This window comes from Erigeron canadensis, chromosome 3, assembly GCF_010389155.1.
Source record: "Erigeron canadensis isolate Cc75 chromosome 3, C_canadensis_v1, whole genome shotgun sequence".
In the NCBI taxonomy this organism is placed as follows: Eukaryota; Viridiplantae; Streptophyta; class Magnoliopsida; order Asterales; family Asteraceae; genus Erigeron; species Erigeron canadensis.
In genome coordinates this window covers 33841834-33899962 of record NC_057763.1, presented here as the reverse complement: position 1 = coordinate 33899962, position 58129 = coordinate 33841834, and the positions used below count along the sequence as shown (strand labels likewise).

General features: G+C 36.2%; 5 protein-coding genes and 1 pseudogene across 13 annotated transcripts; 3 read left to right on the top strand and 3 right to left on the bottom strand.

The window, feature by feature from the left end:
* Positions 1 to 6225: 6225 nt before the first annotated feature.
* LOC122592306 (G-type lectin S-receptor-like serine/threonine-protein kinase At4g27290) lies at positions 6226 to 9884 on the top strand. The gene is made up of 7 exons (XM_043764509.1): positions 6226 to 7540; positions 7859 to 8008; positions 8154 to 8293; positions 8541 to 8751; positions 8842 to 9079; positions 9169 to 9319; positions 9407 to 9884. Exons 1-7 carry the CDS (start codon positions 6271 to 6273, stop codon positions 9710 to 9712), a joined length of 2466 nt encoding a protein of 821 aa, XP_043620444.1. The 5' UTR covers positions 6226 to 6270; the 3' UTR covers positions 9713 to 9884.
* A 2664-nt stretch (positions 9885 to 12548) lies between these two features.
* On the top strand, positions 12549 to 24834 carry LOC122592302 (G-type lectin S-receptor-like serine/threonine-protein kinase At4g27290). 9 transcript variants are annotated; one of them, XR_006322701.1, is made up of 7 exons: positions 12549 to 13885; positions 14043 to 14198; positions 14354 to 14493; positions 14683 to 14890; positions 14974 to 15204; positions 15289 to 15439; positions 15527 to 15619. XR_006322701.1 is itself a non-coding variant. In XM_043764499.1 (7 exons), exons 1-7 carry the CDS (start codon positions 12598 to 12600, stop codon positions 24699 to 24701), a joined length of 2487 nt encoding a protein of 828 aa, XP_043620434.1. In that variant the 5' UTR covers positions 12549 to 12597; the 3' UTR covers positions 24702 to 24834. The 9 variants fall into 9 exon arrangements, 8 of the variants coding, with proteins under 8 accessions (XP_043620434.1, XP_043620438.1, XP_043620433.1 ...); XM_043764499.1 differs by lacking the exons at positions 15289 to 15439; positions 15527 to 15619 and adding exons at positions 24158 to 24308; positions 24396 to 24834 and having other exon boundaries at positions 14974 to 15211; XM_043764503.1 differs by lacking the exons at positions 14974 to 15204; positions 15289 to 15439; positions 15527 to 15619 and adding exons at positions 23626 to 23755; positions 23842 to 24079; positions 24158 to 24308 and having other exon boundaries at positions 14683 to 14760.
* LOC122592314 (pre-rRNA-processing protein TSR2 homolog) lies at positions 16558 to 17057 on the bottom strand. The gene has a single exon (XM_043764517.1). The coding sequence runs from the start codon at positions 17027 to 17029 to the stop codon at positions 16571 to 16573; it is 459 nt and encodes a 152-aa protein (XP_043620452.1). The 5' UTR covers positions 17030 to 17057; the 3' UTR covers positions 16558 to 16570.
* A 305-nt stretch (positions 24835 to 25139) lies between the features above and the next one.
* LOC122591967 (pre-rRNA-processing protein TSR2 homolog) lies at positions 25140 to 30619 on the bottom strand. Its single transcript, XM_043764185.1, has 2 exons — positions 30504 to 30619; positions 25140 to 25482 (listed from the first exon to the last, which is right to left on the bottom strand). Exons 1-2 carry the CDS (start codon positions 30617 to 30619, stop codon positions 25140 to 25142), a joined length of 459 nt encoding a protein of 152 aa, XP_043620120.1.
* Positions 30620 to 34679: 4060 nt separating this feature from the next.
* Positions 34680 to 39180, top strand: LOC122591966 (annotated as a pseudogene).
* Positions 39181 to 53087: 13907 nt separating this feature from the next.
* LOC122591964 lies at positions 53088 to 54417 on the bottom strand. The gene is made up of 2 exons (XM_043764184.1): positions 54212 to 54417; positions 53088 to 54147 (listed from the first exon to the last, which is right to left on the bottom strand). The coding sequence occupies exons 1-2, from the start codon at positions 54415 to 54417 to the stop codon at positions 53088 to 53090; spliced, it is 1266 nt and encodes a 421-aa protein (XP_043620119.1).
* Between the last annotated feature and the right edge of the window lie 3712 nt (positions 54418 to 58129).

Here is a 58129-nt window from a genome sequence, read left to right as displayed (position 1 = left end):
GAAGAAAGTGTCGATCTCTAATTTGTTGGGGAGAAGTAGGTCAAAGAGAAATAGGGGGCACAGAAGTAGTGTTGAAAACCATCGAAAAGATTGATGTGATCAAGGAAAGACTTAAGACGGCTCAGGATCGGCAAAAGTCTTATGCGGATAAAAGGAGAAGACAGATTGAATTTCAAGTAGGTGATCGTGTTTTATTGAAAGTTTCACCTTGGAAAGGCGTTCTACGATTTAGGAAGCGTGGGAAATTGAGTCCTCGTTTTATTGGCCCGTTCAAAATCTTGGCTAGAGTTGGCAAGGTGGCATACCGTTTGGAGTTACCGGATGAGCTCTCGGGAATACATCCTACGTTTCATGTGTCTCATCTTAGGAAGTGCCTAGCCGACGAATCTACTTATGTACCTTTAAATGAAATTGAGGTCGATAATAAATTGAATTACATTGAGGAGCCGATTGCCATTGTGGAAGAGGAGCTTAGAAGGATACAAAATAAAACGGTGAGAACCTATAAGATTTTGTGGAAGCATGGTAAGATGTCCGATTGTACATGGGAGTCCGAGCATGACGTCCTAGTTTACTATCCGTCTTTGCACATGGCTTGGATCACGAGGCTGTGATCCGTTTCAAGTAGGGGAGAGTTGTAACACCCCAAAGATTTTAAGGTAAAAGAAATTAACCCCTTTTCATAGTTTTGACATTAAATTATTTTCCTAGTATTGTATTTTTGGATATGGGGTTAATTTAGTTAGAACTTTAGTGGATAGCGGGTAAAATACCCACAAAATTAGAAGTGGGTCGTGGCACCCCCAAAATGTGCCAGCCATCCAATTTTGTTTGGAGTCATCTTCCACTCACTCTTTTCTTTTCACCTCCATTTTCTTCATACAAGATCATCTTATTCCTTCAAAAATCAAAGCAATTCTATTTATTTCAAGAATAGAAATCATCTTAACCATCACCATCAAATAATCTTTATTCAAGAATTAAAAGTTAGGGTTGTAGGTGTGGTGGTGGTGGCCGAAAATTTAAGAGGAAAAAGGGGAAGAATTTGGGAATTGAAAACCCTAATCTATTGTCTTCCATTGTTGAGGTATTGATTTCCCCTAATTTAGTTTTATCTTTCCTTTGAAACTAGGGTTCATGGACGAACTAAATTGGGGGTTTTGCTAGAATGTGATTTATGGATGAATTTTCTCAATTCCTTAGTTAACCTAGTTGTCATTGAGTTATATGATGTGTTTGATTATGAAATTGATAAGTTCATGTGATAATTTGAGTTTATGAGAAAAGATGAGTTTTTCTAGTTATTGAAATAATGATGAAAATGGTAGAATGAGCTACCTAGTGTTATTGTAAGAATGAAAGTACAAATGGGTTGGGTTTTGAAAAGGCTAGCGATTGAGAATGGCTAGGTTGAACTAGTCGAGTGTGAATGTAAGCTTATGCATTTTTACGATATGATTATAGGTTGAAGCTTGCTTGTGCTTGTCTATATAGCGTTATTGTTTTTGTTGTGGAGGAGGTGAGTATATTTGCATACCTTTATATATACGTTGGGTCAATTACCATGAGATGTGAATGTTCCAAGCATGGTAATTGATTTGGCGTTAAGCCCATGTGGGGCATAGTTTATGAGGCCTAAGAACTTCCGGGGCCTAAGAACCCCGATAGTTGATCGATTGAGGCCTAAGAACCTCCGGTGGCCTAAGAACCCCGATAGATGATCATGATTATGTTGTTTAGCTTATATGGATCCATATATGTATTGTTAGTGTGCAAAGTGAGCATGTAAATGTGACACGACGGTGTCATAGGTTACATGTGAAAGTCTTTGCACGTGTCTTCTTTCGTATTCGTAAATGTATGCAAGTGTATTCACTAAGCCTTTGCTTATATTTTAGTTGTTTACCCTTTTATAGGTAGTTCCGGAAGAAGGAACTAGTATTGTTGATTGAAAAGAGTTGATTTGAGCCCGAAGTTGGATTTAGCAAGTTCTTGAAGGTAATTAGGTCATTTGCGGATGAATGACGATCTTTTGGTAGATGCTTAGAAGTCCCATACCTTTTGGCTCTTGGTACATTGTTTGTTGATGGTCATACTTTTATTAAACTTGTGTCTATGATCAGGTGTAAAGTTTTCAATCAGTTGTGAAGTTGCAATTTTTGGTCGAAACGGTGTCAAAATGGGTAAATGACCTGTTTGATGGTATCCATGATTTGTGAACATGTTGATGATGTAAATTTGTTTAAAATGTGTCTTTATGTGTCTTGAAAATCTTAGGAATGTGTTTTATGAAGTTCATGATGATATGGGAAGGTTGCAATTTGGTTTAAGTGTTAAAATGGTTTTGGTTTGCTGATCAGGTAGCCCACTGCGGCGCAGTGGGAGAGTGTCAAACCCACTGCGGCGGAGTGAGACTTTTTCTCATTTTATTCCGAGGATTCCCACTGCGGCGCAGTGGGGAGTTCTCGACCCACTGCGGCGCAGTGGGTTATAAAAAAAAATAATAATAATAAAATCTTGTATTTTCGGTTTATCAAGTCGGGTCCTTTCATATATTTTTATACTTAACCTATAAGTATTTTTTACAATATTATAAAACCTGTGTATTTGACACGAGTCTAAAATCTAGTAATTAATTATAAGATAATAGCAAAGTACATATAAATAAAACTTTAAAAAAATGTATAAACATATATTCTTAACAACCTCTACAATTTCAAACAATAATCATAGTAATAAAACTATAAAGGTACAAATTATCAAAACATGAGAAGAAATATGTCAATAAATATTGTTAACAACCTTTAAGAATAATTATAGTGAACAAATGATAAGAAACCCGTTGAGTTTTAATACATACATATAAAAAAATTTGGATTAAGATTTCACTCTGTCGTTGCCAAAAGTCATATTTATTGTAGTGCGATTTAAAATGGAAAACAAAAGAAAGAGAAAAATAAAACTCAAAAGGAGAACAAATTAAATACTTTAGGGAAATGCTTAAATACAACCATACTTGTACCTTCCATATTAAAATCTTACCCCCTGATTTTCATGATAAATATACAAATAATTTATGCACCTTAAATACAGCCCTCTGTATTAGCAAACCCCAACACTTTATATTTGATAATGAAGCGTGAAAGGAAAAATAAAGCCAAGATAGAAAATTAATAATCAAAAAATAAAAGGAGAAAAGAAAGCATGTTGCATAGTCAACAGTCAATACCTACTAGCCAACCAATGTAAAATGATAATCAGTGATAAATGTCTCACTCACGACAACACAACTCTTTTACTGATAGTATAGAAAGTGAATGTATGGAATAACACCATCTAATTTGGATGAAAAATTCTTTCCATTTTGATTTTTTATTCTATAAAAATCAAGGGACGCATCATTTATTTATTAATATTAAAATATTAAGATGTGAGAGATTTTTTATCCAATTTAGGTGTATGATAACCTCACACTCACTTTTCCCGTATACAATATATATATATATATTTATATACTCCCTTATAAAGAGTATTGAATTTCTTAAATTCAACATTTTTTCCCCCCAAAATACCCCTACTTAAACATAATACATTTATATACCATCCGCTCCCTCATTCTCTAATCATTACACAATCTCATCGACTTTCTATCACCCTCTTCCGCCGCTGCTCTCTTTCTCCACCGCCTACCTCGCTCTCCACCACCACCTCCCTTTATATTGTCATCAATTTCTAGCCGCTGCAACGTGCGGGCACTATGTTAGAGAATATATAATATTTAAAATATTATTAGATTAAAACTAATTAAAAATAAAAATCACCCATATAATAGGCCACTAGAGTTGTATTCGTGGATCAGTGGATGTGTATTGCTGAATAATTTATCTAAGTTTTATAAATATTAGAAAAATTAATATGTTGAGTGACGAAACACGATGAAAGATGATGGTTCATGGCTTGATTAACCGTCAGACTCGGATTGTTTTTTATGGTGTTGTATACTTGTATAGAGGTTTTAAATTGGGTAAGTTACATTTTTAGTTCTTGAAATTGACAAATTTTGGACTTTTAGTCACTAAACGCAAAAAATTACAAAAAAAGAAAATATTAAACTTGTCACTATTTTTCACTTTTTGTCACCACATCAACTTCATTAGATTTCTCCGTTAACTTGCCCACATTCGTTAGTTTTTTTCCACTTGTCCTTCCCATTCGTTAGTTTAATTAGATACAATAATTTTTTCTTTTAACGGTGATGACATAATTGCTAGGTGAAAGCTTTAATGATTGTGATTGAATTTTTGAGTGTTCTTATGTTTATTTTAAAAAAATTTTTGTTTGTGTTACATAAATTTGTTATAAAATATATGAATGTAATGAGTTTTAAATATATTTTTGATTGATATAATTTACACCAACTACTATACAATATAAACAAAAAATTTTACGGTCAAAGTTAGAAATATAATATTAGAAAAATCAAAATAAGACATTTAAACTGAGACGAATAATGGAGTATTTATATAGATTAATTTAGGTAAATTATACTTTTCGTTTTTGAAGTTTGACATTTATCAATTTTAATTTATGAACTAAAACGAAAAGTGGAAAAAACTAATGAACGTGAGCAAGTTAATAAAAAAAAAAAACTAAAAAAGTGACAAGTTTATTATATTTTTTTGTAATTTCCTGAGTTAGTGACAAAAAGTTCAAATTGAACTAACTTCAAAAACTAAAAATGTAAATTATCTTTTCAAAATTTTGTTTTATGACACAGACAAATAAATAATGTGTTTACCATATCAAATGGTGTTAACTTTGTTATATTTTTATGATTAAATATGTTACATGTAATATATTTGGGGGAAGTGAAGGTGGTGTTGTTAGGCACCTAAGTTGGGTGAAATCTCTATCACATTTTGATTTTTTAATCCATAAAAAACATGGGGGTCAATTATTTATTCATTATATATTTATGGATTAAAAAATTAGCATATGAGATGGATTTCACTCAACTTAGGTGCATATATAACAACACCACCTCTATTTTTCCCTATATATTTATAGCCTTTCAAATATAAATAATCTTATCTTATATATAAATAAAGCAAGATTGTGATGACATCTATTTTTTTTTAAAAATATTACTTGGCATCACTAGACATTTTCTCATTAAATATTTATATTTTATCTAATTAATTTATGACATCATATCTAATTGAAATTTGATTTTATATATTCCTCCATCAAATATTTTAACTTTTAAATATTTAGTTTGCTATATGCAAATGTGTTACGTGCTTTCTTTTAAGTTTTATATATTTTTTATTATCGGATTACATGACATTTATAGACATTTTTTGGTAGATTAAAGTAAATTTTTCCTTTATCAGCCCACGTAATACGCGGATTACTAAACTAGTTCTATATATACGAGGATCGAGAATATATAGATGTCATATAAGTTGCAACAAACTGAAGATTGTACCTATTCCATCAAAATTCTCGAAAAGAAATATAAACGATGAAAATAAAACAAGATATGAATCCTGGTAAACTTTAGATATAAAACATTTCAAAATTAAATCCACATGATGCTTCATATGTAACTATAGAAATTGGTGTGGAGGGATAATATAATAATCTCCATGATCTTACAAATTAAAATTGAAAAATTTAAATATACAATGTGTAATTACTAAAAATATTTATTTATTTATGGCATGCTAATATACACCAAGAAACCAGTTTGTATCCACCAAGTAATTCCTTGCCTTGTTAAAGGACGATATAGGACCACATGCTCACATGCCAATCAACATTAAAAGGTAGTAGTTGGATGATGGCAACGATTATAAAGCGACAAATACAATAAATACTTTTCTAAAAAAACTTTTTGGATGTAAGCCTTTAACTTTATAGTGGATGCACACTATTTTCTTCTTCAGATAGAGTCATGGTCTTTACAACATAAAAATAAGATCCATGATAATACTTTAACTTTATTTTGTTGAAAAGTTGTCAAACGAAATACATATTTAACTTCATTATCTTGAAATAATGACACGCTAAATACATATATTGTAGATTAATTTGACTGCAACCGGACCCCTGCCAATTAATTGCAAACTTAATAATGCACAAGCACCTTGTATTATGGTAGGTGAAAATAACACTACTTTAATTTTAAGTCTTTTAATTAAATTGATCTAGATATAACACTATACAAAATAAATTATCCAGAAGGTTAGAGGCTAGGAAAGGATTTCAATGGTAGAAGCAACAATTTTTTTTCTTTTACTTGCTTCATTACACTTTCAAAAAATCTATACAGCCGAAAACGATATCATTTCTGGTTCACAATTCTTGACAGAAAACGACACGTTGGTCTCCCCGGACGGATCTTTTGAGCTAGGATTTTTCACCCCGGATGGCTCTGAAAATAGATATGTTGGTATTTGGTATAAGAAGATATCTGTTAAAACCGTGGTTTGGGTCGCGAATAGAGATCGCCCGCTCACAGGAGCATCATCAGGTGTGGTAAAGATAGTCAATCCAGGAAATCTTGTCATCATGAATAATACTGATCATGTAATGTGGTCATCCAACACGACGTCGTCTGGCAAAACAATAGCAAAGCTAGAGGAATCCGGAAATCTAGTGTTGATGGACCTAGATGACAAAATTATCTGGCAGAGTTTTGACTATCCAACTGATACTCTTTTAGCTGGGATGAAATTTGGCAAGGATTTCTTGACTGGCAAAGAATGGCATTTATCGGCATGGAAAAGTAGTCAAGATCCAGCTCCAGCTGAATTGACATACAGCGTTGATACGCACGGGTATCCTCAGGATATATTAAGACAGGGCTCGGTGATCAAATTTCGGGCTGGACCATGGAATGGTGAACGGTTTAGCGGGGCTTCAGATTTGAGCAAGAATCTGATCTTTACGTACGATATGGTTATTAATGAAACGGAGATTGCTTTCAGTTATGACCTTTTGAACAGTTCGGTTGTATCTAGGTTCACCTTGAATTCTACAGGGCAGGTAGAACGTACGGTTTGGGTAGAAGAAAGTAAGACGTGGCAGCTAATTGTCACATTACCTAGAGATATATGTGATAGATATAACATCTGCGGTGCTTATGGAAGTTGCACTGTTTTGAGTGCACAGACGTGTTCGTGTTTAAACGAGACAAAATTTGTGCCTAGAAACCAAAAGGCTTGGGAGACAGCAAATTGGTCTGGTGGCTGTGTGAGGCGAACACCATTGGGTTGTGAATCGGATGGGTTTATTAGATATTCTAATATGAAATCGCCCAATACACATACTTCCTGGTTTGACAAGAGCATGACTTTAAAGGAATGTGAAGCAATGTGCCATAAAAATTGTTCTTGTATGGCTTATGCAAATACCGACATCAGAAATGGAGGAAGTGGCTGCTTGCTCTGGTTCGGTGACCTCATAGACACCAGAATATACTCATATGGCAAGGGTGGTCAGGATATCTACGTAAGAATGGCTTCCTCCGAATTAGGTACCTCTGTTACTATGTTTCTCTGTAATTAAAGATAAATTAACCTTGAATGACTAGTAACTGAGATTTACCTATAATAACCCGGCCCACATTGTAGTGAGAACAAAAGTTTGATGCCCTCAGAAGCTCTAAGTTTTGGGCTACAAATACCTTTTACTATGGTTTTAAGTTGTCATTGAAGGTATTGGGTCAAGCCATTGCTTTGGACTTTGGGTTGTTAGCTACACATTGCACAAAGAAAACTTTGTCTAATTATATAGACTTACTATATTCCTGGTTATTATGCATCTCTAAGTTGCCAATGTTAATATCATGCAGATGTTCAACCAATTTCCCATAACCGTCGAACAAACATAACATTGATCATCTTACCAGTAGTTTTCCTTGGGGTTCTTTTAATAGTGTTGAGCTCCGTATTGGTCTGGTATACATGGAGAAAAAGGTATCGGGCCCAACCAAAGGGAGAAGGTAAGAAATATCAACTAGTGGTGATCCAATGGTGGAAACTAGTGAAAGGAAAAGATAAACTATAGTCATATAGGTGTTATAAATAGTTTGGACTAATATCAATTCTAATTATAGCAAAAATTCTGTTTTTTTTAATAATGTACAGGGAAAGGGTTGCATGATCATGAAGGTCAAAATGATGCCATGGAGCTACCATTGTTTGGTTTCTCTGCCATAGCAAAAGCTACGAATAACTTTTCACCAGAAAATAAACTTGGAGAGGGTGGGTTTGGATCGGTGTATAAGGTAAGCTTAGAAAGTAATTCTTATGTAATTTGGTTAGTATAACATACATAGCATTCCATGCTGAGTACTCCCTAAGATAGAAATGTTGGTTCAACGATCCATTAAAAACGACTTATACTGTAATTCATTAAACAAAATAGGAATATGAATCTATGCAGTATAAGAATGCCACTCATAGAAATGGATATGATAGGAAGTCAACTTTGAAGTTTGTTAAGTTTTTCATACCGCAAATGGCTATCCTCAGGGTCTGCTAGAAGCAGGGCACGAAATTGCAGTTAAACGTCTCTCCAAGACATCCAGTCAAGGAGTTGTTGAGTTTAAGAACGAAGTCATCTGCATATCGAAACTTCAACACCGGAATCTTGTTAAGCTCCTTGGATGTAGCATAGAGGGAGACGAGAAGTTGTTGGTCTATGAGTACATGCCAAACAGAAGCTTAGACTCGTTCATATTTGGTCAGACAAAAAAATTGCCATTCATTTAACATTAGGAACTGCAAGTCCACTGAAACTATGAAAAGTTAAACCTGCATTTTAATTTGGCAGATAAAACAAAGAGCACACTCCTTGATTGGGATAAGCGATTCCACATCATTAACGGAATTGCCCGAGGACTTCTTTATCTGCATCAAGATTCACGATTAAGAATCATCCACAGGGATCTTAAAGCTAGCAATATTCTACTAGATTTGGATATGAAGCCTAAGATATCAGACTTTGGCATTGCTAGAAGCTTTGGAGGCAATGAAACTCAAGCAAACACAGAGAGAGTTGTTGGGACATAGTAAGCTACATAATCCAACAGTATATTCATTCAATCTTTTTTAATAAATTTGTTATGTCAATTTTAGAAAAATTTTTTGCTGCACGCAGTGGTTACATGTCCCCAGAGTACGCACTAGATGGTATTTTCTCAACAAAATCAGACGTCTTTAGCTTTGGTGTTTTGGTGCTAGAGATTGTAAGTGGGAAGAGAAATAGGGGATTCGTTCATCCGGAGCATGACAATAACCTTATTGGACATGTAATTTTAGCCAACTGCAAACTACTTTTCTGACTTAATTATATATTGTCTCTCTACTTCACTGAGTAATAACTATTTTTGGATTAGGCGTGGAGATTGCATAGTGAAGGCAGGTCAATGGAACTCATGGACACAACTTTAGATGAGCCAACCAATCCATCCGAAGTTGTAAGATCAATCGATGTCGGGTTGTTATGTGTTCAACAAAATCCAGAAGACAGACCAAACATGTCGTCCGTGGTTTTAATGTTGTGCAATGAGGGTTCATTGCAGAAGCCTAAGCAGCCAGCATTTTTCTTACAAAGGAACTCACTTGGTACAGATTTTTCTTCAAGCACTTTTCCAACAAGTTCAACCAATGATTTAACCGTTACAGAGATAACTGCTCGATAGAATATACATAGATGACACAAATTGTAGGATTACCGGTTTTATTTTTCATATTATCTTTAACTACAAGGCTGTATGTCCATTTTTAACTGGCTGTACTACATCAAACTCACTATTTTAATGGCATTACCATATATACAGGCTGTTTGTTTTTGCAGACATCTGTTTCAATTTAGATGTCTGTTTTGTCATAATATTTAACTGTGGCATTTATATGAAAATTAAGCTTGTCTAAATATGAACTATACATTTGCCCATAACCATTCACCATTTATTCCAAATTAAATTGAACCACCTAACAAATTTTATCAGACAAATAAACAGATTTTATAACAACTCTAAAAAATATAGGATTACTCAATTAAAATAGGAAATGAGGAACACAGTTGGGTATGGTTCAAATAGAAAATGAAATGTAGGACCCATTTTCATCTATTATAATGCATTGGTTGTTTGTTTGGTCTACCTGGTTCCCACTTCAATAATTGATTATTACGGAACTTTATTAGGGGGTGTGATATAAATGTGGAAATAAATAAAAACAACGTTAGTTCCTAAATCAGAAAATATTTATCAAATTGCGACATACTATATAAGTATACATTATATTACACATTACACAGTTACATCAAAGTTGAACTTTGATACCAACCAGGCAACCACTTTGAAAACTGAATATTCAGATTTTCAACGTTTAGCGATTGTATAAGTGGGTTTTTGTGTTTAAAAACTGTGGTTTGAAAAAGCATGTTCTTACGTGCTTTATTAAAAATGCGTTTTTTCTATAATAAAATGTAAATAATCACTTATTTTGCCAAACATATTTTTTCATTATTTGCGTAATGCAAACGCAATAATCAGATAATAAACTCAAAACGTAATCACGAACACCCTCTAAATTTTGGATGTTTTCTTCCCCCGCTCGGTAATTACCAGTTGGTAAAAATAAAAAAATTGACTGACGTTTACCTTTGGAGCTTTTATTGGGCCTTAAATTTTGTTGTACAGCCCATTAGGAAAAAAATATAGGTGGGCCTCCATTGCACATGAGCCTCCTTTTGCTTTCGTGTCACTCCGTGTGGATTGCATAACTCCAATTATTAGGCATTTGAGTATTTCACATTTGGTATTTATCTAAATACAAATAAAAATAGTAATAAATCATATGCTATGTATATTTTAAATCTCATTGATCATTTTATGTTTTTTTTTTCTTTCTATTTTTGCCAATTTCTCTTCTTTTTTTTTTAAACCTCTCGACAGATGTTAATATAATTATTGCTATGTTTTTTTTTGTTAAGTTATCGTTCAAAAAGAAAAAAAGAACTCGTTAACATATATATATATATATTTATGTACTCGTAATATATTTAGCAAGAGAAATCTCGTTTTGTTATTTCATTATGTTTATTATACATGTTGATAAGAAACAAACCATCTATAACACCTCAATTATCATTCAATTATTAAAGAAAACTATGGGTGTAAATAAGTCGAGTTGAGCTTAATTTTACTTGAGTTCATTTGAATATTAGGGGCTATACATTAGCTCCTACACTCTTCTTTTATTTAATGAGTTTTTGGATTCGACAAAAAGTTATATATATATATATATGGGAAAAGTATTTGTGTGTGTATGTAACTTGTGACCAGCTACTATTGTATGAAAGAAACTTTAGTCGGGTTTATTGTATGTAAATAACCTGCTAAAACTGAACGAATCGTGTAAAAAATCAACGTGACACCACCAGACATCTAATACATGACCCAATGAGATAGCTCCACATCAGCTTGTTTACACGATTCATTCAGTTTTAACAGGTTACTTACATACAATGAACCGCACTAAAGTTTCTTTCATACAATAGTAACTGGTCATAAGTTACATACACACACAGATACTTTTCCCAAACTAAAATAAATCTTTTTTGAAAAAGGATAAACTTACAAACTAATTAAGACGCTATTAAGTACTCTAGTGAAGTTGATATGCTATGTGAGCAGAAGTAAAAGTGAGAGTGATTAATTAAAAGACCTCTTATTCACAAAGTTTGACAATATTTACGATTGGATGTATGTGGTCATGGATAGTCACGATCTATATTATTAGCATCTTTTACCGGAAGGGATTCACAACATATGACTTTTCAAATCCAGCAACTTTAATTAAGGTTGGCGATATTCTTCAAAATCGACCCGAAAACTTTAATTATGTGTTTTTTTGGGTTGGCTATTTGGGTTAACAAGTTAGACTAGTCAACCAAAAAATTATAAAAATCATCTAACAAGTTGACCTGAAACCAACCCGTTAAATATAGTAACGTTGATTGAACCCGTCAACTTGACATCAATATGTGTTTCTATAATCTGAAATCAACTTGACATCAACCCGTCAATATTGATATCACGTCAGGTTCGGGTTGAGTATTTGAACCCGCCAACCCAAACCCGACATAATTACCGGTCCTGACTCAATGATTGTACTATGATATCAAAGGTAAATGGCAAAAAGCTTTACGGGTTTTGCACAATGAATTCGTTTGACTGGTGTTACTAATTAGCATATCCTGTCATAATCATAACAACATTGGTCACATGGCATAACAATCTTTCGTGTGGCCAGTACATGAGCTTGCTTTCATTCTAGTAGTATTAACATTATTTAGTCAAAGAAATCAAATTTTTGTTCACATACACACAGGCTGAGCCAAGCCACAAAAGTCATTTAACAATTTATGATTAAATGATTATACAGTTCAGCATATGTACTTGTCATTTATTGATTGATATAATAATTTGAGACCCAACTTTGATATATCACTCATATATAGTACACTAATATAAAATACACTCTAACATATTTGAGAGGCTTAAAAGCTAAGATTCTAATGAAGGAAGTAACAACTATATATGTGCTATTGCTTATTTTACTCCCCATTCAGCAGATATACCCAACCGAAATCAATGTCATTTCGGATTCACAGTTTTTGACTGAAGAAGACACATTGGTCTCCCCAGCTAAAACTTTTGAACTTGGTTTTTTCAGGCCAAGTGATACTGAGACGACAATTTACGTAGGCATTTGGTACAAGAAAATCTTTGTTAAAACAGTGGTTTGGGTTGCCAACAGAGATCGGCCACTAATAAGTGCAGAAGCAGGTGTGTTAAGGATAGTTAATCCAGGGAATCTTGTCATCATGAACAATGTTACTAATGATTTAATGTGGTCATCCAATACGACGTCATCGGGAAATGTAGCTGCAAAGCTTCTTGACACCGGAAATCTAGTCTTGATGGACCAACAAAAGGAGATGATGATCTGGCAGAGTTTTGATTATCCAACTGATACTCTTTTACCTGGCATGAGCTTCGGGAGAAACTTCTTGACAAAAAAGGAATGGCATCTGTCATCATGGAAGAATAGTCAAGATCCCGCTGTCGGTGAATTTACATATAGCATCGACACACTCAGTTATCCTCAAAACGAACTAAGGCAAGGTGATGTGGTGAAATACCGGGCTGGACCATGGAATGGAATACGGTTTAGTGGGGCTTCTGAGTTCAAACAGAACCCGATCTTTACATACAGTATGGTAATTAATGAAACAGAAGTGGTGTATTCATATAATCTTGTAAACAGTTCTGTTCTATCGAGGTTGACCCTGAATTATTCTGGGCAGATAGAACGCACCGTGTGGGTAGATAATGGTAAAAAATGGCAGTCTATTCTGTCATTGCCTAAAGAGACTTGTGATACGTACAACATATGTGGTGCTTATGGAAGCTGCACCCTGGTTAGCTTTCAGACATGTATGTGCTTAGACGATTCTAAATTCATGCCAAAAAATCCAAAAGGTTGGGAGACGGCAGATTGGTCTGGTGGTTGTGTCAGGAAAACACCATTGGATTGTGAAAATGGGTCAGATGGGTTTGTACGGTATTCTGATGTAAAACTGCCAGACACACAGAATTCTTGGTTCAACTTGAGCATGACCCTGAAGGAATGCGAAGCAAAATGTCGAAAAAATTGTACCTGTATGGCTTATGCAAATACAGATATCAGAGGGGAAGGAAGCGGCTGCTTGCTTTGGTTTAATGAACTCAATGACATCAGAGTGTACTTCGACGGAAAGGGTGGTCAAGATATCTTCATAAGAATGGCTTCCTCTGACTTAGGTAAGTATTTATTGCAGAAGTTCACAAATACACTATACACATATACAAATATAATAACAAATAATTTGTAGGTTTCATGAGTTTACCAGTCAACTTTGATGCTTGTTACATAGTATATTTTAGTAAAATTTATGATTGCTATGTTCATATTCTTCAGGTAACTTTACTCAAACAGTTTCCACAAATAAAGGAGGAACAAACATCAAGACCATATTATTGGCTGTAATTCTGCCAGTCCTTTTGATAGGCTTCAGCTCCACGTGGTTTTTCTGTGTGTGGAGAAAAAAGCGTCACGCAAAAGCAACAGGGGAAGGTAAGAAATTCAGTAAATTTAGAAGTAAATTTGAAGGAGTCTATCTATTAATTAAGCAGAAGCTTTATCTGTATTATGTTGGGTTAACTCACCTCAGATTAGTATTCTTCAAGCAGATTCTATCATTTTAATCTATTGTCTTTTTTAATGCACAGGGGAATCCTTACAAGTCCAAGAAAGCAATTCAGAAGCCATGGAACTACCATTATTTAGCTTCTCTGCAGTGGCAAAAGCTACTGCTAGTTTCTCTTCGGATAATAAACTTGGAGAGGGTGGATTTGGACCCGTTTATAAGGTAAAAATATACTTTCATAAAGTAGAGCAATAGATTAGACTTTTATCTCAATGATTATAAAGCCACATTGTAACTCATTACCCGTAAAAATACGGATCTGTATAATATATAAGCCACACATACAATATGATACATACCGAATTATGTTAATGTTTTGTATAGTTTCACATTCCAAATAGTAATCTTCAGGGTATCCTAGAAGGGGGAGAAATTGCAGTTAAGCGTCTCTCAATTACATCCAGTCAGGGACTTCATGAGTTCAAGAATGAAGTCATCTGTATTTCAAAACTTCAACACCGAAATCTTGTTAAGCTCCTTGGATGTAGCATAGAGGGAGACGAGAAATTGTTAATCTACGAGTACATGCCTAACAAAAGCTTAGACTCATTTATATTTGGTGAGAACCATACAATTTCCACTGATTTAACATGGACTACTTGTCTACTGAAACTATGTAAAACTAACCTACACGTTTGCCAGATAAGGTACGAAGCACACTGCTTGATTGGACCAAACGATTCAACATCATAGCTGGAATTGCCCGCGGACTTCTTTATCTGCATCAAGATTCACGATTAAGAATCATCCATAGAGATCTTAAAGCTAGCAATATTCTACTAGATCATGACATGAACCCCAAGATTTCAGACTTCGGCTTAGCTAGAAGTTTTGGAGGAAATGAGACTGGAGCAAACACAGAAAGAGTTGTTGGTACATAGTAAGATACAGAATTCACCTTCATATATAGTATACATTTTCCAAGCTTATGTTCTAAAAACATCATGCTTCATTCAGTGGTTACATGTCCCCAGAGTATGCTCTGGATGGTATTTTCTCAACAAAGTCAGATGTGTTTAGCTTTGGTGTTTTGGTGCTAGAGATTGTCAGTGGGAAGAGAAATAGGGGATTCGTTCATCCAGAACATGACAATAACCTTATTGGACATGTAAGTTCACCATCCACAAACTGCATGCTCTTTCGATTTGTAATTATAGTATCTACTCAACTACCTACTAACTATTTCCATATTCAGGCATGGAGAATGCATAATGAGGGCAGGTCAATGGAACTAGTGGATACAAATATGGAGAAACCAAGCAATCCATATGAAGTCTTAAGATCAATCGAAGTGGGTTTGTTATGTGTTCAACAAAATCCAGAAGACAGACCAAACATGTCATCTGCGGTTCAACTGTTGGGCAATGAGGTTGCATTGCCGAAACCTAAGCAGCCGGCATTTTTCACGCAAAGGAACATACCTGGTGCTGATTTCTCTTCAATTGCTTACACCACAAGGTCAACGAATGAATTTACAGTTACAGAGATAGTTGCTCGATAGAATGTACACCAGTTGTAGGATTGGATTTCTGTTCTGATTCTTTAAGTACATGCCGATTTTTAACTGGCTGTACTACCATTGGCAGAATCAGAAATTCTAGAGGACGGGGGCTAAACTTTTTTTTTTTTTATCTTAATAACATGACTAAAAGAAACAACCTAACAAATTTTGTTAAACAACATAAAAATTTTTATAACAGTAACAACTCAAAATATATATAGGTAAAGGGTACTACATGCATAAATTAAACAGGTAAACAGGTGATGTTCTTCCTGATCATGTTACCTGACTAGGGAGAGTCTTTTCACTCAGATATATTCATGAATATAGCCTTATGATATCGTTGTGACTCTTTCCCTGGCTACCTTCAATATATGTACCTAAGAGGGTCAAACCCAAGACATTATATGTAAGGATACCGGGAGATGTGACCTCTGTGCCACCTTAATGGTGGTTAAATACCAAACTTTTTGAATGTCTGAGGCAAAAAGGTGTTGCTAAATCTATTTTTTAAGTATCAAAAACAATAAAAGCATTGTAGCAAGATATACCTTCATTTCAAATGGTTACATGTGACATAATATTTGTATTTCAGTTGAGATATGTCTCAGAAAGTTTCTCTTTTTAAGGGCATTATGATGAATTGAATTAAGCATATAACATCAATTCCAAATCAGAAAATATTCCTAGGTAAAAAAAAAGGGCATGACCTCGTCACCTTCATGTTTTCTCCATCATTCATATATCACGTTCTTCTGCCATCTCCATCGACTCGTCCTCTGAACTTGATGTTGAATCTTCACCACCATTCACAACCTGTATGCGATGATTAGCAGCTGGAGTCGATTGCCTTAGTCGTTCAATCGAGACAAAGTTACCTTCCAAATATTCTTCATGCATTATCATTAACTTATCCGATATCTCCTCAATGCTACCATCATCAACCTCGGTATTAAGAGAGACCATAAAATCATCAAGTAAATTGTCCAAATCATCCACATATAATGTAGTCTCAGCAGGTCGAATGAGCCTGTGATAGATATCAACAGCAAGCTGTTGAGCTTTTTGTCGAGTATCACGACCGCCCCATTCGTTCTCAATAGCCATCTGCAATGCACTCCATCGTCCCAACAACATATCGATACCTTCCCTTAGCAAATTTATAGCCTCAGCTGTTCGTTGTGCCGGCACCACCATTTCAAAGAGTTGTATATTACGGAGAGGAACATGGTAGGGCCGGTAGGGTAACTTAGAAAAGAATAATAATTTAGGGACAGGATATCCCTAAATTAAGTGTTTTGGTTGGCTCGACTTTGAAAAAATTGATTAATTATTCGATGGTTTCTTCCTTCCGCTGGGTAAAATACTATATACTGTACGTAATAAATAGGAATCTGGGCCTTTAAATATGTTGTAAAGCCCAAATTTAAGATAGTTTCGGCCCAAGTTGCTAATGTGGTCGAGGGTGAGTGAAGGATTCACACTTTTTGAATCCAAATTTTTTGATTAATTACTGCTTTAGTACGAAGTTAAAATTAATGCTACAGTTTTTGACTGGTACTATCAAGTAGAGCATCTACCTGTCGGATTCACAACGACCTTGCTCACAGGGCATAACTGGCCCGTTAGTGACTATGACCAATGGGTTCAATCAACAATTATGCCATGAAAACTTCTTGTACCCAAGCACACGGCAAAGTCTCGGTCTAACTACTTGAGCAAAGACTGAAGAAGAACTTGATATACATTTTTACAACTGATCAACATATCTACATGTCATTCTTAGATATAATTTGACATACAAATTTTAATCACTCAAACAGAAATACAGAAAAAGTAATACCTTCCTTAGTTCGTACTTTGTAGTGGTAGGAACAATATTACTATTAAATAATATTCACATTCTGAAAAGAATGAGAAGCTTAAAAGGGAAGATTCAAATGGAGGAAGCAATTATATTTGTTTCAATGCTTATTTTACTTCACATTCTGCAAACCATCTCAGCCGAAATCAACGTTGTTTCAGATTCAGAGTTCTTGGCAGAAGGAAATACGTTGGTCTCGCCAGACAGAACATTTGAGCTTGGATTTTTCAGGCCAGATGGCACTGAGAATAGATACCTGGGTATTTGGTACAAGAAAATCTCTGTTCAAACAGTGGTTTGGGTTGCCAACAGAGAGTACCCACTTACCGGTGCATCATTAGGTGTGTTAAAGATAGTCAATCCAGGTAATCTTGTCATCATGAACAATGTTACTAATCATATAATGTGGTCATCCAACACTACGTCATCAGGGAACACAATTGCAAAGCTTCTCGACACTGGAAATCTAGTTTTGACCAATGGAAACAACAATAAGATTCTCTGGATGAGCTTTGATTATCCAACTGATACTCTTCTACCTGGCATGAGGTTGGGGAAAAGTTTCTTGACGGGGCAGGAATGGTATCTATCTTCATGGAGGAATAGTAAAGATCCGGCTCCAGGTGAATTCACCTTTAGTATTGACACACGCAGTTATCCTCAAAACCTACTAAAACAAGGTGCAGTGGTCAAATACCGGAGTGGGCCATGGAATGATAAACATTTTAGTGCGTCTGCATTCCTCCAGAATATCGTTACATACAGTATTGTTATAAATAAAACAGAGGTGGCTTTTACTTATAATCTTGTAAGCAGTTCTGTCCTATCGAAGGCAACCTTGAGTTCTTCTGGGAAGTATGAACGCTTGGTGTGGGTAGAAGAGAGTAAAACATGGAAGGTTCGTATTGCATTCCCAAGAGACATTTGTGATACATACAACATCTGTGGGGCTTATGGACGTTGCAAGATGATGAACAGCGTACAGACATGTTTGTGCTTAGATGAGAAAAAATTTATGCCACGAAATCCAAAAGAATGGGAGACAGGAGATTGGCATGGTTGTGTTAGGAAAACACTGTTAGATTGCAAAAACAGATCAGATGGGTTTAGAAGGTATTCAAATGTGAAACTACCAGACACGCACACTTCTTGGTTTAACATGAGCATGACTCTGAAGGAATGTGAAATGGCATGCTTAAACAATTGTACATGCATGGGTTATGCGTATGTAGATATGAGAGAAGGAAGCGTCTGCTTACTTTGGTTTAATGACCTCATAGACATCCAATTAGTATCCGAGGGCATGGGTGGTCATGATATCTTTGTAAGAATGGCTTCCTCTGATTTAGGTAAATTTTTTTCCTAAGTTCGCAAATTCACACCTACATGTTTATATATGAGAGAAACTAGTTGATTTTAATGCTTTCTGTATTTATGTTGGAGTAAAATATATCGTACCTATGTTAACATCATGTAATTGATCAATCGCAGATAAAGAAGGAATAAACATCAAAATCATCCTAATGGTAGTGTTCCTGGTTATCATTGTAGTAGGCTTGAGCTCAGCTTGGTTTTGCTACACCTGGAGAAAAAGGGATAACGCAGAACCAACAGCAGAATGTAAGAGAACTCAGCAATTTTAGCTACATTTGTGCGAATATGTAAAACAGTTTATTGAGCATATTATATCACTTACAAATCTTCTTTATTTTTGATATATAGGGGAATCATTGCAAGTCCATGATAGCAAGAGAGAAACTATGGAGCTACCTTTGTTTAGCTTCTCTACCATAGAAAAAGCTACTGCTAGTTTTTCACCAGACAATAAACTTGGAGAGGGTGGATTTGGACCCGTTTATAAGGTAACAATACAACATTTCATCACACACCCAATAATTGATCTTACTCTACTGAATAAAACGTGTTTTATATACAGAGTAAAAAGTCACACTCGTATATCCATCCATTTACACAGCTTGGAAACACACAGTCACAAATTTCACAAAACTTTCAATTCATTTCACATTCACACATGGTCATTTCAGTACTTGATAAAGCTAAATTTGCACCTAAAAGACAAAACCACTGCATTAAGTTGATGTATTTGAAAGCACGAGATCAAGTACTCGCGCGTTGCGGCGGTGAGATGGTGGGGTGATACCTAGGTCATAGAGTATGATAGGTTATAGGAGTTGATATGTCATAGAGTATGATAGTCAAATGCCTTAGCCGTACGGACTCCGCCCTCGGATTAAAAAATTTGTCGAAAGTATATCGAATGACATCTCTAATGAAAGAGCATGAAATTTTAAGAACACTCATACAATTTTTATAATTTATCGATGTACGGTTTTTGAGATAAAAGATTTTGAATGAATTGAAGGAAATAAATGATTTATGGAGGAGAGAAAAAAAAGATGATTAGTTGAGATTTGAGAAGAGAGAAAGGGTATTATAGTTATTTTAGATAAATATAGAATAGATAGGAGGGGCATTTTGGGAAAGTACTTAAAATCAATATTGAAAAATTCTTCAATGTTGAAAATCTAGGGAAAATCTGCTTTATAATATAGTATAGATATAGATATATAGGCGAGGGGGGGGGGGGGGGCTAAGCACCAGCAACTCCCACCCACACCCAAATTGGCTTCGTCCCTGCAAAGATTGTAAAGCCACACACGAATACATAACAAACAATATAGATCTATATGGTGTAACCATACCACATATAAAGGAAGATACGGAAGAAACCAGATTAATGTTTGTATTTATAATCTCACATTGCAAATCGTAATTTAATTTTAGGGTATCCTAGAAGGGGGAGAAATTGCGGTTAAGCGTCTCTCCAACACATCCAGTCAAGGACTAGATGAATTCAAGAATGAAGTCATCTGCATTTCCAAACTTCAACACAGAAATCTTGTTAAGCTCCTCGGGTGTAGCATAGAAGGAGAGGAGAAACTATTGATCTATGAGTACATGCCTAACGGAAGCTTAGACTTGTTTATATTTGGTGAGATTTATCTAGCTAGTCTCCACTGTTTTAACATAACATAACTACTTGTCTACCTAAACCATCTCCAATATGGTCTTTGGATAACATCCGGACATTTTACAAGAGGTTTTAGGTTCGAATTTCAATAGTTACGTACATATGAGTGGGACAAAATTGTCATCCGAGAAAACCTCATATGTTTACCCATTTAACTAAACTTGTCTATAAATATCCATTTAACTATAGTTGTCTATTTAAACTATGTAATAATAACCTACATATTTAGCAGATAAAATACGAAGCACAATCCTTGATTGGACAACACGTTTCCACATCATTGAAGGAATTGCTCGAGGACTTTTATATTTGCATCAAGATTCACGATTAAGAATAATTCATAGAGATCTTAAAGCTAGCAACATTCTACTAGATCTCGACATGAACCCCAAGATTTCAGACTTCGGCATAGCTAGAAGTTTTGGAGGAAATGAGAATGAAGCAAACACAGAAAGAGTTGTTGGCACATAGTAAGCTACCAAATCCGCCTGTTCATTTATTATATATTTTCCAAAATTAATTGTTGCGATAATCCTAAAAACATTTTGCTACATTTAGCGGCTACATGTCCCCAGAGTACGCATTGGATGGTCTTTTCTCAACGAAGTCGGATGTCTTCAGTTTTGGTGTTTTGGTACTTGAGATCATAAGTGGGAAGAGAAATAGGGGATTCATTCATTCAGATCATAGCAATAACCTTATTGGACATGTAAGTTCCCTAGCCTCAACTTCGTAGTTTGATTTGTAATTTTGGTACTCTAATACATTGTACACGTACTAACTATTTTTATACTAAGGCATGGACAATGCATAACGAGAGCAGGTCATTGGAACTAGTGGATACAAATTTACAGGAAGCAATGAATCCATCTCAAGTCTCAAGATCAATCGTTGTGGCGTTGTTATGTGTTCAACAAAGTCCAGATGACAGGCCAAACATGTCATCTGTGGTTAGAATGTTGGGAAATGAGCTAGGTGCATTGCAGAACCCTAAGCAGCCAGCATTTTTCACAGAAAGGAACATAATTGGTGGTAATAGCTCATCAAGCACTAACGCAACAAGTTCGACCAATTATTTAACTGTTACAGAAGTAGTTGCTCGATAGAACATAACCCCAATATTGGAGTTATATATCGTTATAATTTCTTCTCGTTATTACCTTTTAGGTACATGTCTCTCATAGTGATCATACTACATGAGATTAATCACCTTATGGGTATATGTTTGTCACTAGTGTAATACTTGTATAATTTAAATGTTGATTATCTCCTAATTTTTTTTTAAAGATGTTACGATTAAATTAAACACACTAATGATGACTCTTTGATAATATACAGTCTATGTGAATAACAAATGATTGATAATTTTGTTTATGCAAATAAAGATTTTGAAAACAATGATAAAATATATGTTACTAAAAGTCATATACCATCGAATATAAGGTGAAAATAAGTTTTTATACTTTAAAATATCATTAAATGTCATGGTTATAAATAGCAGCTAATTTCTTTTTTTTTTTTTTTTACGTTTTTAATATAAATATAATGTTTACCAATTATAAAACAAAATTTTGGTTTGTAGAGTGGTTCTTTGAAACCCTTCTCCTAACTTCTTTTTTGCCCTTTTTTTTTCAAAAGGTTTTTTCACTTTGTCCCCCTCTCTTTTCTCCTTTTTCATTTCAGCCTCTTGTTTTTTTATTCTTTCTACCCCTAAGCTTATATAATTCGTGTTTTTCTATAAGAAAGAAAAGAATTAAAATTTTTTTTGTTTATACTATTTTTACTTTTAACATTTTGTTCTTTTATAATATTTTAATTATTTTTTTAATTTTATTTAATTGCTTTTGTAATTTTATTTGTTAATTTTTTGTTTATATATGTTGTTTTTTCTTTAAAACCTTTGATCACTTTTTTTAAATCGTTCTTTTTTGTTAAAGTTTAGTGAATAATTTTTAATATTTTATAATTTATATTTTAATTGTATCTAAATGTTTTTATATCTCTTTTGGTAGATATACACTACTCCAGAATACCAATCAATTTTCGGATAACCACTTGATTTTCTGTAATTAATGATCGCAACTGTATGACATCAACAGGTTGACCCAAATGCCAGGGCCTGGTTTAACTTCATAAAGACAAAGATAAGATCTATAATATTAGTATTATAAAAACGAAACAAAGACATCAATCATTTGTCTTATTATGATTCAAGTTTAACTATCACTATTCACTAGCAATCTAAATCATTAGTTTCTAAAGCTAAACTAAATTAAAGAAGAATCACAATGGAAACTGCAGCCATTTTTTTTTTATGTTTTCTTTACTCCTGTTTCGCAAATGCTATGCTGCTGAGCTCAGCAACGTTTCAAATTCACGGTACTTAAAAAATGGAGACACGTTGGTCTCAACAACAGGGATTTTCGAACTGGGATTTTTCAAGCCAGATAGCTCGGAGAACAGATATCTTGGCATTTGGTATAAAAATATTACTGTTCAAACGGTGGTTTGGGTTGCCAACAGAGACCGCCCGATCCCTGCAGGTGCATCCCTGCAGGTGCATCAACATATGTGGTGCTTATGGAAGCTGCACCCTGGTTAGCTTTCAGACATGTACGTGCTTAGATGATTCTAATTAATTCGTGCCAAGAAACCCAAAAGGTTGGGAGACGGCAGATTGGTCTGGGGGTTGTGTCAGGAAAACACCATTGGATTGTGAAAATGGGTCAGACGGGTTTGTACGGTATTCTGATGTAAAACTGCCAGACACACAGAATTCTTGGTTCAACTTGAGCATGGCCCTGAAGGAATGCGAAGCAAAATGCCAAAAAAATTGTACCTGTATAGCTTATGCAAATACAGATATCAGAGGAGAAGGAAGTCATCTGTATTTCAAAACTTCAACACCGAAATCTTGTTAAGCTCCTTGGATGTAGCATAGAGGGAGACGAGAAATTATTGATCTATGAGTACTTGCCTAACAAAAGCTTAGACTCATTTATATTTGGTGAGAACCATACAATTTCCACTGATTTAACATGAAGGGCTACTTGTCTACTGAAACTATGTAAAACTAACCTACATGTTTGCCAGATAAGGTACGAAGCACACTGCTTGATTGGACCAAACGATACAACATCATAGCGGGAATTGCCCGCGGACTTCTTTATCTGCACCAAGATTCACGATTAAGAATCATCCATAGAGATCTTAAAGCTAGCAATATTCTACTAGATCATGACATGAACCCCAAGATTTCAGACTTCGGCTTAGCTAGAAGTTTTGGAGGAAATGAGACTGGAGCAAATACATAAAGAGTTGTTGGTACATAGTAAGATACATAATCCACCTTCATATTTAGTATACATTTTCCAAGCTTATGTTCTAAAAAACATCTTGTTTCATTCAGCAGTTACATGTCCCCAGAGTACGCACTAGATGGTATTTTCTCAACAAAATCAGACGTCTTTAGCTTTGGTGTTTTGGTACTAGAGATCGTAAGTGGGAAGAGAAATAGGGGATTCATTCATCCAGAGCATGACAATAACCTTATTGGACATGTAAGTTCACCATCCACAAACTGCATGCTCTTTCGATTTGTAATTATGTCATCTACTCAACTACCTAATAACTATTTCCATATTCAGGCATGGAGAATGCATAATGAGGGCAGGTCAATGGAACTAGTGGATACAAATATAGAGAAACCAAGCAATCCATCTGAAGTTTTAAGATCAATCGAAGTGGGTTTGTTATGTGTTCAACAAAATCCAGAAGACAGACCAAACATGTCATCCGTGGTTCAACTGTTGGGCAATGAGGTTGCATTGCCGAAACCTAAGCAGCCAGCATTTTTCACACAAAGGAACATACCTGGTGCTGATTTCTCTTCAATTCTTTACACCACAAGGTCAACAAACGAATTTACAGTTACAGAGATAGTTGCTCGATAGAATGTACGTATGTAACACCAGATGTAGGATTGGATTTCTGTTCTGATTCTTTAAGTACATGCTGATTTCTAACTGGCTGTACTACTTTTGGCGGAATCAGAAATTCTAGAGGACCGGGGCTAAAATTCTCTTACCTTAATAACAAGACTAAAAGAAACAACCTAGCAAATTTTGTTAAACAACCTAACAATTATTATATCAGTAACAACTCAAAATGTATATAGGTAAAGGGTACTACATACATAGATTTCAACTTCTCTTGGCAGCAAGATTGAAGGCGCCACTAAAGTTACTCGAAACATTTTCAAAGTAAACTCTTTCTAGAACACTAGAACCATAGCTTAGCATCTCATTAAAAAAAAAGGAAAAAAAAATAATTTGTTGAGAGCAACTGTAAAAAAGGGCATGGCCTTGCCACCTTCATGTTTTCTCCATCATTCATATATCAAGTTCTTCTTCCATCTCCATCGACTCATCCTCTGAACTTGATGTTGAATCTTCACCACCATTCACAACCTGCATGCGATGATTAGCAGCCGGAGTCGATTGCCTTAGTCGTTCAATCGAGACAAACTTACCTTCCAAATATTCTTCATGCATTATCATTAACTTATCCGATATGTCCTCAATGCTACCATCATCAACCTCGGTGTTAAGAGAGAGCATAAAATCATCAAGTAAATTATCCAAATCATCCACATATAATGTAGTCTCAGCGGGTCGAATGAGCCTGTGATAGATATCAACAGCAAGCTGTTGAGCTCTTTGTCGAGTATCACGTGTAACATTTGTGATTTTTGTGTGTATTAACTCACAACTAAACGTGATTAATTTCAATTAAATTTCATGATTTTGTGGATTTATATGATTCTCGACCCGTTGACTCGAATGTGCTAAGTGATTTATTATTCTAACTGATTTAAATGATTCATTTATTTATTTATCGACTAGAAACGTGTATTTATGCTAGTCGAAGCTATGTGAATTAGAAACGTAATCGGGTGATCCATGGGTCGATCCATGACCCAACCCAATCACACTCTTACACTCCTACTTCATCCATTCATTCTCATCTCCCCAATCACACTCTTACACTCCTACTTCATCCATTCATTCTCATCTCCCCCTCTCTCACTAAATGCACCCAACTACACACTCTTCTCCCCCTCTCTAAATTCTCACATCATTAAATGTTAATCAAGTTAATTTAGCATTAAATTCATCATCTTTATCACCATATAATCATCATATCAAAAGGTCAACTCTTGAAGTGCAAGAATTCTTGATTTATAGCTAATTTTCGGATTTAATCCTTTGGTGGAAGTTTTTGGTAAGTAAACTTCTCTTGAATTTATCATCTCATATTTATAAACACATTTCTAATCATATATAATCATTATTGAGCCATTTTCCAAGTAAATTTAAATATGGGTCAAATTATGGTTTCATTAGGGTTTGAGGTTGATTTGTAAGGATTTAATGATGGATTTGATGTTTTGGAAAAAGATTATGATATGGGTTATGTTCAATGATGTTAAAATATGTTGATTTTTGCACAAAAATGTGTTTTGGAGCTTCCTTTGTCGACCATGGAGTCAAAAAACTGCCCAGTAGGAGCACGGCCACTCAGACAGACGCTCAGTGCTTGTGGCCACAATTTTCCCATAATACAGACGCTCACACGGCCGACCGTGCGAGCGGCCGCAGATCTTCTGTTCTTTCCCCAACTTTTTCGTTTGGTTATCGGTCGACTTTTAATGATCCAAAACTTATTTAATGGTCTTATATTAACATCCTAAGATCAACAAAATTGATTAAACACATTTCTAAACACTTTGATTTTCATGACAAATTTTAGTGCTAAGTCATTGAACCGCTTTTGACCAAATCCCTTCCTTTACCAATAAACGTTCTTGAATCACTTCTAAGACATCTCTGGGAGTTAATTTAAGTTACATGCCAACTATGAAACCCTAATTAGGGTTTAGCTTACCGCGTAATAATGCATATATTATATATAATGGTAGGTTGTGGACACGTGGCGGACATTGAACATCTATAAACTCACCTTAGCTCAATCTTAACTACTTTTGCCGACCAAGGTGAGTTTCGTAGCCACGTTTCTCTTATATTTGGGGTGGAAAGTGTACTTGTTTCTTGTAAACGTTTTAGCGAATTATTTGAAATGGTTTGATATTAAATGATGATTTGTGAACGTAAATGCTTTGTTTCCCGTAAACGTAATCATGAATGTTTGTTATGATCATGCCGTTGAAATATATGTAAGACATGCCGTTGATCATGCATTTGAAATATATGTAAGTCATGCCGTTGATCATGCATTTGAAATATATGTAAGTCATGCCGTTGATCATGCATTTGAAAAATATGTAAGTCATGCCGAAATGAACACGCCTTTGAAATATATGTAAGTCGTGCCGATATGTGTTGATTGGTGTTATGTGTTGATTTGTAATAACATTAAACCTTTTAAGGTTTCCCTTGGAACGTGAATTGGTATTCTAATCTTCGTGTATCGTTAACGGTTGTTATCCCGACACTATGACTTTAACGTTTAAACCTACGAAGTTACCAACTTTATGTTGACACGTTTTAGTACACTTTTCAGGTGAACAGGTTAATGAAAGACGTATTGGATGATGATTGATTGGTTGTATGCTAGGATTGGAATTGGACTTTCTCATGGATCCGTGATTCATTGTTCCCGCTTATGGGTTATGCTTAGGATCATATGCCATCTTTTGTATTCTCTTTTGTAAACGTTTGATGGTCGTGTTCCTTATGCATTTTTATATGATCTTGGATTTGTAGTTGATTGAATTATATGGATTTACAATCCTTTTAATGTATTTTAGATTGTCTCTACTTAATTTTGTGACAACTGTCGTCTGATCGTTTTCCTGAATTACTCTTCCGATCATTTTTAGTTCGTTTCGTTTATGTACGTAATTAGTCTTATAAGACTTTATCACGGAATAAATGAATTTCTATTTGTTTTGGGCTTTATGAGCGTTTAGACATTAGAAAAATTGTACGTGGACTCGAGAACAGGAGGAATACTAGTTGTCTTGTGGAAATGCCAAAGTTAGTAAAATACTTAAAATTAAATCAATTAAAGATTTAATAAGTAAAAATAGACATGTTTATATCCGTTAGAAAGCTATTAAAAAGTTACGTTTAAATATGACGACAAAATAGATTAAAGGGTCATGAGTCTTCTAGAATGGTCGAGTTAAACGATTTTTGTGAGGGTCAATGGTGGTCAAATTCGGTCAACTAGGGGATGGAAGAACAAAAACCCTAAATACTCCTAACCCTAACTTTCTCCTCTCATTTTTCACTCTTCCTCCCTCTCTTTTCCCTATGTCCAGCCGCCCCCCCCCCCTTTTCTCCTTCTCTCTCCCTCTATTCCGGCCGAACACCACCACAAACCACCTCAAACCACCACAAACCACCACCGCTATTCCTTTTTCTTCATTTTCTTATAAGATTTTGGTAAATTTCGAATGAATCTACGATTGTTCAACAATAAGAATCGGTTTTGTATATAGATGGGGTTATATATATACGAATTTATATATATGTATATATGTGTATATTTTCGGTTATGAATCTTCTTCCTCTTCTTAAATCCGAAAGCTTTGTATATTATATATTTTTAGGTTATGCATATGTATATATATATATATATATAGATTCGAGTTTTTGGAAAAATATATATATATAAATCGGTTTTGCTTCATATAACCATATTTTTCAGCCATATATATATTTATATATATATGGATCCGAAAAGTGTTTATATAAATGTGTTTAAATCGGTTTCTACATGTGATATGTATATAAATCTGAAAAACCCTTTTTGAATCCGAAATCGTTACATATTTTATATATTTATTGTATTTTCGGTTATATGTTTTTTTTACATACATTTGAAGATCCGAAATCATTTAATCCGGAATGTTTAAGACGAAAACCTTCAAATCCGGAAACTTACACCCGAAATCCTTCAACATCCGAAAATAATAGATCCGAAATCCATGTTATAGTCAAGATTTGTTGTATACTTTGAATTTTCGGTCCTTTAAATCATGTATATAAACGAAAAGTTGATAAAATTGAACCTATATGTGGATTTCGAGTGGTATGGGTCGTTTTCGGTTAGATCTAGGTTAGATCCGAGTTGTAGTCGCATATATCACCTTGAAATCTTGTTCCTTTCTTCTTTCCGGTCGGATCTAGACTTGTTTGTGAGTTTTCCGTTTTGGTCAACGCCGGTCAAACATCGGTCAAAGGGCAGATTTGTAATCAATCGGTTTTGGTCCTTTTGGAAAGAAAAATTAGAGTTAAAGTTATTTTTGGTTATTTGGACTTTTAGTTATATTTGGATAAAAAATTTGATTTAGTCAAAATTATAGTTTTGGTATTGTTAGTCAAATTTTAGTTTTTGGGTCAAAATTTAATTGAAAGAACAAATCAATATGGATATATATAAATATATACACAAAGACTTATTATATATATATATATATATACAAGAATTAAAATTGATTTGGACATATATATTATATACAAGGATCAAATCTAGCATGGACATATGACTAAATATATATATCTAAAAAGACTTTGAAATGATTATATAAATTATACATTTGTATAACAGTTATTAACGACTTATCGGACTTAACATATATTATAATGATATCCCATATAAATATATGACAAGATATAAACATTACGAATGTGACATTATTAAAAAGAAACATTTCACATGGATAATTTATAAGGACAATAAGACTATTAATAATAGTATGATATTTGACGAGATATAATGGCATTTCGTAAGACACTAGTATAGGACATGAACTTGTATAATTAAGTAAGTACTTACTGGGTGACTTGTGGACAGTGTAGGACTTTCGGGCAGTTAGTGTACGTGCTTCAGGTGTATTTGACTACTCGTGTCCTTGTTCGTTCATCTAGGATAATTGCGCTTGTGCTGCTTTCAGGTGAGTTTCGTAGCCCCTCTTTTTACAAGTTTTGGGGTGGAAAGTATACTCATTTTCAAACAGTTTTGTCGATTTCTGTTTTGTGTTCAATATTGAGCATGTGCGTATAGAGTTACTTGTGCCATTTGACGTGCTTTGATCTTGTTGTATGTGTGTGATTATGTGTTGTTTGTTGTGCTTTGGACGTACTTATTGTATGAGTTGAGACTTGAGACTTGGATTAAGGCAGGTACCGTAAGGCCAGATTTTGAGACATTGAGGCATTTGGACTTATTATGGCGTAACTCTGCTCGTTATATATTGAACTATTACTTGTTTAGACTTAAAAGAATCGATAAAAGACTTATTTCTTTTATTAGACTTTTGACATAAAACCTACGAACTCACCAACTTTTGTGTTGACACGTTTTAGTATACTTTTCAGGTGCTCGGGTTAATCAGGGATAAAGATTGCTATGCTGGACTGGACTTCGGAGATTAGTGCTCCTTATTTATTGTCAGACTTTAAGGTTACATGCCTTGGATTATTTCTTTATGGACTTAGTTGTAATAAGCTATTTTTAGCACTGTTATGACTTTGAACTCATGTTTTTGGGAATATATTTATTATATTCTATTTCATTTAGCAGTATCTATGTAATTCCATGTCGTGTTGTACTTTTCATGACACCTCATGTTTCCGCCAATGGTGGGGTGTTACAAATTTCCATGTCGTGTTGTGCTTTTCTTGTGATATCCCATTATTCCGCCTTGTTGGGGTGTTACATCACGACCGCCCCATTCGTTCTCAATAGCCATCTGCAATGCACTCCATTGTCCCAACAACATATCAATACCTTCCCTTAGCTGATTTTCAGCCTCACCTGTTCGCTGTGTCGGCACCACCATTTCAATTCACAAAAAAAAACCCAACCAGTTGTGTATCAAGGAGAGGAACAGGGTAGGGCCGGTAGGGTGACTTATATATATATATATATACAAGGTCTTCTACCCGCATGATGTGCGGCGATTTTAAGTTTGATTTGTTTGGCTTAATAGTGTAATTTTTCAAATTTATACAATTTGATGATTAGGAAAAATAATTTTTGTGTTAGTAGTTTAATTGAAATATTAGAAATATTAGTAAATGATTATAAAAATTAAATTAAATGCCTTAGTCTATCAAAAGGATGATGATCTTGTAGGGTGAGAGCCAAGCTATGTGTGCTGATCTTGCAAACTGTGAGTATTGAAAATGTGTATACATATAGATGTGTGGGTCATTTGTTGTTTTATCCTTACATAAATTAATTTTCATAGATCTATCATTTATCGAACAATTGAAAAATAATATTAATGTTGTCTTCAAATACTCGAAAAGCAATGGCATAATGAAGTCCCGAAAGTATGCGTGAGCATGCAACAAATAGCTACTAACTCCAAACCACTACAACTACTATAAGAATACAATTGTAAATGTAAGTTGATTGAAATATGGATAAAAGAATCATTGAATTAAAATGTGGCTGCTAGTTGACATTTATTAGTATTTGATTTGATTTGATTAAAAGTAGTATATAAACCACTACCGTACTTGGTAACCTGATCCCCTCCTTTGATGGTGTCAACTCTTGTTCTTTGATCTAATACCTCTACTGGGAAAACCTTCCTCAACTTTCCCATCTATCATATATCCCATGATATTCCAGTAATATGGACTATGACTGAACCACATCAATCCGCAATCCCCCGCTGCAATGAACTATTAGGACGTCGTGGAAAACACTTTAGACATAATTCCTAATAAGCTCGATGAAAAAAGGACGTATTGGTGGGAAAGACCACTACACATACCAATTGCAACCAACTCTACCCACTAATTTGTTGACAAAATCATGGAAACGATTGTGGATACAGATGTCTAGAAACTGAGGACCAAAAGCTGGTGGGGAAACACCGCCCTTCACCATGCTGCCAAGGTTGCGAGCTACATAAAACAATGAGGTAAACTATCCTTAAGATTAGAATCAGGAGAAAAAACCATAAAGTGTTATGAGGTAAACTATCCTTAAAGTTATAGGATGGTACCAGTCCATATACCGGAATGTTGCTATCATGAATTAAGTAGCTCATGCAAATAGGTAAAAAACCATAAAGGGTTATGAGAACTCACACCTTTGCCATCAGGGAAGCAACGCTAGAAGAAGTCCGGATGAGGTCGACCATCTGCATCTTTGATTGCATCAGTTAAGACTACTCCTGTGATGATCGTTGAAACAGTAGCCCTAATAAAGATGAAGAGATATATTAAATCACTCTGTCATATATAGTTTTAAGTAAAAATTTGCAACCACAAATATGAAACCCAAACATGTTATGACATCAGCCAAAAGCCCGACCCATTTGACCAATTACTTGACTCATCTATTTAACCTCCCCTAGCTTTAGATAACCACTCCATAGACATGATCACAATTCACAAGAAACGAACAGCTAAAGAATAACAAAGAGAGCCGTAAGAATTAAACAAAACGTATATCACTATAATCATGAAAAAACTCAAAAAAATACCAGTATAATAGTTGCATTCTTACATAATTCATTATTGATCACAACTTTAGGCTGATTCATTTGTCGAATAAACTTCTCATATTCATTCTTCATGTTTCCAGAATAACTCATGTTACAACTCTTTGAAATTAGTCATCAAAAAGATAAACATACCCACATATAAAGAAAGATACTTATTAGTTATTACCAGCAATTAAGCATTGGGTGTCCTGCCTATTAACATGCTAATTTGTCTATTTTCCATCAAACAAAAAGCTATTTTTGGGCTGGAGGGATTTACATATGGGTAAATATAGAGATACGTTCTCTTCAACTATGTTTTTAAGCATATTTTTCGGCCATGAAACAAAACTTCACTATTTAGAAAATCATATGCAAACTATTATAGAAAATCAAATTAAAACTCACAGATCTCTACATACACGAAAAATGATACTGTATATATTTATGTAAAATATAACAGGATATTAGCCTATATAAAATAGAAACTAACATTAAAGCTTACACTTGGCCATGAACTAAACAATAGAAGCAATACCTTAGGATCCTTATGAACAATGAGTTATCCAGGTTGGAACCAAATTGTTAATGATAAAAGGGAGATTGGTATAAAACTTAAAACTCAATAAAATAAATTAGATATGTTCTATAAACAACATACCTTATTATTGTGATTCTCCGATGAATCTAATTCAGACATTATAGTGGTTTGATAAGAGATTATCATTCGACCCTGGCTATAGTTTTTTATTTGTGTTTGTGCATCGACAGATAAAAGGAAGGAAAGGAGGTTAGGGTTTAAGAAAATCATTGGGAGAATACAGTCGGGTTTAAGAGTAGGGCTTAGGATCCACGTAGTGTAGAACGATTTTATTTATTTAATATGTAAAAAATTATGGAGGTGCCACCTATAAAAAATCCTATGTGACATTGTTTTAAAATAGGATAAAATATGGAGAAGGCTTTAAAAGGCTTGATTAACTACTTTTTTTAATAATTATATATATATATATATATTTTGGGTGTTTAAAACCAGGATTTCCCTAAATTAAGTGTTTTGGTTGGCTCGACTTTGAAAAACTTGATTAATTATTCGATGATTCGTTCCTTCAGCTAGAGGTGCACAAAAAAACCGTTTAATCGAACCGATTCGAAAGTTAACCTATAATCGTAACCGGTTAGTAACCGATACAGTACAAACCGATTATAGGTTAGGAAAAACCGCCGGTTAGAATCGATTTGCACTTCCAAAACTAAAAAACGATTCCTAATCGGTTAACCGATAATCGGTTTTTATTTTTAGTTTTAACCGGTTAATCGATTATTTATATATAATTGAGAGTGTTTTCTATTTTATACTTACCACTCACCACTTACTGGGTGATATATATATATATATATATCGAGATATAAAAAGAAAAATGAAGTCACATACAGCTGGAAAGAAAGAAAAAAGCATCGGAGACCAGAGAAAGAACCAACTGATCACCATTTCAAGATCCTCCACTGAATCACCTCTTCAAGATCATCAAAAATATTACGTACTGTGTGGCTGTGTGCCTGTATGTGTATGTGTGTTCCACTAACCGCTCAGTCACATATATATACATCGATATATGTGGCGGCCATGAGGGGTAGATGATGATGAAGATAAGTGGTGTTATCAGTGGTGTTTGTGGGTAGATCCGGACGGAACAACTTGTTTTATGTTGAAAAAGAAAACCCCTTTTGGCTTATATATTATTGATAGTGGGCGGTTAAAAAAATAACCTATTAGGTTAACCGGTATCGGTTAACCGGTTATTATTAACCGAAACCGATTACACTGGTTATAGTTTTTTAAAACCCAAACCGGTTATTAACCAGTACCGGTTAACCGTAATCGGTTTTTTTTTTTTAAAAATAACCGAAATCGGTTACTAAAAAAAATAACCGGAACCGGTTAACTGGTATTTGCACCTCTACCTTCAGCGGGGTAAAATATACTATAGTAAATAGGAATCTCGGCCTTTAACTTTGTTTAAAAGCCCACATTTAAGATGGTTTCGGCCCTAGTTGCTAATGTGGTCGAGGGTGAGTGAAGGATTCACACTTTTTGAATCCAGTTTTTTTGACTAATTACTGCCTTATTACGGAGTTAAAATTAATGTTACATTTTTTTACTGGTAATATCAAGTAGAGCATCTGCCTGTCGGATTCACAACGACCTTGCTCACAGGGCATAACATTCTTATGTTGCCCATTAGTCAGTGAGACAGTGACTATGACCAATGGGTTCAATAAACAATTATGCCAAGAAAACTTCTTGCACCCAAGCACACGGCAAAGTCTCGGTCTAAAGCAGAACTTGATATATATTATTACAACTGATCAACGTATCTACATGTCATTCATAGATATAATTTGAGATCCAAATTACAATCACTCAAACTTCCTTAGCCTGCATAGAACCACCTTCTAGCTACCACATTGAAAAAAACAGAGAGAGTAATACCTCCCTTAGTTTCTAGTGATAGGAACAATATCACTACTATTAAATAATATTCGCATTCGGGAAAAAAAAATGAGAAGCTTGAAAGGGAAGATTCAAATGGAAGAAGCAATTATATATGTTTCATTGCTTATTTTACTCCGCATTCTGCAAACATACTCGGCCGAAATTAACATTGTTTCAGATTCAGAGTTCTTGGCAGAAGGCAATACGTTAGTCTCGCTAGACGGAACATTTGAGCTTGGATTTTTCAGGCCAGATGGCACTGAGAATAGATACCTGGGTATTTGGTACAAGAAAATCTCTGTTCAAACAGTGGTTTGGGTTGCCAACAGAGATCGGCCGCTTACTGGTGCATCATTAGGTGTGTTAAAGATAGTCAATCCAGGTAATCTTGTCATCATGAACAATGTTACTAATCATATAATGTGGTCATCCAACACATCATCATCATCAGGAAACACAACTGCAAAGCTTCTTGACACTGGAAATCTTGTTGTGACCAATGGAAACAACAATAAGATTCTCTGGATGAGCTTTGATTATCCAACTGATACTTTTCTACCTGGCATGTGGTTGGGGAAAAATTTCTTGACGGGTTAGGAATGGTATCTATCTTCATGGAAGAATAGTAAAGATCCGGCTCCAGGTGAATTTACCTGGATTGTTGACACGTGTAGTTTACCTCAGAACCTACTAAAACAAGGTCCAGTGGTCAAATTCAGGAGCACGCCATGGACTAATGAAGTGGTTAATGCATTTACAGTTAGCCAGAATATCGTTACATACAATATCATTATAAATAAAACAGGGGTGGCTCTTTCTTATAACCTTGTAAACAGTTTTGTCCTAACGAAATCAACCTTGAGTTCTTCTGGGAAGTATGAACGCTCCGTGTGGGTTGAAGAGGGGAAAAGATGGGATGTTCGATTGCATTGCCAAGAGACATTTGTGATACATACAACATCTGTGGGGATTATGGACATTGCCTGATGATGAACGGCATACAGACATGTTTGTGCTTAGAAGCGAAAAAGTTTATGCCAAGAAATCCAAAAAAATGGGAGACAGGAGACGGGTATGATGGTTGTGTCAGGAGAACACCATTAGATTGCAAAAACGGATCAGATGGGTTTAGAAGGTATTTAAATGTGAAACTGCCAGACACACCCACTATCTGGTCTAACATGAGCATGGAGCTGAAGGAATGTGAAAAAGTATGCTTAAACAACTGTAAATGCATGGCTTATGTAAATACAGATATCAGCGGAGAAGGAAACCGCTGCTTGCTTTGGTTTACTGACCTCACAGACACCCAAGTAGTATCCAAGGGCATGGGTGGTCATGATATCTTTGTAAGAATGGCTTCCTCAGATTTAGGTACTTATTTTCACTAAGTCGGCAAATTCACTCCTACATGTTTATATATGCATGAGACAAACTAGTTACCAATGGGGTGAAACCCCAGGAGTACCGCCACCATATGACCACATGGGCCCACGCCCCACACAGTGGCGAAGCTAGAAAATTTTGAGTGGGGGGTAGGGATCTAATTTTTTTTTTTCCTAACGCTATTTTTCGGGTAATATGTTCTGGTGGGTGATTCGATTCGGGTCGGGTCAAAAATTAAATACTATTATTATAAAACAAAATGTTTCAATCACTAAAAAACTAAACACTTGTCCAAGACAAAAATAAACATTAAAAAAAAAGACAAACGGTTGGTACTTGGTTCGATTTAATGAAGTTATGGGCTAAGTAAGTAATTAGGTTATGAGTTTTAGTTTGGGCTAAATAATTTTGAATGGGCTTATGTAAAATGTAATAGATCAATTATATTGCTTGGTATATAAAAAATCTTTCACAATTAAAATAGGGGGTCGAAACTGAATATATCAAAAAATTTCTACACGAAACATATATACCCCCTACATCGTAAAAAAAATTTCGGGGGGTCGGGTGCCCCTTCCCGCCCTATGGTAGCTACGCCCTTGGCCCCACAGATGAAGATTGCATGTCATAGGTTCGAAACTTGCCAAAGGCAAGTAGATAGACTATATATATTTTGTGGTCCATGTGTGAGGATGGTGAGTCACCGACATGAGTTATATGCGGTGTGCGTTCTCGCTATACGTAGGACCGGAAAGTCCCACCCACTTACCTTTTTTTATGAGACAAACTAGTTGATTTTGATACTTTTTGTATATGTTGGAGTAAAAATATATATGTTGTTCTTCGGTTAATATCCTGTCGTTGATCAATCGCAGATGCAGGAGGAACACATATCAAAATCATCATCCTAATAGTAGTGATCCTTGTCATCATTGTAGTGGGCTTGAGCTCTGCTTGGTTCTGCTACACATGGAGAAAAAAGGATAACGCAGAATCAATGACGGAATGTAAGAAAATTCAGCAAATTTAGCTATACATTTGTGCGAATATGTCGAGTAGTTTATTGAGCATATTAATTCTATCACTTATAAATCTTTATTTTTAAAACATAGGGAAAATATTGCAAGTCCATGAAAGCAAGAGAGAAACTATGGAGCTACCATTGTTTAGCTTCTCTACAATAGAAAATGCTACTGCTAGTTTTTCACCATACAATAAACTTGGAGAGGGTGGATTTGGACCAGTTTATAAGGTAACAATATAACATAGTATACCATCATAAGTAGTCCTCAAGATTAATTAGCATTTATCTCAAAGATACATATGCTACCTAAAAGACAAAACCATTTCCGTAAGTTAATGTACTTGAAAGCATATATGTGTAGACTGGCCTGATTTGCTTGCCAGAAACCTGCAAATTCCAGCGAAATCATATTATTTCTCACTCATGATATATTTCGCATCTGGAAATCGACCGACATTTGGGAAGACTTTATTTGCAAAATCATTGACAGCACTGAGCCCCTCCCACCCGACACCTGATCGTCCCCACATATACATAACAAATAATATGTATCTATATAGTTCAAGCATGTCACATATAAAAAAATATACAGAGGAAATCAGACCAACAGTTGTATATATAATATCACATTGCAAATTGTAATTTCAGGGTATCCTAGATGGAGCGGAAATTGCGGTTAAGCGTCTCTCCAACACATCCAGTCAAGGACTAGATGAGTTCAAGAATGAAGTCATCTGCATTTCCAAACTACAACACAGAAACCTTGTTAAGCTCCTCGGGTGTAGTATAGAAGGAGAAGAGAAACTGTTGATCTATGAGTACATGCCTAACGGAAGCTTAGACTTGTTTATATTTGGTGAGACTAACATAGTTTCCATTGTTTTAAGTTATATGATGAGGAACTACTTGTCTAAGTAAACCATTTTCAAGATGATCTTAGTTTTGAATCACATTAGTTATAAGGTAACAATATAACAATCTACTTGTCTATTTAAAGTACGTAATAATAACCTACAATTTAGCAGATAAAATACGAAGCACACTCCTTGATTGGACAACACGTTTTCACATCATTGAGGGCCCGAGGACTTCTATATCTGCATCAGGATTCACGATTAAGAATCATTCATAGAGATCTTAAAGCTAGCAACATTCTACTAGATCTTGACATGAACCCCAAGATTTCAGACTTCGGCATAGCTAGAAGTTTTGGAGGAAATGAGAATGAAGCAAACACAGAAAGAGTTGTCGGCACATAGTAAGCTGCCAAATCCACTTGTTGATTTATTATATATATATTTTCCAAGATTAATTGTCGTAATAATCCTAAAAACATTTTTGCTTCATTTAGCGGCTACATGTCCCCAGAGTACGCATTAGATGGTCTTTTCTCAACAAAGTCGGATGTCTTCAGTTTTGGTGTATTGGTACTGGAGATCATAAGTGGGAAGAGAAATAGAGGATTCATTCATTCAGATCATAGCAATAACCTCATTGGACATGTAAGTTCCCTATCCACAACTTCATCTTTTGATATAATTTTGGTACTCTACTATACACCTACTAACTGTTTTAAATTAAGGCTTGGACAATGCATAATGAGAACAGGTCATTGGAACTAGTGGATACAAATCTAGAGGAAGCATTCAATCCATCTGAAGTCTTAAGATCAATCGTGGTGGGGTTGTTATGTGTTCAACAAAGTCCAGATGAAAGGCCAAACATGTCATCTGTGGTTCGAATGTTGGGTAATGAGTTGGGTGAACTGCAAAATCCTATACAACCAGCATTTTTCACAGAAAGAAACATAATTGGCGCTAATTGCTCATCGAGCACTAATGCAACAAGTTCAACCAATTATTTAACTACTACAGAGGTAGGTGCACGATAGAATGCTCGTACATCACCCCAAAATTAGAGTTACATATGTCATAATTTTCTCATTTATATTACCTTTAGGTGTATGTCTCTCATAATGCTTATATTACATGAGATGTTTCACCTTATGGGTATACATGCATGTCACTAGTGTATTATAATTTAAACGAGATGTGTACCCGCGCAATGCGGCGGTGGTGGCGGCAACGGGTGGTGCTGGTGATGTGGCTATTAATCTAAAAGTAATTGACGTAAATGGTAGTCTAGTTATTTTATGGTTAAAAGATATATTTTATTGTAAATAACTTTATTAAGAATATTATAGAGATATTAGGTGGAAATATTTAAATTAATTAATAAAGGAGATAAATATTTTGGATAAATATGGGTGTAAAATATTTTAGGGATATATTGAGAAGATTTAGTGTGTGAGTTAAAAATGTATTGAAAAATAAGGGTATTTTGGATATTTTAAAGGTAGAGAGTTGAAAAGGGGGTAGTTTGTTTATTAATATAGTATAAATGTTGATCTGATATTGATAGAATGAAATTGAAGACATTAAGATGCATAATTGTGGTAAGTGTTATTAGATTTTATTCACATGCTTAGATAGATCTTTTATTATTGCTTCTCAAGTACATAACGATCATAATTCTTTACATTAATATTAGTTATTCGTAATATTAATCTATAATATAACTAAAAGAGGGGTTGGGGGTACACTTGACACCCTAATACTCATCCTTTAACCTAAGGGGGTGTTTGGTAAGAGGGAATCATAGAGAATGGAAATGTAATAGAGAATGGAAATAGTGAGAAAGAGAAAGAGTATTTGGAAAGAGAATGGATTCCGTTGTTGGAATTAATCTTGCAATATGATGAACAAACTCACATGTATGTATGAATTTACTTTCTATTAGATCAAAACTTGCAATATTTGTTCATACAAATGTTACAGACTCTCGCCGGGTATGTGACTCATACCCATTGTTCGTACAGACACACACCCTAAAACTACACATACGACATACATATATACTTTTCCAACCGGTGTCTCTAACAATCATACCGGTTCATGAATGGGTGCCAAGACACTTACATAACTGTCTACCCTTTTACATTTACATAGGCAGCCCATTATATTTGACACATATACATACTAGACTCTAACATACTTTTCAGACTTGTCGTCTTTAACCCAAAGTTTAGGTTAATAATCAACACTCCCCCTTAAACTAAACTTTGGTTAAAGACAGGTCTTCAACTTGCTTTGTCTTGCTCTTTACAACAAGGTTAGTTCTTCATCGCCATCAATGAGACGGGACTCATCTTGCTTATTTTTTCTCCTTGTCATTCCATTTAGAACATTCCCTTCTTGTCATGCTTGTTATCTTTTCTTGCTTGTGCCACACATGTTTTAAATTCTTGTACCACACAAGTCGTCTTTCTTTCTTGCTTTTCCACGAAGGTCTTTCTTTCCACTAAGGTCTCACTTGCCACGTAGGTCTTATTCGCCACGAAGGTCTTCTTACTTGCCACGAAGGACTTCTTACTCGAAACAAAATGTTTCTCTTACTTTTGATCAAGGTTGGTCTTTCTTATGTACTACGAAACACTAAAGTGTCTCTTTGACCGACAATGATCTTTCTTACTTACTTTGCAACAATAGCGTTTTTCTGACGTACTTTGAAAGACACTAGAGTTTGCACATACTTACTTACTTTGAAACACTAACGTTTTCTTACTTACTTACTTTGGAAACACTAGAGTTTTCTTACATACTTACTTTGAAACGCCAAGGTTTCATTAAACACTAGGTTTCATAAAACGATAGGTTTCATCTTACTTTGTGAACCACAAGGTTTCGGTATTACTTTGTGAACCACGAAGGTTCGGTCTTACTTCTTTGAACGAATTATTTAAAATCCGTTCGACTTGCTATGAATCTCAAATGATTTGGTCTTGCTACTTTAATGAATCGGAAGTTATTCTTGCTAATAGGGGATCGTACTAACAATCGGTACTTTTGAAAAATAAATTGAAGTTATACTCCTCTTAATTGGTGTTTCGTTTTACTTGCAAATAAACACCAACAACCTTCAAAAACGTTTTTCAAAAAATATACTCGAAATACCCAATTTTGATCTTTTATAGACTTTGCCTACTAAAAAAATCTTTTATATTTTACAAGCAATTAACAAAAATATTTTAATTATTAATTGAAAAGATCAAAAGTGAACAAAGAAAACATTGGTTTTTGTCAGACTTTGTAACCGTCCGTGTTTTCACTTACTATATTTTACGTCTTTCTTTTCTTTTGTCGAGATCCCCAATCTCCTTTCTTCTTGCAATCCATCATGCAATACAATCCTCTCCGTCTGGTAGTCACGGGTATGTTCCTCTCATTCTTGATTCCCCTTATGATTGATTAAAGTTTGTACAGAATTAAAAGATTCTATTTTGCGTTCTTTGTTCGAAATCAACAATTTCGATTTCCGGCCAAAAAATTGTCGCCTGCTTGCTTCTATAGCGACGGTGGTGGTGGTGTTTGGTTCACATACATAGCTTCTTTCTTTCATTCTTGCGGTTAATTTCCGGAATTGGCTTTTCAATCGATCCTCGCTTGCACTCGTTCTTCCCTGAATCGATTAACGTGCTCTGATACCAATTATTGGAATTAATCTTGCAATATGATGAACAAACTCACAGGTATGTATGAATTTACTTTCTATTAGATCGAAACTTGCAATATTTGTTCATACAAATGTTACAGACTCTCGCCGGGTATGTGACTCATACCCATTGATCGTACAGACACACACCCTAAAACTACACATACGACATACATATATACTTTTCCAACCGGTGTCTCTAACAATCATACCGGTTCATGAATTGGTGCCAAGACAGTTACATAACTGTCTACCCTTTTACATTTACATAGGCAGCCCATTATATTTGACACATATACATACTAGACTCTAACATACTTTTCAGACTTGTCGTCTTTAACCCAAAGTTTAGGTTAATAATCAACATCCGTTGTTTAGTACCCACAGAGAATGAAAATATATAAAAAATAAAATTTTAAATAATAATACATTTATTACATATAACATCTTCAAAAAAAAATCTGAATTTTTTTTCCATTCTGTAACACCCCAACAAGGCGGAATCATGGGGTATCACAAGAAAAGCATAGCACGACATGGAAATTATGTAGAGTAAAACTAAATGCATAAAAGGATCAAGTAAATCCATACGAACCATTCAGTAGTGCAAGTAATCGGGTCACATCTAAGCATAAACCCCAAATCGGGAATAATAAATCACGGATCCAAGAAGTCCAAGTCCATATCCAATTCTAGCATAATCAAGCAATCAATCATCCAATACATCTTTGAGCTAACCTGTTCACCTGAAAAGTGTACTAAAACGGGTTAACATAAAGTTGGTGAGTTCGTTGGGGTAAGTAATAGGAATCAAGTGTGTCGGGATATCAACCGTTAACGATATACGAGGATTAGAATACCTAATCACATCCAAGGAAACCCTAAAAGGTTCCACGTTATCATAAATCAATACAAGTCAATGTTTACGTTCAATCATAGTTATAATGGCACGACTTACATAATAAATAATGCGCGATAAACCGGCACGACTTACATGATAAACAATGCGCGTAATACGTTCCTGGCACGACTTACATATGTTTCAAATGCGCGATAAACCGGCACGACTTATATGATAAACAATGCGCGTAATACGTTCCTGACACGACTTACATATGTTTCAAATGCGTCATATCACGTTACGACTTACATATATTTCAAATGCGTCATATCACGTTACGACTTACATATATTTCAAATGCGTCATATCACGTTACGACTTACATATATTTCAAATGCGTCATATCACGTTACGTTTCAACTATCATATACAACATACACGTTAAACAATCAACAACGTTATACCACAAATCGGGGACTTATCGTTATGCCATCGACATGGTGGAATCACGTTATGCCACTAATCGTGGACTTACTCGTTATTGTAACATCCATCAATTTTGACCGTTTGACTTTTCGTATAACCTGACTAATAACTTAAATTATCAATGACAATGTTCTTGTTTCGAGACATTATGACTAGTGATATGCTTGATGGGCCAATTATCGACTTGTTATGTGACACGATAGCTAACGACCGTTAATAAACTAGAAGTGTAGACGGGTCAACCCATGGGTCTAACCCTTACCCTTGACCCATGGAACCTACCCAACCTTATCCTTCCCAACACCTTCACCCTCCCTCATCCATTCATCTATTCATTCATTCATCTCCTTTCTCTCTCTAAATTCCTCCCAATAACACACACTTCTTTACCTCTCCCTCTCTAGATTTCTATCACAAATTATAAAAATTTAACAAGATTAAAACTAGAATAATAATAATCATCATCTTCTAATAATCATATCATAAATTTAGGTTCCCTAGTGCAAGCATACCTCATAAACGGGTCAATTTCGAGTTCGGGCTTTTGGTACAAGAATTGGTAAGACAAACTCATCTTAAGTTCATCATTTTATACTTATTTACATATTTCTAGTCATTTTGATGGACCTTGGGTCAAATTGCAAGTCAAAAACGAATTGGGTCGAAATTAGGGTTACAAAGTGGGTAAATTAGGTTAAATTCGGATTTAAGCATGGAATTGTTGTTATGGATTAAGTTTTGAAGTGGGTTGTGTCTAATTTCGCTTATACAAGCTTCAAAATGGTCAAAAACGAGTTTGGGGTCGATTTTGAGGTGAAAACCCGTTTTGAGCAAGAACATGCCCAGGTGTGTCACATTAATAATGCATGTGCCACAGTTTTTGTGTAAAGTCCGAACAGAGCCAAATATGTTCCACATGCATTTATGCATGTGCCACATATTTGCCCAAAAACTTGAAAAAGCTAAATATGTGCCACATGCATTTCCTACGTGCCACATATTTGCTAGTTATGTATATTTTGTGTTTTAAAGTGTCTAATCCTTAGTTGCTTAACCCAAATTCATTCTTACATCTTAATGATCCATAACAAGGCGCGTGTAATGCTTTGATTTCTCCGTCAAAAGTTAGTGTCAAACCTCAACTCGTGTTCGACCAAAACTTTTATATCTTTAACCAAATGTTCTAGACTCATCTTATAAACCATGTTTGGGGTTGTGGCATAGTGTATGATATAATGAGATGATAAGATGTTGATGTAATAGGGTTGTGATCGTTGTGCTCCTCACTCACCCGCTTAAGCTCATTCTAACGACATCTAAGGCTAAGGTGAGTTCCGTAGCTCCCTACTCGCTTGAGATTCGGGCTGGAAAGTGTACAACTACTTGTTAGTCGTTTGATTGTTTGACTGACTTGACGGTTTAACCATTACTTGGTTGGTTTTGCGCATGTTTGTGATATCATGATTAGTTAGGATAGTTGTGCCTACATGGAAGTCGGTTATGCTTCTCAAAGGGTTTTAGATGTGGTGGGAAGGCTGCGGGTGACCCTGTATACAAGCATCTAGAATTTGATGAAACTAAAATCCTCCGAAGTGTAGGTACGTGTTGTGTAGTGGAATGGATGGATATTGGATTGTGTTGGAATGGACATATACGTATTGTTACTGATGATTTACGCGCTTTACACGCAACGTATACTTATTTATGCGCTTTACACGCAAAGTATACTTATTTATGCGCTTTACACGCAACGTATATTATTTATGCGCTTTACACGCAACGTATACTTATTTATGCGCTTTACACGCAAAGTATACTTATTTACGCGCTTTACACGCAACGTATACTTATTTATGCGCTTTACACGCAAAGTATACTTATTTATGCGCTTTACACGCAACGTATATTATTTATGCGCTTTATACGCAACGTATACTTATTTATGCACTTTACACGCAAAGTATACTTATTTATGAACTTTACACGCAACGTATATTATTTATGCACTTTACACGCAAAGTATACTTATTTATGCGCTTTACACGCAAAGTATACTTATTTATGCGCTTTACAAGTAACGTATACCTATTTATGTGCTTTACACGCTACGTATACTTATACATGCGCTTTACATACAATGTATACGTATTTACGCGCTTTACACGCAAGCTCACTTATCTATGCGAATTACACACATGCAAACCCTTTATGTGACATGGTTGGCTTACATTTGATATTCATCATGGCACATGCATACATACGATACGTGATTTGGACATTTACATCACTTGTGCTCATTTATTACATGTAACTATTTTATGCCATATGGTCTTATTGTGATAAGACATTGTGACTATCGACAATGGTTCCTTGTGAACCATTTCTACGAACTCACCAACCTCGTGTTGACTTGTTTAGTACACTTTTCAGGTAATCAGGTGAACCCAAGATAAGATGTATGATTTGATAGATTGTTGGACCCGGGCTTAGACTTACATGGATCAAGGATTCACATGCCCTTCTTTTGCATTATGCTTAGGATCGATCGCCATCTTTTAGATTGTTTTGTAAACTTGTGATGGCTACTTGCTCCTTATGCATTTTGTGTTTGTACTTGTCTTAAACTTATTGAATTCACCGAATTCATTTACTTTCATTTAGTTTCCTGCGATAATTCGATCATGTGCTATTTAATTTCTGTAATATTCTGGGCCCTAGTTCGGGGTGTTACAGAACATTTAAGCGAGGATGCTTTAAAAGTGATTCGAGAACGTTTAAGCGACAAGATTTAAAGTTTTAGTTAAATTCGGTTTAATGACTTAGCACCAAAATTTGACTTGAGAATCAAAGTGTTTAGAAATGTGTTTAACCAATTTTGTTGACCTTAGAATGATGATATAAGACTAATAAACAACTTTTGAATCATTGAATGTCGACCGGTAACCGTACGTAAACGTGAATGAAATGGAAAGCGAATGGAGGATGGTATGGCGGATGGTAGACGATATGGCGGATACTATGGTGGATGCGGATCATCCGCAAATCTGCAGATCATCCACAGAATTGATGAACACATACGGGTTTTGACATAAAAATCGACAACCTTAGAAGCCAAATCCGGTTACTAAACTTTAACACAACCAAATATAAGTATAAACAACACTAGAAAACATCTTGTTTTACAAACCCAAGTCCAAAATCATTAGATTCATCTTCAAACCCGTTTTTAAGCAAAAATACCCATTTATACTCAAATCGACCCAAATTCATTTACATCCAACACAAGGAAATTATCTACTAATTAAAAGGAACATTTTGAGCTAAAGATTACTTACCAATTCATCCCGGAGCTTCAAATCCGTTTTTCGAGTTCTTGAGAAGGATGAACATGTTTATAACCCAAAATTCTTGAAGTTTTGCAAGAGATTATTGTTATACTTTGATTTACTAACACTTTTGTTACTACTACAAGTTGAAATCCGGATTTTGTTACTACTAACACTTTTGTTACTACTCAACATTACGTTAAAATATGTCAAAACGTTCAATAAATCATATACATTCACGAAATCGTCCTCACTTAATTACGTTTAATTACAAGTCAATTGAGGTCAAAAGTCACGAATGTTACACATTCTCACCAATTCTCTACAAATTGTAGAAAATGGAGAGAATGAAATTGATTCCCCTTTTCATTCCCTTTCTTCGTCGCAAACAAACAAGGGAAGTCTTTCCCATTCCCTTTCTCTCCTTTCCATTCCATCATACCAAACACCCCATAATACTTCCTCCTCATTAATCCTCTATTTTTTTAATATTTATTTAATAAAAAATACCAACCTTTAATAAAAAAATCTTATAAAAAAATCTTTATTATTATTATTATTATTATTATTATTATTATTATTATTATTATTATTATTATTATTATTATCTATCTATCTATCTACACTTTTTGTTTCTTTTTTTATTTAACTAAATTTATATGGAGCTAATTTTCATATGTTTTTTTCTTTAGCTTTTGTATTGATTAAGTTGTGATATTGGTCATACACTTTTTGTTTTTCTTTTTATTTATTTAAAGTTGAGAAAAAAGGTAAACTGAAATCAATATTTATATGGAGTTAATTTTTATATATTTCTTCTTTAGCTTTTATATTAATTAAGTTGTGATATTGGTCATACACTTTTTGTTTCTCTTTTTATGTAACTAAAGTTGAAAAAAAATGGTTAACTGGAATCAATATTTATATGGAGTTAATTTTCATATGTTTCTTTTTTAACTTTCGTGATATTACTCATACACTTTTTGTTTCACAATTATTATAAGATTTATATATCTAAAGACTATCCGTCCAATAGACGGGCCTGAGCACTAGTATATGATATGAAGGGCCGTGATTATCCGCATACTAAACTTCGTGTGAAAACCAGAAAACTAGTCAAACATACTGTGATTTGAAATATTACACGATGTGTTTATAGTTGTCCACCACCACCATTACCGGAAATTGTGATACGGTACGAGCGAGACCCTTAATCAAACGGTTGCGCCATTAGGGGGGCTTCGCCCTTCTCGGCAGCCTACCTCGAGGCATTTATAAAGGGGATGGAAGCCAGGCGTGTATGAAAATAGTGTGGATGGAAGCCAGGCGACGATCCAAGGGATAGTATGATGGTTTGATACGGTATGCTTGTTGCCCTTACTGTCTGCTATGGCATCACCGTAGGGGTAGCGGCTGTGGCTGCTGATATGAAGAAAAAGAGTGGTTTGTAAGCAAAGTGGGTGACTTGGAAAGAATAATTTAGGGTGTTTTTAAAAACAGGATATCCCTAAAGTGTTTTGGTTGGTTCGACTTTATGAAAATTGATTATTCGATGTTACTAAATAGGAATCTGGCCTTTAAATAAAGCCCATGTTTAAGGGTTATGTCACTCTTAAATTAGGAGGGGTTTAATCTTGTATGAGAAAATGATAATGAATGATTGGAGGGTGAAAGTAAATGATTTGATACTTGTTGGCGGTTCCCTAATGGTGTGAAGGATTAGCCTCACGCCACCAAGTGTTGGAGTGAATAGTGTGTATATGAATGCATTCCCCTTCTCTAGGGATCTTGTGGGGAGGTATTTATAAGAGATGGGCCGAAGAATCCAGAAGTTGGGCCTAACGGCCAACTTAACAGTAGTTTTTGACATACGACCGCTACCGTTAGACAGGTGTGCCAAGATCGTTCGTTAGGAGACACAAGTACGAGCTGTACGTACTGATGCACGTGCCACGTTGTACTGTTTGTCTGTCGGATACTCGTAGGGTTCGGAGCCTACTCATGGCTTTGCCGAGTAATTAGGCTCCGAACCTTGTCATTAATACTAGTATGCCGGAGCGTTCAGATCATTAGTGATGGTACATCATCAAGCCCCCCAGCCTAACATCGTGCTTCGTTATGATGGTAGGGTAGAACTTGACATTTTTTTTGAAAATTTTCTGATGGTTCTATAACATTGTAAATATTCAAAGATCGGAGCCTCTTGTATATTGCTATATACTCTTCCCCTCGAAAAATGAGAGAGAGAAAATAAAACGTGAAAGTTGCAAATTAAAAACACTTGTTCATTATTGTTTTTGTTTTTTAGCCATAATGGCAATGGATACGTGGATATTTCTGGACAGATCGTCATAAATGCTTCTCGTAAAGGATAGTGGAACACACATGGTCTTTTGAGACGTTACGTTTGCTTCTGACACCCCATCGTGGGTTATTGTAGCGTCTCTTCATTTCCTATAAATACTTCAATTCCTTTTCATCTTTTCACTTTTCTTTTTTTTACTAAACTTCTCTCGCTCTCTCTTTTCCAATCCGTAGCTTCCGCAGCTTTCATTGATCTCTTCTTTCTCCTTTGTTGTGAATCTCCGCAGGTGGGTTCTTTTTCTTTTTTGTTTCCACTTTTGTGTTTACATTATGGGCAATAGAAAGGATTTGTGTGTTAATTTTTGTAATGTTACGAGGGATGAGTTGGTACAATTTTTAGATCAACATAGGTTTCCTTTAGGTCATCACTACACACTTCCCCGCCCCTCTGATAATGCGAGAATGGCTCCGGTAGGAAAAATAGCCTTGTACATGTCTATGTTCGAAATATCAAACGTCCGCTTGCCATTTACTACCTTCTTTCTTGGGGTTCTTCATCATTTTAAATGCCATGTCTCTCAGTTGACGCCCTTCGGAGCCCTTAGGATAACCATGTTTGAGGCAGTGTGCCATGCGCACGGGGTGGAGCCTACGGTAGATGATTTCCGCAGATTCTATTGGTTGGGGGCTGATGGGGATTGGTTTACGATTCAGAAACGACCGGGTTCGAAACTTCCGGAATGCATTTATGGGGTGACTGCATCCATTAAGGGATGGAAAAGAAGGTTTTTTTATGTTGATTACTCCATTGTGCCCGCTACATATCCCGTCGTGCTGAATATGAAGGGTCATGCTCGTGGTACCCTTGCTGATAATAAGACTAAAATAAAATGTAATCCAGAGTTAGTGGAGAAACTTTGTAGACCTACTATGAGTTGTACGTTATCGAAAGCTGTGTTATATCTGGCGAAACTTAGCGAAGTTTGGTTATACCATCCGGCCACTCCTAGGCTTGTTACCAAAGAAGGGAAGGGTACGGACTCTCCGACCCTTCCTAAAGTCCTTATAGTTGTTTTTGCTTGTTGTTTAATATTGTTTTTATCTATTTGTATACAAGATTTTATTAACTTTGTAAATATTTTATTCAGTTATGGATTTCTTGGCTTATATGGGAAGCAATTTGGAAGACATTGACGCTATTCCGGACCTTCCGGAGGGTCAAACTGCTACAAGGGTTGCACAAGTATCTCATGAGCAGGATGTTACGGTCTTACAGGAGACTCCGGAAACTATTGCCCGGTGTAAGGCCATTGAGGAAGATTTTTCTAAGTGCAATAAAAATACTGGTGAGGGAGAAGAGACTACCGGCGGGGGCTCTGAGAAGAAAGCAAACAAGAAAAGAAAATCTGAGAAGAAAGAGGGGAAATCTCGCAAGAAAAAGAAAGACACTATAGACATGGCTCTGGATGATAGTGAGGAGAGACAAGATGTTGGGGAGGGGGAATTTGTCGTGGAGCCTCCGAGACATGGAGCCGGTAAGAGTCCGGCTGCTGTTAGGAGACTGCAAGAGGATGTTGATAATGTTCATGAAGTGGAAGGTTCTGAGGAAAAAGGCTCCGAAGCCGGCGAGCAGGAATCGCGGCATTCTAAAAGTGCTTCTATTCAGTCTCCGCGTGCTCCGGAGGTTGTTTGTCCTAAGGCGGCTTTTAAGATTGCGTTTCCCACCATTGCTAAGGATAGTTGTTTGGAAAGTGAATCAGAAAGGGAAGACTATCTCTCCCGCATCATGGTTCCAGCTCGTCTTCAGGAGATGGCTTCTTTTTCGATGAGAGATCTCCGGGATATAACAAATGAGACCTCCATTAGGCACAATTCGGAACAGGTTTGCACTTGCTTTCTATACTTTGTTAAAATAATTATTTATCATTGTTATTGTTGTAACAAAACATTATCTTATTACCTACTTCTCAGCGTGACCTCTGGAGGCGTGTTGATTTGATGGGGGCGGAGTATGATGAGATGAGGAAGAATTGCAAAGCATTGCGTCGGAGGGTTCGCGAGCTGGAGCTTAAGGATCCAGATCTTCAACCACAAAAATGGGCTGACATAGAGGCCAACAATGTGGTTTTGCAAAATCAAGTGCAGATGGCAGAGCAAGAAGTAACAGCTTACCAGAACAGGTATGATGCTCTTTTGCAATAAAAGACGAAAGTTGATGATGATTTGTATGAAGAGAAAATGAAGGTTGAGCAACTAAATCTTGAGATCGGGGCGCATAAGAGGGCCGAAAGGGATCTTAGTCACAAAGTTCAAGATAGAGATGAAGAGATTGAAAGGTTGAAGGCGGACAAGGGGGAGCTTGTTAGGGGAATTCCTTCTATCTTTGATACGCTCTGGACTAGCGCAGAGTTCGCCAGAGAGATGGGAGTCGTACAAAGATGTGTCATGGCTGTTGGTTTTAACAAAGCTCTTATGATGGTTAAGGCAAAGGTTCCAGACATGGATGTCACACAAATCGAGGGGTATCAAAGGGGGAGCTTTGCAGCTTTAAAAGATGCGGCCAAAATATTTGCTGACAAACGAATTGAGTATTTGAACGTGCTTGCTTCCGATGAAGAGCTTTCTGCTGCAGATATCCTTTCTATTCCCGCCCCCGGAGCCTCCTGACCAACTCAAGCGACTACTTCCTCAGCACCTTCCAACTCTACCGCTCAAAATCCATGATCTGATTTTATTTGTTTAACTTGCGTAGATAATTGTTTGAATTGTAAGGCCTCTATTGGTCGTATATACTTGTCTCATATTGTGGTCTGTGAAGCCTTAGATGGCTTGATACAATGTTTTGTTAATTTGTATGTTTATTCGTTATTGCCCCACATGTTCTTGTTATTTACTTGTGTGTTTTTGTATGGTTTTCGTGACTACGCAGGAATTGTTAGGAGGATAGTGCGTGGCTTCAGTTACATACATAGAGGAAAATTCTTGTTTTTCCTATTGCGTGCGTTTCTAAATCCAAGTGAATTGGTGCCATTTTGCGTAGGATCTGGATAGCTGTAACATTGTAGAACTTATGCATACTTGGGGAAATTTTGAGAATTTATTTATATAATTTTGATATTTATTTACACTGCGTAGGCTCCGGATAGCCGTAGCGTTGTGTAATTTATGCAATAATACTTGGATAAATTTCCCAAGACTTATTTATATAATTTTGATACTCATTTACACTGCGTAGGCTCCGGATAGTCGTAGCGTTGTGTAATTTATGCAATAATACTTGGATAAATTTCCCAAGACTTATTTATATAATTTTGATACTCATTTACACTGCGTAGGCTCCGGATAGCCGTAGCGTTGTGTAATTTATGCATGATCGTGCTTAGAAACACTTTTCCAAAGTTTATATTGTGGGGCTTTTTTGTGTATGCCAAACTGTGTAGGCCATGGCTGGCCGTAGCATATTTGAATTCATTAATCTGGCCGTAACCTCTTTACATAATGTGCGGTCGTAGCCTCTTTTGCAGAAAAAACAGATGCTTTTACAAATAACATTTTTTCAATTGTGCACCAATTTATGTTCGTGGAAGGTCTTTTCCTTGAAGTGTAGCAAGCTTGTAGGACCCGTTGTCGCATGCTTCTGTTACTTGATACGGGCCTTCCCACTGAGGTCCTAGTTTCCCCACTTTTTCCGCCTTACTTGCATCATTGTTTCGGAATACATTGTCATATGGGATGAAACTTTCTTTCTTGACTCTTTGATCATAGTACTTTTTGATTTGTGCTTTGTATGCGGCCTCCCTGATGGAAGCTACTTCCCTTCTTTCATCAAGTAGTTGTAGATTTTGACGGAGCTGTTCTTCGTTTTCTGTTTCGTTATTGAATCTGCGGATTGTTGGGACGCACGCCTCCGCCGGGATCATGGCTTCGGAGCCGTATGTAAGGCTAAATGGAGTCTCCCCGTTGCTCGTCTTTGGAGTTGTGCGCAATGCCCAAAGCACTTGGTGAAGCTCATACGTCCACCCATTTTGGCTTCTTCCCAATCTTGTTTTAATTCCATTGACGATCTGTTTGTTCATTGCTTCAACCTGTCCATTGGCTTGTGGGTGGGCTACGGATGTAAACTTTTGTTCAATTTCCAAATTGTTGTAGAATTGAGGAAAGATTTCTTGGCTGAATTGTTTCCCATTATCACTGACTAAAATTTTTGGAATTCCGAACCTTGTCACTATTTCTTCCCACACAAATTTTTCCATTTGCTTGCCTGAGATGGTAGCCAAAGGCTTTGCTTCAACCCACTTTGTAAAATAATCAACAGCCACGCCCAAAAACTTTAAGCGTCCTGGGGCCTGTGGGAAGGGTCCGACAATGTCGATGCCCCACTTGCAGAAAGGCTACGCTGCTGTGACTGGAATAAGATCATTTTTCGGAGCCTTCGGGGCTATTTCATGTATTTGGCATGAGCCACAAGTTTGGATTTCTTTCATTGTGTCGTTGTGCATAGATAGCCAATAATAACCCATCTTAGTGATCTTAGCCACCACCATTCTTGGGCCGGCGTGAGCTCCGCAGCATCCGCGGTGTATCTCTTGAATGATTGTTTTTGCTTGATTCGGGCCAACACACCTTAGTAGGGGTCCTAAATAAGATTTTCTATAAAGGCCTTCCTCTCGGAGGGTGTATTGCGGAGCCTTAATTCTGATTTTCCTTGCCTCTTCTTTGCTTGCTGGTAGTAGCCCACTTGTCAAGTATTCAACAATTGGAGTCATCCATGTTTGCCCTTCTTCCTCGATGAGTGTGACAACAACGTCTTCTTCGATGGAGCTTTTTTGCAATGTTTCTACAAGAACTTCTTTGGTTAAATGAGCAAAAGAAGTGGAAGCTAACTTACTCAAAGCATCTGCTATTTTGTTCTGACTCCGGCTCACGTTTTGGATTCGAAAGGTTTTAAATCTTTGTCTTTCCTGCCTGACTTTTTCTAAGTATTTCTTCATTGCGGGCTCTTTTGCTTCATATGTCCCATCTACTTGGAATGCCACAATTTGGGAATCCACGCATACGTGAATGTGTTCCACCTTCATTTGTATTGCAATCCGTAAACCTGCCAACAATGCTTCATATTCTGCTGCATTATTAGAAGCTTTGAAGTTGAATCGCAGGGCGTAGGTGAATTCTTGACCACCTGGACTTGTTAAAATGAGGCCTGCCCCGGATCCGTCTGCATTGGAGGCTCCGTCAGTAAAGAGCTTCCGTGTTTCTTGGCTTTCTGATTCTTCCACCTCTTCCTTCTTTTCAATGCTTTCTGCCTTTCTCTTGCTTTTTGGATCTGCAGGCAGAACTTCCACAAGAAAATCTGCCGGAATTTGCCCCTTGATTGCATATCTTGGTTTAAATTCGATTTCATGTTCTCCTAGTTCAACTGCCCATTTTGCCAATCTCCCAGATACCTCTGGTCTAGCCAAGACTTGTTTAATGATCCTTGTCCGTTAAGATTTGGATAGGGTGTGCCTGAAAGTACCGGCGGAGCCTTTGGGCCGCATGGACTAGTGCGGGAGTAAGCTTTTCGATCTCAGGATATCTTGTTTCTGGTGCTTGCAAAATTCTGCTCACATAATATATAGGTTGTTGAGTTCCCTTTCTGTTTGCTATCAAAACTGCATTTATAGCTTCTCCGGAAGCTGCCAAGTATAATTGAAGTGTTTCACCAGGCGTCAGAGCCGTCATTGTTGGCAGCTGACATAAGTAATTCTTCAATTCTACAAAAGCTTTTTGTGCTTCTTCTGTCCATCTGAAGTTTTGTTTCTCCAAACAGCCTTTGAGTGTGTGAAAGAAAGGCAAGGATCTATCTGCCGACTTGGATAAAAAACGATGGAGGGCCGCGAGTTTCCCGTTGAGGCTTTGAACCTCTTTGAGGGCCTGCGGAGGCTTCATACTTTGAATGTCTTTGATTTTTTCCGGGTCTGCTCGAAATCCTTCCTTTGTAATCACGTGCCCCAAGAATTGACCTTCCTCTACTCCAAATGAGCATTTTTTTTGGATTTAACTTCATAATGATAGACCGGAGGGTCCGGAATGTTTCTTCGATATCTAAAAACATGTCTTCTTCACATCGACTCTTAATTACCATCTCATCTACATAGGCTTCCAAGTTTCTCCCAATTTGCCCTCCGAAAGCCTTATCCACCAGCCTTTGGTATGTTGCACCTGCATTCTTGAGGCCAAAAGGCATTTTCTTATAGAAAAAAATTCCTTCGGATGTGTAGAAGGCTGTTTTATTTTCGTCATCCGGGTGCATTTGAATTTGGTGGTAGCCCTTGTAGGCATCCAAAAAGCATTTCAAGCGAAAGCCTATGAGGGATTCAATCTTCCAGTCAATCTTTGGGAGTGGATAACAAACTTTCAGACACGCTTTATTGATATCTGTGAAATCAACGCACATTCTCCAACCTCCATCATGCTTCTTTACCATTACCTGGATTGGCTACCTAACTTTGGTATTTGACCTCTCTAAGAATGCCAGCCTTTACCAGATCTTCCACTTGCTCCTTCGCAGCCCTACTCCTGTCTGGAGCTAAGCTCCGACGTTTTTGTTTGATAGGCTCCAGATTTGGTCTAGCATTTAGTCGATGTTGGGTATCAAATGTTTCACCATTAATTTTTAACTCCATTGGGACACCCGTCATGTCCGCAGGCTCCCATGCAAAAACATCTTTATTCTTTTCCAGAGTTTCTTTTAACTTTCTCTTGTACTCAGTGGGCAATTGTTTGTCAATCACTATATGTTGATCTGGGTACTTGTCATTGATGAACAATTTCTCCGTCTCGACTTCCATATTCTCATTTTTCTTTAAGCACTCCGCAGCCTCCGGAGCTATCACCTGCGAGCATTGAACCTCCGGACGGGGTTCTGCTTTAACAAATCCTACTCCTTTTGGGGTTGGGAATTTTACAATTGCATGGACCGGAGATGGCACCATACCCAACTTTCTCATTGTTGGTCTACCAAGTATGATATTGTATGGTGATTCTGCCCTTATTATGACGAAAGTCAATGTTTCAGATCTTGTTCGTGGAGCATTTCCAATAGTGACATTTAGAGTAATTTCTCCCAATGACCATGTTCTTTCGTTTGAGAAACCCACCAATGGGCTTATGTTATCTTTCCTTTTTCTTCTCAATGCAGCCTTTAGCTTTAGGAAACAATGCTCATACATTATCTCACATCCGCTTCTAGTGTCTAAATGAATTCTTTTCACTAGGTGGTTCCCCACTATGGCTCCGATTATGATTGGTGCTTCAGATGCGTTCTCATCTTCTACGGGAGGAAAGCTTATGGCCACTTTATTCCAATTTTTAGGTTTTGCTGCTTGTCTTTCCATGGGGGGCATTCCGGAAATACCGTAGCAATGATTTCTTCCAAGGGCTCCGCTTTAGCCTCCGGAGCCTCAATTATTGGATTCTTTCCATGATTGTTTCTTTTCCCTGGTTCCTTAATACCCTTTAGTAACATTGAATATTTCCCCGACTTCATCGCTTCTTCGACTTTATGTTTGAAAACTTTACATTCATTTGTCTCGTGGCCGTAGCGATTATGAAACTCACAAAACTTGGACATGTCTTTTCCCTGAATGTTGCTTTTAAATGGTGCTTTTTCTGTTGTCAAAATATCACGAGTGTTTTTCGGGAGATGCTGGGGAGTTTGGTGACTTCCGGAAGCTCCTTCATGCGGTCTATTGAATGGCGTTGTTCGGAATCTTTCATGACGGAAGTTCCGACTTCTTCTATTTCTATCAAGATCTTTTCCGTAGCCTGGACTTGTGACTCCGCTCGCAGTTTCCTTACCTACCAAGAAGGTGTAAGTTTTGTCCATCAGCATCGTGTATTCTTGTGGTAAATCTGTAGAGAGAAATTCCACCAGAGGCTGGAAACGTAGCCCGTGGACAAATCCTGATATCTTTTGATTTTCACTAAGGCCTTTCATCAACGCCGTTTCATTTGTATAACGGGTTATGAATTTTCGGATGGATTCATTGTCTATTCTTTTGATATTGTGGGCTTCCAGATGCATCTTCTTATATATTTTTTGTTGACTAAAGTGTGAGCGAAATTTGGTCTTTAAATCTTCAAAGTTGACAATGCTTCCTTCCGGCTGAGCATTTAACCAGACTCTTGCCAGGTCTTTCAAAGTGAGTGCAAACATATGGCATGCTATTGGGACGTTCTATCGTTGCATCCGGATCATTCCATTGAAATGTTTCAATTGGTTATCCGGATCTTCCTTCCCATCATACATCTCTATTCCTTTTGGCAAACCTCCTTCAGGCAACGGATAATTTTCGATCCATTGCACGAAAGGACCTGGCTCTGTGTGCACTATCATATCTTCTTCGCTTGGAAACCATCCTGGAGGGTGCGGAGCATATCTTGTGCTGCCAGGTGTGTGCGTTTGGTAATAGCTTGGATTATGTGCTTGTCCTCTACCAAGTTGCGGGGTGGAATAATGCATGTGGATGTTCCTGGACCCCCTGGTAGGTTGCGGAGTGAAGTACTGGTGGGAAGTTGCCTTTTGGTGAAGATCGTATCGTGGAGGTGAATTATCATAAGCATGATAATTATAATAGTATGCCTGGCCTGTGTTACGAACATATTCATCTGCCAACGGCGGAAGGCTCGGATCCCTTTGGTGATCTTCATATCAATGGCTGAAACTTCTTCGAGGAGTTTCATCAAAGTGGACTCTTGTCCTTGGTCTGCTTCCAGAGGCTCCATCGACTGGTGTCTCAGCTTCAAAATCTTCTTCCGTTGCTTCCATCTCATCGGAGTATGTTAACCTTGTTCATACATCTTGCCTTTCGACCTGCCTGAGATATTCTCTCAGAAGTGGTGTGAATTCCTCTAGTTGTCTAGCTGTCGGAGGAGCATTTGGCATTGTTCTTGACGTTTCGAAACCCGGAGGTGACCGTGGGCCACCATCCTCCGCCATTTTCGTACAAGATTAAGGTTTTTTGACGGATGGCGCCACTTGTTTAAGGGTTATGTCACTCTTAAATTAGGAGGGGTTTAATCTTGTATGAGAAAATGATAATGAGTGATTGGAGGGTGAAAGTAAATGATTTGATACTTGTTGGCAGTTCCCTAATGGTGTGAAGGATTAGCCTCACGCCACCAAGTGTTGGAGTGAATAGTGTGTATATGAATGCATTCCCCTTCTCTAGGGTTCTTGTGGGGAGGTATTTATAAGAGATGGGCCGAAGAATCCAGAAGTTGGGCCTAACGGCCAACTTAACAGTAGTCTTCCACATACGCCCTTACCGTTAGACAGGTGTGCCAAGATCGTTCGTTAGGAGACACAAGTACGAGTTGTACGTACTGATGCACGTGCCACGTTGTATTGTTTGTCTGTCGGATACTCGTAGGGTTCGAAGCCTACTCATGG

Excerpts from the sequence above, each read along its gene's own strand:
- LOC122592306 (XM_043764509.1), top strand. The coding sequence starts at position 6,271 with ATGGTAGAAGCAACAATTTTTTTTCTTTTACTTGCTTCATTACACTTT. Across the intron at positions 8,009-8,153 it reads GGCCCAACCAAAGGGAGAAG|GGAAAGGGTTGCATGATCAT; the intron begins GTAAGAAATATC and ends AATAATGTACAG. Across the intron at positions 8,752-8,841 it reads CTTAGACTCGTTCATATTTG|ATAAAACAAAGAGCACACTC; the intron begins GTCAGACAAAAA and ends TTAATTTGGCAG.
- LOC122592314 (XM_043764517.1), bottom strand. The coding sequence starts at position 17,029 with ATGGTGGTGCCGGCACAACGAACAGCTGAGGCTATAAATTTGCTAAGG.
- LOC122591967 (XM_043764185.1), bottom strand. The coding sequence starts at position 30,619 with ATGGTGGTGCCGACACAGCGAACAGGTGAGGCTGAAAATCAGCTAAGG. Across the intron at positions 25,483-30,503 it reads ATTGAGAACGAATGGGGCGG|ACGTGATACTCGACAAAGAG; the intron begins TCGTGATGTAAC and ends CACAAATGTTAC.
- LOC122592302 (XM_043764499.1), top strand. The coding sequence starts at position 12,598 with ATGAAGGAAGTAACAACTATATATGTGCTATTGCTTATTTTACTCCCC. Across the intron at positions 14,494-14,682 it reads GATTTGGACCCGTTTATAAG|GGTATCCTAGAAGGGGGAGA; the intron begins GTAAAAATATAC and ends AGTAATCTTCAG. Across the intron at positions 15,212-24,157 it reads GAAAGAGTTGTTGGTACATA|CAGTTACATGTCCCCAGAGT; the intron begins GTAAGATACAGA and ends TGTTTCATTCAG.
- LOC122591964 (XM_043764184.1), bottom strand. The coding sequence starts at position 54,417 with ATGACGGCTCTGACGCCTGGTGAAACACTTCAATTATACTTGGCAGCT. Across the intron at positions 54,148-54,211 it reads GCGGCCCAAAGGCTCCGCCG|ACCAGAGGTATCTGGGAGAT; the intron begins GTACTTTCAGGC and ends AGTCTTGGCTAG.